The following is a 69,721-nucleotide window of genomic DNA, read 5'->3' as shown; positions in this document are numbered from 1 at the left end:
CTGTCAGGATGTGCCTATCAGCCTGGGAGCTGGAGCTATATGGTAGCCTTGGCCTCATTTTGTGACTGGCACTCTTCAGACATGAGGATGCCTGAAGTGGATTCCAGTTGCTGTGCAACTCAAGAGGCTGCCATGTTACTCAAGCTGACTATAATAATAAACTTATATCCAGTACTTATATCCAGATCCAGGGATCTGATCTAACAAAAGCAACCAGTGCCAGGCCCCAATCCTGCCTCTGTACCGCTATCCCAGAATGCCCCCCTTGTTCTCTCCCCTTCTCCCACTCCTGCCTTGGTATATTTTGCCATCTGCTCCGTGGAACAGCCTCCTCCTCTTCTCTGCCCACCTCATAAACCTACTCTCTCAAATCATCCCCGTTCCAGAGAAACATTGTGTTGGAATGGGTTCACAGGCTGGCCCAGCCTGCTGCCCCAAGCCAGGCTCTTCCATGCATTTAATTGAATCACATGCAGTGATTAATCCTCTTCATTTAAAGGTGTGATAAAGGAGGTGTGAACAAATTAGTGCATACATACATGTTGGAGGTACTTTGATGCAAGGAATGCTATAGTAAAAATTTGGAATTAGGATTGCAAGTACCTTGGGGCAGGGACCTAGTAACACAGCCAATGGTGGAATCAATCTGTTGAGGAGTTCTCTTGCACAAGCCCCCCTGAAATGAATAGGGGTGTGTGCAACAGAAGGATGGAGCTCATGTGAGAAATGGTGGCGCTGAGCATGTGCAGGTACCTTTTTCCTCCCCACTGAGTAGCTATAGCCCCTTACTGTATCAGGGAAGGCCCTCAGGTCGAAAAGGGCAGTTTCATAGTAAAACCTGAGGTCTGATACCTCCCTTTGACTTCAAGGCCTGAGCCCCTGGTTCCCCAGTCCTTGCTTTATACCACACTGTATTTGGCCAGCCTCTTCTTGCACTTCTTGGTAGCGGGATGTATTTTGGCCTGCTCTTCCCAGTGATTCATGCAATGGCATTTTTAGGGGCTGGTTCCAACAGTTTGTGAGCCCTGTTGCTGTTTGCTTCCTGGCTTCGGTTGGCAGATGACTGGAGAGAAACACTGAGCTTCAGGGGTGATAATAGATTGGAGTGGATTGTGTTTACACTTGGATTTAAGTGTTGATCCTTCTGAGCTTTGTGGTGGACAGAATGTTTGCTGCTGAGCTTGAAGTGGGGGGGGGATGTCTTGTTTCTATATGTTAATGAGCTCCTGTTTGTCTCCCCTGTTGGGCAGGTGGCCTATTTGCTTTGCAGGCACTCCAGAGCAAAAGACCTGTTTGCTCTCTAGCCAAAGCATGAGATCTTGTTGCAGAGCAATGGCAGATTGGGCAGAGGCACAGCCCCCCCCCCCCCAGCACTGCTTTTCTGACCATCATCAGAACCAGCCAGTCCATGAAGGCGCACCTTGGGCAGTGGATTGACGAGAGGGATTCACAAAGTGGAACAGGAAGTGTGGAGGAGGGGAGCGTGTTGGAAAAGAGCACTACATACCCACACTTCCACTCTTTGAATCCCGCCCTTCAGTCCACTGCCTGAGGTGCCCTCATGGACTGGCAGGTTCTGATGATAAGTATTTTACTCCCCTCTTCCTTTGCAAATCCAGGGAGCAGTGGAGGCAGGGGCTGGGGGGGCAGTTGAGTAAGGGGGTGGCATCTGAGTTGCTGGGAGGTCGTGGGTTAACCCTGCATCATCTGTCCAGGAAACCCTCATGAGTTCAGGTTCTCTCACTCTGCCCATTCCCATTCCTTTTTAATGTCTGGAATGACCTCCCTCTCTTGCAAAGCCCACATTTCCTGTGAAGCTTTGGCTCAACTTCTAACCAAAATAAAGCCCAAGAAGATGTCACTGCATTTGCTCACCATGATCTGTTTTTATCCTGGCATCTCTCTCTCTCTCTCTCTCTCTCTCTCTCACACACACACACACCGTTCAGTTCCTGCATGCAGCCTCTCCAGGAAGGGCTGAGAAAGAACACATCCTGCTACCAGAAGATTCTGAGCTGGATGAACCAAGGGTCTGACCCGGGAGAAGGCAGCTCCACTCACCGTCAAAGTGTAACTTATAAACTGTGTGGAGCTGGGACATGCTTTCAATTGCTCTGTAGTGCCACATGCATTGACAGAGCTGCACAAAAACAACAGCAGTTATGACTTCCTAAGAGCGATGGCACTTGCTGGTCCAATCTCTCCCCCCCCTTTCTTCTGTGGGTATGTGACGAATAAGCCCTTATGTTCTCTTTTGAGGTTTGGGCCAAGCAGTTTGGAATGAGCGCTTATGTTCTCTTTTGAGGTTTGGGCCAAGCAGTTTGGAATGAGCACAGGCTGTTTCCCCACTGCCACCATCACAGAGGAAGGAGACCTTTCTGTCCCAGATGTTCACCTGTTCCCGATTTTTAGCACCAAGGAGTGGCTTCCCACTGGCCAGTGGAGCCAGTCTTGAGAAGGTCCTGCGTCTTTGATTAAAAAATCCCATGGAAGTGACATGGCATGTGCTGTACAAGCTGGCATCTGGCTTGGAAACTACCACATGGAAAGCAAAGCATTACATAATCTAATTACTCAAGTATTTTAGGAATAGCTAATAATGCATTACATGATCTTTGAAGACCCTGAGGCACCATCTTCCACTCTGACTCCCTTCTTCCTTTTTAAATCTAGGGGGTGCAGAAGGAGGAGCAGTAGCACTGGTGGAGGAGGACAAAGGAAACCTGTAAGTCCATTGCTTGAGGAGACCACCTGGATGGGCCGCCCCTGAGTTCAATTCTGGTGCCAGGCAGCATCACACAAAGAGACCCTGGCCTCTCTGGGGTGGTTTCTGCTTGGTTGCTGCAGTGTATTTGGTAAGGAGGGCAAGAACATGCAGTCTTCTTTCTGAATCCTTTGCCCATTTCAGGACCATGAGAGGGGGGTACAGGGGGTAAATTTTACCTGGGCCCAGGGTCCAAATGAGAACCTAGGAACCAAAGAGGGCCCCAAGAAATTTCCTGGGATCTTAGCTGGCCTCATGGAGAGTGAAAGATGGAGGTTGGGCTGACTGGGTGGCTTCCCATCTGGTAGACCTGGGCTCCACATTGGGAAACCTAGTAGACCTGAGTTCTGGAGATCTTTCTTGCTGTTGCCACCCTCCCCCTGCCCTGTTTTACCGTTCACCTATGTTCCACCTGCCCCCATTATTAGTGGGGAAAATTAGAGAAATTAGTGGTTTTCACCTGTTTCCATATACTCTTACGTTCATAATCTTATATTCATTTAATGGAAGTGAGTTAGGCCCATCTAAAGGGCCCAGGAATGAACATAACTATGCAGGCATACAGTGAAGGCCTTGTGTCATGGCTGCAACCAGAGTTTCGGCTTCAGGCTGCTTGCGCAGTAGAATAAAAGTGTGACCAAGGCCTCAGTCGGCTGTGGGCCAGTGACATGCCAAATAAGGGAAGATGCTTATAAGAATGTTCAGGGCAGTGACCTCCTGATTTGGGAATAATGTGGAAAGTCCAGGACTGAAGGCCAAAGGCTTTCATAAGAGGGTCTCATTAGAGATAACATGTCTAAGGGCGCAAGCCTAACCAGGTCTACTCAGAACCAGGTCTACTCAGAAGTAAGTCCTATTTTGTTCAATGGGGCTTACTCTCAGGAAAGTGTGGTTAGGATTGCAGCCTAAATTAGGTAAAGTGGTGATAATCAAGAGGGTGTAGCAGTTATGTGGTAGCTGTGTTTACATTTGTTTACACCATCCTATTTAAGCCACATGAAAGGGGAGGTCTTGGGAAGTTGGTCCTATTTGTCCTTGGTCTGGCATGTTGTCCTGTATGTTAACCTGCTGGAGAATAAAGATGTTCTAATTGAACAATAGCTGCAAGTATTTTCTTTTAATTGGCTGTCCAGCTAAAAGAGCTTGGAAAAAGGTATTTTCTTTCTAACACCCTTGCTGCCCTTCCCCTGCCCTGTTTTGCCCTCTGTCCTCCTCCTTTGGGAAGGGACCCAAAAGAAACTTTGTGCGTCCTGATAAAATTCCTCTTGGAGGTCCTAGTTTGCACCCTGCTGGCACATGTCCTGAGACTCAGCACATGAAAATTGTGTTTTCAGGGCTGGCAAGAAGGCCAGGGTCCCAAATCTTTCTCCCCCCACCCCCAGCAAAGGATTTGGAGAACAAAGGTGAATATTTGGGAGATTCTCTGACCTTCCTTGGGCCCCAAAGGTTTTGGCCAAGTGGATTGGGCAATTTGAGTTGTCTTGGATCTGCCCATCATAAGGGGGGTGGTGTGCTTCTTGCAATGTTGCTGGAAAGCAGGGCAAAAGCAGCCCTGCTAAGGGTGGGACTTTGCTCTCTTGGAATTCTCAGAGGAGGAGGGAAGGGGGAAAGAAAGGGGGGCCTGGCCACCACGGTGGGACAGTGTGAACTTGGAGGGAGGGGAACAGTGAGAGGAGCCCACTCATGGCCAGCCTTTGACCAGCGTGAAGGAGGCGTGGATTACTCAAGCGCTGAGTAAGAAGATGCATGGAGGGGGCACAGCAGCTGTCATTCAGCCTGTGTGGGGGAGGGAGGGTCTAATTTAATTAGCGTGTAATAAAATGTCAGGGAAGAGAAATCCAAATGTGGGGAGGAGCAGATCCCTGGCTGTGACAGGCGGGGGGGGGAGCCTGGGCTTGAAGAGGTCAGGGACAACAGTGCCAGCTGAGATCAAGGTTCATAAGCATCTGCCTTGTGTGCATGCAGTTTATTGGTACCACTGGCCTGGTACCCTCTGTTCTGCCTGGCCATGGTTTTGCAAGGGCTCAGACAGAGGATTTCTTTCCCAGCACCCTTTGGAACATGGAGTCTGAGCCAGAGATCTGCCACATGCGAAGCTTGTGTTTCAACACTGTGCAAAGGGCATTCTAACCCCTTGGAAGGAATGACTGGCTGGTGCCCTGGACTGACTGAGTAGCCCAGCAACCAGCATGGAAAGAGAAGGTTGGCCTCGGGACTCTGGGGAGAGGCACACAGGCAGGCAGGCTCCACTAGTGGAGTGGCAGAGCATGCGCCAGGGCAGATGGGAACCATGGCAAAGAGTCCCTGGAGAGTCCTGCCTGAGCAATGCACAGAGCAAGACTCTGGGCCAATCCATTATCTCCAAAGGGAGACCCAAGGGGATGGATCCAGCAGCATGTGTGCCTTGGTTGTCCCAGGTGAGGCAGGTGGTGGAGAGATGTCTGTGCAGCTTGCTGGTCTTTTCCTTTGAGGAAAGGCTTAAAGATGACTGGGCTTTTTTTGTTTACCCCCCTCTTCCCCATGGCTAAAAGGAGATAGGATAGAGGTCTACAAAATTGTGAGTGGTATGCAGAGAGATACCTCTAGGTATATACAAAGCAAGGTGGGCTGGAAGGTATTGAAAACCAGTATTGCCACTGACAGTGGGCTGTTTCGTTTACACAGCTGGTTGCTTTTCCCATGTTGATCGGGCATTATGGTTGGCTGATAGTGGATTGCCAGGCAAGGTTATGAGCAGGGCTGGCCCCCAAAATCCCAGAGTCTGAGATGGTGCACCGAAAGCCATTGCCTGCCTTGTGCCACATGATGCCTTGCCATGCTAAATGTTCCCTCCTCCCTTAACCTGTTGGTGTGGCGATTGCTGCCACCACCACTCCTGGATTCAAAAAGGAAGAGGGAAACAGAGAAGAAGAGGAAGTACGAAGGTTCTCAGTTTTCCTCTCCTCCACACATCCTCTTTTGGCCCTTTCTCCCTCTTTTTCAAACCCAGGGAACAGGAGGAGCAGAAATTATAGAGGCAGACAGATGGAGGCATGCAGTGCGTACCAGAGGCATAACTAGAAACCCTGGTGCCTGGGGCAATGACATCATAATGTCACATGACATCGTGATGTCACTTCCTGGTTCTCCCTGGAGGAGGAGGTGCTGGTGGCTTCATGCCCCCTCCCATTCCTTCTGCTGGAAGGCACTGACACTGCCACAGGAGAAGGAGCAGGGTGTGTGAAGGCACCAGGACCACCTCCTCCAGGGAGAACCCAGAAGTTACTGCCTTGCGCATTGTGCCTGGGACAAAGCGCCTGGGGCAAGTGCCCCTGAGGCTCCACCCTAGTTACGCCGCTGGTGGGTACCTTCATCATTCCACTACCTGAGGCAACCACATTAGTCAGTCAGCCTCACAGGTGGTCTGTGGCTCTGGTTACAAGTGGTCAAACCCAATGCATGTTCTTTCATGTACAAATGGAGCTAATGAGAAACAGTTGTGGTGGCCCCATCTCTGCCCTTGATTCAGATCCATTGGTTATGGCAGAGGCAGCCCCCTGGATTCTGTGGATAACAGGTAGGTAATGAGTGTAAGTGCTTTGTACGTGCCTGAGTACATGAGTCTCATAACTGTGGAGTTCTCAGAGTTAGATGGAACCAACATATGGAGCATCACTACTCATGAGGAGGTTGGTTTGGGGGCAGAACACGCCTCTGGGCCTCAGATGTGACTCCCAAGAATACAGAAGATGGTCTGATGTGGTTGAAAAACATCCAGAAAAACATGAAGCTGGGAGCTCTAGCTCCTAGAATGCTCATCTTTGCTTCTGTCTGACAGCTCCTGATGCCTGTTGGCTAAGCCCACACTCCCATCTTCTTGTTCCAGCTTCTCAGTGGTGTTTCTTCATATCTCCCACTCTAATACATCACACACCTCTCTAAACCAGGGGTCCTTAAATTCTGACTTGGGGGCCAAATCCGGACCAGACTGTTCCCCAGCCTCTGAGGGTTAAAAATAACTCAAAAGATGTACTTGCCAATGTATACCACATTCAGCCACTGGAGGTGCTAAATACAATGCAATGTCATGGAAAGTATTATATTTACATTGGATTACTTTCACCACCTCTAGTGGCTGAATGAGATACACATCAAAGCTGAGACACCCGGAACAGAAATATAATATTAAACTTAAAACGGAGCAGAAACTGAGGCAAGATTTGCATCGTAGGTTGCTTTATGCTTTTTCTAAACCCATTCCCTCTTTTTCCTACGCAAATCAGCTTTGCCCTCCCCTCCATCCACCCCACCCACTTATTGTATTTAATTAAATTCTCAGCACTGGTCCTCCATGTATATATTATGTATTTATTTTCTGCCCCTCAACACTGTGTCAGATGCACAATGCGGCCCTCATGCCGAAAAGTTTGGAGTCCAATCTCTAAACCATTCCAGTTTCTTTTCTTCAAGTTGCAGAGGGGGAAAAGGCCCAAGGAAAGCCCAGGCACAAATCTGGTCCCCCAGTACTTAAGGAGACATGCCAAATCCCTCCCCATTCTGAGCAGGCATCAGTTACTTCTTCTGCTCCCTTTCCCTCTCCCTGAATTTGAAAAGAGTGTGAGAGAGAGGAAGGAAAAATGCAGAGGGGTGGGCTAGAGTGCCACACTCCTCTCCTTCATACTTCCTCTATGGTTGGCAACCTTCAGTCTTGAAAGACTATGGTAGAAGCCTACAACACCTGGTATTCCTTGGCAGTCTCCCATCCAAGTACTAACCAGGCCTGACTCTGCTTAGCTTCCAAGATCAGATGAGATTGGGCACGTGCAGGGTAACAGTTGCTGCTCTATGGTATGTTCACAACATCCAGAAGGTGGTCTTGCACCGGCTGAAGGCTGAACTCGAGATCGGGCACGTGCAGGGTAACAGTTGCTGCTCTATGGTACGTTCACAACATCCAGAAGGTGGTCTTGCACCTGCTGAAGGCTGAACTCCTCTTCAGGATTGCGCTCTATGCTCATTGCTTCAATTGACCTGATGGATGGGCCCCGCCTGGAGGAGGCTCTTTCAGTCTCAGATGTGTTTTTCACTCCAGGGACAGGACACAGAAGACAGGCCAGAGGTTTTTGGCAATTTGATACCCATGTAGAGATGGAGAGCAGAGCGCCCTGGCACTTCAGTGTTTCTTTTCAATTTGAGACCTGCCACTTTGGGAAAAGTTGTGGAAGGAGCAGCCGCTGGCAAAGGCAGGAGAAGAGGCCCAAGTGCCCTTCCAGCAAGGAAGTGGATTGCAGAGTCCAGACTGTCTTTCCATAGCCCTCCCTTACAGGAGACAGGTGATAAATGGCTCCCGCCTTGGGTCAGTGGCTTCCTGGCTCTAGATCCTGCATCCCAAATGCCTTTGGTATTATCCTTGTAGCTGCCAAGCAAGCTGGTGCCTGATAGAGCCAACTAAAAGATGGCCCAGTCCCTGCTGCCTGGCCGGGGCTTGTGTTGAGTGATAATATAGCAGTTGAGCCCTGGGATATGTGTCCAGTGCCTGGGACATGTGAAGCAAAAACGGAGTGCCCCTGAGCAAATGGAAATTTGAGATTTGCCATTCCCTCATCATTAGGATGCCTCAACTATTCTCTCTCCCATTCATCAGACACTGGGGTTTCAGGTCAGAGGACAAAGCCTCTTTTGGTGTAGGTTAGTGTGAGCCCCAGGCTCTTTCATGCTGAGAATTAAGCATTGCATCCAGAACAGACTGGACTGAAGCTCCAGGTGGAAGAGACATTTGCCCAGGGAGGGACACCTCGAAGGCTGGATAGAGAGCTAGCAACCCCAACAGTTTTGGCTGGCTGGCAGGGCCAGGGATGGGGGAGCCAAAGCCCTTCTCCTTTTTCAGTTCAGTTGCCATTGTTAGCATAGGCCAGAGAACTGTGATTCAGGGGCTCTGATGGGGGTGAAACTGTGTATCTCCCCCCACCCCATGTTTCTCTGGCTATTTCGAGATTAGAGAAAAGACAATAATGCTATTAAAATACATGGTTATGCATGTGGACAATTTAGGCTGCAATCCTAACCACACTTTATTGAGAGTAAGCACCATTGAACAAAATAGAACTTACTTCTGAGTAGACCTGGTTAGGATTGTGCCCAAAATCAGTAATATGTCCAAGAGCACAAGTTTGAACATAGCTGTACATCCTCAAACGCAGTACTGGAGCCAGTGTGCTGGGGCGAAGCTCTGCATTAGGCCCCCTAGGCAAGATGTCCCCCCTTCCTCCTTGTGGTACATTGCCGCCACTGGTCCTAATAGATTGACCTGGCCAAGTGTGATGGGTGTGGGCTCTTAGCCAGTGCCAAACTTGGCCAAGCCCTGCTCAAACCTCTTGTCCTTCCTTCATCACTGATACTTGCAATGTCATCCTGCCCCCTTGCAATGTCATCTTGTGTTTGTAGCAAGAGATGATAGGAAAATGAATGGGTGGGAGGAGGAAATGGACTGTGGTGCCCTCCCTCTCCACTAATCTCCTGCCTGAAAACCAACCATATTTCTCAGCCCTGCTCCCCCAAATCCTCTAATTGCACATGAGGCCTGCCATTGAATTGCACCTGCCAAACATGTGCTCTGCTACTGAGCAAAAACTGCCAATGTGTGGCCCAGGAGTGACACCTATGGAATCATAAAAAAATCTGAGGAAGGTGCAGGGGCCAGGTGGCTCAGTGGTTATGGTCTTGGTTTACAGCTCTGAGCACTGTAGATCTGACTTTAGCCAATATCAATTATCTATGGTGTCACCAATGCCAATGGAAGAGTGGCGTCAACAATAAGGCCAGTGAGCTCCCAAGGAGCTTACAATCTAGGTTTTGACAATACAAGAGGGAAAGGGGAGAAACAAGGAACAAAAGAAAGGAGGGGGAGGAAGAGGAGAGGGTGTCATGAGATGAACATGACCAAGGCCTCGGTTGTGTGCCAGGGACTGTAGTATTTATCTGCACAAGCACTAGGTTTTGAGAAGCCTTGGCATATGTGGCAACAGCAGAACACATTCTGCGCCTGCGCGGCAAGAGCAAACTCTTGGCCTTGGTGATGACTCGAAAACCAGTGCTGTGAACAACAGAATCATATCTCAGGAATGTGTATTGTGGTCAAGCTAGAACTAGCTAGTAGGCAGCCAGTATAATCTTAGCAACCTTCAGTAATTTTCCCTATTGCATAGCTTTGCATCATGTGTTTTGAGAATGAATAAAAGTCTGAGGAAGCTAGCCAGTAGGATGGACTTCTCTCTCAATCTCATACCATCCTACTTCCAGCTCAGCTCTCCCTGCATCAACCCTTTGAATGAATGTCTGCCTTGTCTCATTCATTGCTCTGCGCCTCGCTGTTCCTGTCTATAGTCTAAACTTTCTCAGTGCCTCTGCACTCCCACCAAACAACAAGGCCCCAGAAGCTTTGGTTGTTTCCCATAGCAGCATTGCGTTGCTACAAGGGACATTCCAGTGACATGCCAGATATGGGAAGATGCTTATAAGAATGTTCAGGGCAATGACCTCCTGATTTGGGAATAATGTGGAAAGTCCAGGGCTGAGGGCCAAAGCTGTCATAAGAGGGTCTCTTTGGAGATAACATGTCTAAGGCTGCAATCCTAACCACACTTTCCTGAGAGTAAGCCCCATTGAACAAAATAGGACTTACTTCTGAGTAGACCTGAGTAGACCTGGTTAGGCTTGTGCCCTAAATTAGGTAAAGTGATAATCAGGAGGCTGTAGCAGTTACATGGTAACTGTGTTTACACCATCCTATATAAACCACATTCAAGGGGAAGTCCTGCAGAGTTAGTCCTATTGTCCTTGTCCTGTATGTTAATCTGCTGGAGAAGAAAGATGTTCTAATTGAACAATAGCTGCAAGTATTTTCCTTTTAATTGGCTGCTCAGCTAAAAGAGCCCAGAAAAGGTAATTTCTTTCTAACAACAGGACTTAGGAACTTGGGTTTTGTTTTGAGAAAAGATGAGGACCCAAAGTTATTTGCTTGAAAAAGGTGGGGTCTGAGGACTGGTTGTAGGCACCATGCATCCTTATGAGGCTGCAAAGAAGAGGCCTTTGGGCATGAGAAGAGTCCCTTCTACATCCAGCAGTGAACAATCACCCCCTCCCCATTAAGGGCAGGGGGTGCCATTCCCATGGCAGGGAAGGTGCCATCCAGCCATGTATGTCAGAGCCCAATCCTATGCTTGTCTACTCAGCAGTAAGTCCCTTTATAGTCGATGGACCTTTCTCCCAGGAAAGTGTGGATAGGATTGTAGCCTCCACCAGCAGGGCTCCCTTTGGCACAATTTCTCAAAAGGGACAGTGGGCTCAGACTTATCCAATCCCTAATATGCTGAGGTTGTCAATAACTAGGGCTTTCTTTCTTTCTTTCTTTCTTTCTTTCTTTCTTTCTTTCTTTCTTTCTTTCTTTCTTTCTTTCTAGTTAGAAATAACACTATGGCTGCATTTGCTGACACTGTATCACTGATACCACCCACCTAGTTATTTTGAAAGTGGTTATAATTTATAATTATAATTTATTAAAACGTGCCCTTGGAATCAAAATACATAAGACCACCATTTGCTGTTTTCATCAGGAAACTTTGGGGAAAAAAAGTAACCAAAAATAACACACCCCTATCAATAACTTTTCACTGTGCAGTTGCTGGGGGGGGGGGGGAACACCAGTTGCAAAGCCATCCACACATATTTGGGAGTAAGCCCCATTGAATATAGTGGGACTTGGTTCTGAGTAGACCTGCATAGGAATGGGCTCTCAGGCTGCAATCCTATCCACACTTTCCTGGGAGTAAGTCCCACTGACTGCAGTGGGAGTTACTTCTGAGTAGACTTCTCTTCTGACAGATTTTGTTCCAGGCACTGGAGACACGTGTTGGCTGCTCTTCCTCGCCTCCACTCAGCCCGGGAGAGCTGTCAGGTTGCCCAGAGGGAGAGAGAGAGAGCTGGCTGCACCAGGAGCCAGGTCCGCTCGATGCGCTCGGTCGGCCACCCGATCCTGCTCCTGCCTGGCTCGTCGCTCGATTGGAGCTGCCTTTTTGGGCTCCACGTGGGTTCTGCAGCAATGGAGTCTCCGGAGGCGGATGCAGCCACAGTAGTTGCAGCGGCAGCGGGTGGCGGCCGCGCTCCCGCCGCAGGTGATCTGGGAAGGGAGCAGCTCCGCATCTGATGCGCTGTTGGGGTTCCGCTTGTACATTTTGGTTGCTGTGCGTGGCTCCCTTGCTCCGATCCCCTCCCTTGGAAGGGGGCCTGTGGAACTCCTTGCCACAAGACGTGGTGATGGCGTCTGGCCTGGATGCCTTTAAAGGGCAATTGGACAGGTTTATGGAGGAAACGTCCATCTCAGGTTACAAGCCGTGATGGGTATGTGCATGTATGCCTGTGGAACTCCTTGCCACAGGACTTGGTGATGGCATCTGTCCTGGATGCCTTTAAAGGGGGATTGGACAGGTTTCTAGAGGAAAACTCCGTCCCAGGTTACAAGCCGTGATGGGTTTGTGCTTGTATGTCTGTGGAACTCCTTGCCACAGAATGTGGAGATGATACTTGGCCTGGATGCCTTTAAAGGGGGATTGGACAGATTACTCGAGGAAAAGTCCATCACAGGTTACAAGCTGGGATGGGTATGTGCAACCTGGTTTTTGAAGTAGGCTATCCCTGAATGCCAGATGCAAGGGAGGGCACCAGGATGCCAGTCTCTTGTGGTGTTGTGTGCTCCCTGGTGGGACATTGTGAGATACAGGAAGCTGGACTAGATGGGCCTTTGGCCTGATCCAGTGTGACTCTTATGTGGCCATTTATTTCCCTCCCATCTCCTACTAGTGCTTAATGTCACAAAGGAGAAGTGCCCCGGCATAAGCCAGCCAGGAAGCCATCACTCCATGGGCTTTTAAGTTATAGAGCAGTGGTTTCCAAACTTTTTAGCACCAGGGCTCCACTTTTTAAAACAACACTCTTTCAGGACCCACCTAGGTTTAACAGACTTTAAAAGAAAGAAATAATATTTTATATATTTGTTTGTTTGTTTGTAGTAATAACCAGAAAAAAGACCCTCAAACTTTATCTCTCTATATGTACACATGCTTGCAAACTGCAGGAGCTGAACTCTTTGCAGGTTGATTAGCAACTACAGCATCTGAATTTTCAGTAGCTTCAGGACTTGAGGCAGTTATCTGATCTTTCCATAACCCTTTGGTGACCCACCAGTGGGTCCTGACCCACTGTTTGGAAACCACTGCGGTATGGTTAGCTCCTGGAAAACCTAATAGATACCGAATTAATGGTTACTGAGTCATTGAGCCTGTGGGGAAAATGGGATTAGGTTCCAGGTGACCTTCTTCACCATACGCTCTATGAACAAAATAGATGCCTATACTTCCAGGGACACAACCTTCACTAGGCCTGTGTTTCATAGCATAGTTTCAGATGCTTCTGGCAGCTCCCATCCTTGAGGAGGCATGGCTTGGGCTTTTCCCAGATGACAAGGATTGACCCTGCCGTGGAGATCGTCCCAGAGAACAGAGAGATTTGAACTTCCCAGTGAATTCCCCTTCTTGGTGGTCTCCATGGCAGGATCAGGAACAAGTGAAAAGTTCATGCTGGAGCTCTAACTGCTGAGCCAAGCTTCCTACCACTGTTTGTCATGTAGCATTGCTGGTCTCACTGCCACGCCATGGTGGTCTGGGGATCCCATGAGTGCCACAGGATACCATCTCAACTACCGAAGGTGGTATGAATTCCACTGGTTAAGAAACACTGATCTAAAGAGTTCAGCTGAATGCCGAGTGATAAACCCAAAAACCAGGTAAGGAGGAAATGCCTTCCTCTGTTGCTTCTGTTCAGGAATTCATCACAGACAAGAATCAAGAACCAAGATAAAGTCTCCACAAAGGAAAGACAGTGAGTATCTCTAGCACAGACAGACAAAACTGTCCTGTGCAATCCTATGGGATTGAATCACTGCTCTAGGCCAGTGACTCCCAAACTTTTTAGCCCCAGGACCCACTTTTTAAAAATAACACTCTATTGGGACCCTCCTAGGTTTACCAGACCTTAAAAAAAAAGACATCTAGAAAGAAATAATATTGTATTTATTTATAAGTAATAATAACCAGAAAAAGACCCTTAAACGTTTATCTCCCTATATTTAGACATGCTTGCAAACTGCAGGAGCTGAGCTCTTTCCAGGGTAATTAGCAGATACAATATCTGATTTTTCCATGATCCTTTGGCAACCCACCAAAAATCAGACCATGACCCACCAGTGGGTCCCAACCCACAGTTTGGGAACCACTGCTCTAGGCTAAAGCCAGGATCTTATGCCTACTGTGGGGGGCTGGATCCCAAAACCACCAACTCTCACGGCCTGTAGCTGTGGTCCACCTGTGAACATGCACTGAAACTAAGGAAGATCCCCCATTCTTTGTTGCTCTTTAATCTCCCTGCAAAAGGCCTTATAGGAATAGCTACTAAATAATTCTGTCTGTAATTCCTTGTCCCTATGACAAGAACTACCAACAGCAAATTTTCCCATGAGGTTCAGCCTTTCCAGTGATCAGCCTACTAAAATCTCCAGCTCTCACAAATTAAGTAAGGGAGATTGCTCCTTTGTGCAACAAGTGCACAGGCCTCCTCAGGTCAAGGACTTGGGACCCCACAGGGGAGAAAAAACCCATCTGCAGAAAAGTTTCATGTTGGGGTCATAGGTTAGTGGAAAAGCACCTGTTTTGGGTGCAGAAAGCTCCTGGTTCAAACCCCAGGATTTCAGGCAGGGCTAGAAAAGATCCCTGTTTGGGACTTTGGAGAGGTGCCTCCAGTCAGTGCTGAAGATGATACTGACTTGGTATAAGGTAGCTTTCTATTTTCATAGTGAAAGGAAGAGACTAAAGAACAGGCTTGACAAAAACTCACTGAGATTATATTTCAGTGCTCAGGTGTGACTTTTCCATGCTTGGTTACCTGGGGGAGAATCTGACTTGCCTCAGGCAACTAGGTGAGTGCCATTCTGAAGTCTGTCGCCTGTCTGAAGCCTAGTGGACACCATGTTAAGATATATGATGCAGCCCTGGGGCCGAAAAGTATGGAGACCCTTGGCTTAGGGCAAGAATCTAGGTTTAATGTATAAATGGTTAGATCAGTGGTTCCCAATTATTACAGCAGTTGGGAACAGTGTCACTGGCAGACATCCCCTCTTGGCTGTTTCTTCTCTCTGTGAGGTGTCCTTGGTCCGCTCTTCATCCCTGCTTTGGGATGTTCACGCTCTGCCATTACACCTGACACTGTTTGCTTTGGTTTTGGAGTTGGCATTGATCCCACATTCTTGAGGTGGGTTCTTTATACTTCTGCCACATGACTGCCTATGGGGGGGATTATGCAACTTTTAAAATGGCTTCTTTCCACTTGATATTGGGGTGCTAGATCTTATACTGCTAGGGAAGCAGCTGCAAAATCAGGTTGATTGGAAGAGGGAGAGTCTGCTTTCAGGTGTCAGGTCTAACCTCAGTGTATTTAGTTTACAGAGGGGCTAACTGTAGTCTTAAGAAACCACTCAGGGTGCCTGCTGGATGGGCTAGGGCAGGGGTCTTCAAACTCCAGCCTACAGGCCACACCTGGCCCTCGACACCATGTTAAGATATATCAGGGGTCTTCAAACCCCGGCCCTGGGGCCAGATGCGGCCCGTGAAGAGCCTCTATCCAGCCCGCGGCCAGCCTCTTGTCCCCTGAAAGCCCCTGGCTCGCTTTGCCGAACATGACTAGAACTATGCTCTGTTTACATCTGGAGGGTGTTCTAAGGGCCAGAGAGGTTGAATGAATGAGCCCATTCATTCATTTATTCACACATCTAAGTTCCATCTCTAATTTATTTATATAAATTTTATATATAATTTTTTTTCCAGCCCTCCAAACCATGATGCGGCCCCCTGGCCAAAATGTTTGGAGACCCCTGAGATATATGATGCAGCCCTGGGGCCGAAAAGTATAAAGACCCCTGGCTTAGGGCAAGAATCTAGGTTTAACCTATAAATGGTTAGATCAGTAGTTCCCAACTTTACAGCTGGTGGTTCCCCTGACCTACTGGGCCATTGGCTGCAGTTCCCCATTAGGACTACAGTCCTGTGCATTGTAAAGGGTGGTGGGATTTTTGTGAGGATTCCAAGGCTCCTCTGGCTGGTTTCACTTGCTCCCTGGGAAGCCACCACTCACAGTTTGGGATCCACTGAGCTATGCTGTCTCATCCATAATGGCAATCAGTACTGTTTGGTTTCTCTTTTGAAAGGGGGCTTTGTGGCTGCTGAGGGATTTTAGAGGATTATCAACCACGCTATTGTGTTTTTAATCAATGAGTATTGTTAATCAATGAGTCCTTTTAAGAACACTTCATTGACTTTAAAAACCATACACTACTTTGGATGTCATGGAACTGAATAAAAACAACTGAAAGGTTGTAGAGGTATAAAATTTCAAGAATGTCAGATACTGATTTTAAGGACTTTCCTACATCAGATCCCCTGTGGCTTTGGCAGAATGCTTTTTTTCTTCTTTTGCTGTATTTTGTGCTTTTGCTTGAGAAAAAACCTCATGGGGTTGGCCCCTCATACTCCTACTATCCAGATGGGAAACAGGGCCAAGTGGAGATAGGGGGAAGAGAGGCCTGTGATGTGACTTGCCCAAGGCTGTGCAGTGAGTCTGAGGCAGAGGTGGAACTTCAGCCCAGGGGTCCCAAAGCAAAGGCCTACAGCACCCATTGCCTGCTAGCCTCTCTGGAGTGTGGCATCTGTTGTTCTCCTTGCTCTGGTCCCGACAGCTTGCTGGGAGGGGCTTGCTTGCTTTCCTCATCGAGTGGGCAAAGCCGCAAGTGAGTCAGTTTTGCTTGCTGCTTGACCTCTTCCTACGGCAGTCAGTGGGGCACAGTCATTCAGAAACGTGAGTGGAGCCCCCAGCCCAAATTTCCCCTCTCACACACCCTTCCCTCAGCATTACTCTTCGCCGCAAGTTCTGTCCCCTGGTAACACTTGTGCTTTGCTGATTCACAGATTGGTGTTCGTGCTAAAGAGAAGGGAGGGGGAATCGCTAGAATAGAAATCTGCCCTTTCAGTCTCCTGGCATTCTGCTGAAGTGTTGATGCCCACCTGGCCTTTTTTGGAACACCCCCTGTAAGAGGGCGCCAAACACCCAATCTGAAAAGTGATTCAGTCCCCCTGGTTATAGCCTCCCATCAGTGTCATATCCCATCTGTCCAAGAACATGAACATGGGATGCTCCCCTACTGGCTGGGGATCCTTCTAGCCACTATTTCTAAGAGTGAACTGAGGGCCGTGGGAATCCCAAGGAAGCCCCCTTGCTGTGGAAGGAAGGCAGTGATGGAGGTTTCTCATAAGGACATAAGAGCACTGCTGGATCAAACCAAAGGCCTGTCTAGTGCAGCTTCCTGTATCTCACAGTGGCCCACCAATTGCCTTGGGGAGCGCACAAAAGACCTGCATCCTGTTGCCACTTCCTTGCTTCTGGTACTCCGAGACAGCCTACTTCTAAAACCAGGAAGTTGCATATACCCGTTATGGCTTGTAAGCTGTACAGACTTTTCTTCCATAAATCTGTCCAATACCCTTTTAAAGGCATCTAGGCCAGGTGCTATCATCACATCCTGTGGCAAGGAGTTCCACAGATTAATGACTCATTGGGTAAAGAAATATTTCCTTTTGTCTGTTCTGACTCTCCCGACACTCAATTTTTGTGGGTGCCCTCTGGTTCTGGTGTGGTGTGTGAGGGAAAAGAATATTCCTCTGTGCAGTCTATCCCATGTGTAATTTTGTATGTCTCAATCATGTCCCCATCCCTGTCCCCCCCGGCTCCTGTTTTCTAGATGGACTCCTTGTTTTCTCCTTGACTGGCTTCTCTTAATTCTAGCTCCTTGGCCCTTATCCTCACTCCCCCAACCCCACCCCAAAGTTTGTTTTGGCTCAATAATGGTGTTATTCTTTCCCATCCCATTTTATGTCTTTTTTCCCCTGTTACTTACCAGAGGTGGCAGGGGGACATTGTGTGGGGTGTTGAATTTTATTCTACCTTACCCCCCCCCTCACCTTCCACCTCTTGCTTACTCATTCCAACCCTCAGTCCTTGGGGGAAGAATGGAGGGGTTCCCATCTGCCATTTCAGAACTGGATTTGAGCAGAGTGCAGCGGCAGAAAAGTTAGTTCTGGAACTCTGAGACCCGAGTTCAAGACATGCCTTTGCCACAGACTTGTCATGCTCCCCCTGCCATATCTTTGTCTCGGTTTTGCGTCTTGTGTCTACAGGATGGGAATAATGGTGGCTTACCTTGCAGCACCACTGTGAAAGTAACTGTGACTGTGAAGATATGGTTTCCAGTGGGACTTGATCCACAGCACTGCCCTCACCTTGTTTACTGCTTCCTCTTTTCTAGCTCGCCGGGCCGCACGTCGAGTGGCTCACCAGATCCCCCAAGAGATCCTGTCGAACCCGGAGCTTCAGCTAGCTGTGAAAGCCCTCCCACACAACTATAACTTTGAGATCTATAAGACTGTGTGGCGGATCCAGCAGGCCCAGGCAAAACGGGGTGAGCGTCTTGAGTGCGGTGACCAGAGGGCTGCCCCTGTGCTGGAGGGCACTTCTTTCCCCCTTCCTTGATTGGACCAAAAGTTCCAGTTTGGGGCCATCAGGGCTGTGTGAATGCAAGAGGAGCAGCTGTCGCTGAATGTGCCATGTGACCACTGCAGAAGTGAAATGCATTACTGCAGATATTGGCACAAAAGGAAACAGTCCTTGTTGGGAAGATGGAGCGGGGCAAGCCTACTGTGTAATCCCCCCCCCCTTGTCTCTGAGGCTGTCTGTTCTGGTGGGGAAGTCCCATCTCTAAGGGAAACAGGGTGAATATGTGTGCGGTGCCCCAGGTGCCTTGCGCTGCCACTGGTGACTGGTGCCATCCGTGCCAAGATGGGCTGGCTGCAAAGCAGTTGCCTGAGCAAGCTGTACGTCTGCCCGATGAGCAGTCTCTTCGTCAGGACGATAATCACATTGGACAGGACTAGGGAGAGGCAGAGTCCTGTGAACTTGTCAGCCAGAGAAGGACCTGGGATCTCTGCCAGGGCTTCCAGTGCATGGGGGAGCTGGGGAAAGAGAAAGGAAGGTTAGCAAGGTCCAAGAGCAGGGTGGAACGCTCTCTGCGTGAGCCCTTCTGCCTCTTAAGATCAGCTAGCTGTTCCCCTGCTCACTTTCTGCACACACTCAGAAGGAAGGATGGAAAGCTGCAGGAGGAACCGGCCTCTTTTGGCTGGGACCTGAGACTCGGGGCTGAGCAGCATGCACACGCATCCCTCTAAAGCTTGAGGTGGTCTCCAGAAACAATTGGAAAATGGCCATAACATGAGTGATTCTTGGAGACTGGTCTGCTGTGGCTACTTCTATTGTGCTGCCTGGTGTAATGTGGGTTCTGTTGCTGAGTCTGGTTTTGTAGAAAGGTGTGTGTGCGTGTGCATGTGTGTGTGTAAAATGATCAGGTCTGCCCCATCCACTTGCTGTTGCCTTTACAATTTCCTGGATTCAGTGGAGGAGAGGAGAATGGCAGGCTAGGAGCTTTGCACTCCTCTACACTTCCTCTTTTGTTCTGTTCTCCTCTTCCTTTTTTAAACATGGGGGCCAGAGGGAGGAGTGGTGGAAGAAGTTGTACTTCTGTTGTACTGCCCAATAAGGGGGGGGGGGAGGATGTTTGGCACCAGCATAAGGTTGGCAGAGGCCTCAGGCACTGGGAGGTCTTGTGCTGGCCCTGATGAGGGTGGTTGGATTTCATTAGTTTAATTATTGTAATTGCCTTGATCTTTCTGGGGAGGTGATCTGTTATCCATGGATAATGTAACCTCCCGCTTAACTCCTCTGTCTGATGATAACTGCAGGAACCAAAGGGTGTTAAGATTTTATCAAAGTGCCTTAACTCTGCTGTTCTTGATGTGGAAAGAGCCACGTGCTTCTGTCAGCCCCACAAGTGCATTGAGCTCCCAGCTCAGTGAGTTAAGTCTTAAAAAGGAGACATGCTGGGGCTGTAGCCTGCATGATGGACATCTAATCCCAGTCATGTGCTGGGGCAGGCTGTCGTGAATTGGCAGAAAAAAGTTGTGTAAACTGACTATGTTCAAAAGCACACTCCTTATTCCAGAGTGAACCATAATGTAGAAAAAGGGTTCTGGAGATTAAATATCTGGCTCAAAGAGGGTGTCTTGGGACCCCAGGATATACCAGATTCATGACCAATGGGACTGTGTCCTTCTCCTGATGTGGGTCTCTCTCCCTCTCTCTCAGTGGCGCTGCAGATGCCTGAAGGTCTCCTCATGTTCGCTTGCACTCTTGTTGACATCATTGAGAGGTGAGTACATGCGGGAAGGGGAGATGGAGCGTGGTGTTGGGTGAATGTTTCCAGGTGTGACTGTGAGGTGTGGGTCTGAGTAGAGAGCCACTTAGTCAGGCTGCAAAGGTGTCATGGGTAGACACTGGGATTCGCATGTTTCCTGCAAGTGCAATGGCTCCTCCATTCACAGCAGCTGAGGGCATCCTTGACTTTTTGCAGCTGTTCAGAGGCCCAGTGCCTTCAGGTGACTGCCAGCTTCAGGCTCTGAAATCAGAGTGAGGCCCTCTTGGGCAGGGATGCTGCTCTCTGGAGAGGTGCACAGGCAGCAGGGCAGAACCATGCTTCCCTCCTGGGGAGTCTGCCAGGCCAAAAGAGTCCTGCGTGCTTGTTCACGGCCTCTGCCCTGAGCAGCCGATAAGACAATAGGAACCCAAAAGGATTGCTTTGTATTTGGTCTGAGAACATGCCCTTTTGGGCTCATGGATGCTTGGTCCACCACCTGTCGGTGGTGCGCTTACATGGACATTCAGTTGATTTTGCCTGCCTTGCTTTGCTTTTGTGAACTGCCTTTTGGGGCTTCTTGTGGGGCATGTGGAAGGGTAGAAACGTGTACTAAATGACTGCATGTAAATGTTAACATGTGCTGGCATGAACCTGTGGACTGACAGGTGTGGGTTGCCGGTGGACGAGAGTGGTGGTGGGAGGGCATAACTGAAACATTGTCCTTGCTGTGTCTGTTCTGTGTGTGTGTCATCTTGAGGCATTTCCGGTTCCCAGGTTCAAACAGTGCGTTGTTTGATGCTTTGAGGAGGAACCTCCCCCATCCATACCTGATCCCAAGGCTTGGGCCTTCTGCCTGTACAGTGGGGGGAAAAGGTCCTCCTTTGGGGCATTCCTTCACTGCTGCTGTCCCCTCCCCCACTTATGCACACCTTGAGGTTTTACATAGCCCCCCCCCCAGCTTTCTGCCTGCTCCTGTTCCTTTAAGAGAGGCAGTCAGCCTCCCTCCCAGCATGAGGCTGCTTTCATGTCTCAGACTTCAAAGGCAGCTGATTATGGCGATCCTTTTATCCGAATGAAACCTGAAGCATGACTTCCTTTAGTGGCAGCAGCTGGTTCTGATCCTCCCTGGCCTCTTTTGAGATGGCAGTGCTGGGAGGTGAGAAGGAGGAGGAGGAAGCCTTTCGGTTGGCCCTGGCACAGCCCTGGCACAGCCAATTTCCGCCATGTTCCAGAAATGGCGGTTTCAGTGTTGCCATCCCCATCCTTGACTCTCCAGAAACAAATAAATGAAGTTTCCCTATTCCAAGTTGAGTCACTGGCGGACTACCTAGGATTGCGTTTCTGCTCAATAAATGGTGATTAGCCTTGAGGGCTACATGGAACCTCCATGTTCAGGGATGGTTTACCACCCCATCCCAGGTGCTGGGGTCAATCAGGAAGTCCACTGCATCCATTCCCTGCATTTACTGCCTCCCCTCTGCCTGGCTCCTTCGTTGCCCTGAATGGGGAAGTTGTTAACAAAGCGCTGCCTTCCAGCTCTCTCCCATCAGAGTGAATGATCTGCTTGTCATTTGACATTTGATGGGCAAGAGCGGGTGAGCCTGCAAACTGAGCTGTGCAGAGTTCGCTGCTCCGTGAAGGACCCCTGATGCTTGCTGAATGTGGCTGATGAAATGCTGGACTGAGGGAACCTCTTGGGTTTGATTCAGGAAGGCTCCTTTTGTGTGTGAATGTAAAAAAATTCAGTTTCCCTTCCGCCTCCTTTTATCTGCCGGAGAAGCTATAGCTTAGTGGTTGGGCACCTGCTCTGTATGCAGAAGGTTCCTGGTTCAATCTCCAACACTTCTGCTGGGAAAACCCCTTTCTGCCTGAAACCCTGAACAGCTCTTGCCAGCCAGAGCACACAACGCAGGGGTCGGAGTCTGAGTTGGTGTAAAGCAGCTTGGCGCAGAGCTGGGGAGCTCCTTTGCAGCCTCTCCAGAAGTGTCTATGGTGACTGTATGTCTTGCTTGACTTCCAGCGCCACTTACTCCTGGTGGAGACTTCTGTCACATCCCTTAGTACATTAAGGTTCAGTCCTTGTGCTAATAGTTCTGGTGGCATTTGGCACTTTCTGGCTGTCATAAAACGTGACACTCCGGAGCCTGCAGCATGCTGCCATCACGAGCAGCTGGCTTTTCATGCCAATGGATGATGGATACCTGCTGACCCCAGTGAGTATGCACAGGGGGTGGGTGAGGAGAGAGAAGAACAGGGAAGTGATGGGGCAGGGAGGAGGGCAGATTGGGACTGGAATAAGGACAATTTTGATGGTGGTGTTGCACACCAAAACCTCACCCCCTTCTCAGCCTTAATTTGCCTTCCCAAGTTCATGCCAACTTATGCCAGCAGTAGAGTTGACACAGGTCCAAGCAGACCTGGCAGGCCACATGGGCTTACCCCGGGACAAGGAAACCAATGTTCCCTTATTCAGAGGAGGCCACTGGAGGCTGAAACTCCCCTGTAGCTGCTGCATCCCCACATGTGGAGTTGTGGTGGATTAGACTCCAAATTTCAGCCAACTCTGGAAGAGCCAGGAAAAAGGCTTGAAATCTTTAGGAGAATTTAAAAAAATGTATTGTATTTTTCAACCTTAATCTTTATGTGTAAACTCAAATGGAACTTGTATTTAGGTAGAAAAAGTCTGTTGGTGCTTATACAGAAAGACTAGGGCAGGTTAGGACCAGCCCAAGACCACCTCCCCACCATGCCTGGTGGGTCAAATTCCCTCTGCCCTTTTATGGTGCCTCACTGTGACAAACGCCTTCCTTTTAACTGATGGCACAATTGCTGTTGTCTCTGCTGCACCTCCTTCTCTTGCTCGCTGCTTCCTTCAAAAAAGGAAGAAGGGATTAGGGCAGAGGAAGTGTGGATGAGACACTCTAGCCTGCCGCTCTCCTCTCTTCCACACTTCCTCTTCTGCTCTGTTGCCCTCTTCTTGGAATTCAGGGAGCAGGTGGCAGAGACCTGGCACTGGTGGGCGTCCCCCTGCAAATCCACTGCCTGAGACGATCAGCTCTGTTAGCGTCATTGACAGGCCAGCCGCATGGCAGGTTTGCATGTGTTCTGAGCCCCAAACTTATAACCACATGTGCTTTTTATAGCAACAGCAAACACTGCAAGTATGTTTTCATTTTGCATGCACTTCTTCATTAAGCAACACCAAGACAGCCATATTCCCCCCCCTCCCATATTTAGGCATTTTTTGCTCTCCTGCATCTCTGGGCATGGCTCCGGTTCCGGGTGCCTCTAGATCCCACCCTGTGGGGTGCGGATGAGGGACGGCAAGCTGCTGTGGCCCCAGCTTCAGCAGCTGTTGCGTTCCTCTGAAGCAGCGGTACGGCTGGGGGGGGGCCGAGCTCACTTGCTGCTTGGTGTCCTGCGGCTTGCGTGGTAATTACCATGCAGAGAACATCCTGGTGAGGCGCTGCTGGGATCCTGGGGCTGTGCTCTAAACTGCGTGTTCCCCCCCCCCTTTTCCATCATTTCTCCTGTTCTCTCACGTTGCTCCCCGGTTTAATATTAAACGCTTTTCCAGAGATGACTCTGAATTGGCCAGACTCTACTTAGGCCAGAATTGGGGTGGGAGATCATGGCTGGGGTGGGGGCAGCAGGTCCTTCATTAATACCAAAGCATGCTGTGGTGGGGGGGCGGGACTAAGAATGGGCCCAGTTTTGCATGGAGTGCCACATGCCTGGATTCTGAGCATGTGTGCCCTCTAGAGTTCACCCAGCCTACTCCAGAATGCACCAGAATTCACTTTTAATCAGTACAAGTATGAAGATATACAAAACATACAAGACATACAGAATTATGCAGGGGATGGACAGAGTGGACAGGGAGATGCTCTTTACACTCTCACATAACACCAGAACCAGGGGACATCCACTCAAATTGAGTGTTGAGAGAGTTAGAACAGACAAGAGAAAATATTTCTTTACTCAGTGTGTGGTTGGTCTGTGGAACTCCTTGCCACAGGATGTGGTGATGGCGACTGGCCTGAACACCTTTAAAAGGGGATTGGACAAGTTTCTGGAGGAAATATCCATTACGGGGTACAAGCCATGATGTGTATGCGCAACCTCCTGATTTTAGAAATGGGCTATGTCAGAATGTCAGATGCAAGGGAGGGCACCAGGATGAGGTCCCTTGTTATCTGGTGTGCTCCCTGGGGCATTTGGTGGGCCACTGTGAGATACAGGAAGCTGGACTAGATGGGCCTATGGCCTGATCCAGTGGGGCTGTTCTTATGTTCTTAGTATGCAGAATTTAAACCAGCAGAGAATGGTTTTAACATGCCTGGACGCTACTGCAGATCTTAAAGTGACGGTTGGACAGACAAATGTCAAAGGGAAAGTAGATAGACAACTGGATGAATGAGAGTATAATGAGACTTGGCACTATCTCTGCAAGTTTTGATCGAGACAATGGGTTTTTATACACCTTGGTCAATCAGCTTAACAAATGCCTAGCAATGCTGTCACCTGATAAATACAGTCACCGTCTATAAACAAGCATCTTAAGTGTTGTTATAAGATCTGCCTTGTTGCATTTCCTCTCTGAGATTTTAACTTCCATGCATCTGATGGAAGTGGGCTATAGTCTACAAAACTGTCGGCCACAATAAATATGTTAGTCTTTGAGACTACCTGTTGTGTTTGCTGCTACAGACTAACCTGGCTGTCCCCTCGGGAATTTCTCACGGTGTTTTTGTTTTGTGTGAGCCGTCTCCCTTGTTACATTTGGAGCTGAGCCTCTGTGGGCCGGGCATCCACGAGTTAACACAGTGAAGCATTTGGCTTGGCACATCATCGAGACTGGCAGAGATGCTGAGCATGAAATGCACAGCTCTGGCACAACTTTAAAGGCTCCCCAAACGAGCCGGCGTGGGGAGATAGTGGATCAAACAAGTCACTGACGCGTGGCTCACGTCTTATGCTGTGCACCAAGGTGCCTGCCAAGGTGACATTGGCAGCTGGTTTGAGCAATGGGGGGGAGGGCCTTTGCTCCCTCACCCCTGTCTTGTGGTTGCTCACTGCAGCTGCTCAGCCACTGTCTACCAGTTTTGTTCAAGAAGTTGAGATTGGGGTCACCTTGAACTTCTGTGTCCCCCTTATGTGTTGGGAAAGATTCTTTCTTTTCCAGAAGAGAAACTGAGGCTCCCGATGTGGCACTTCAAGAGGTGAGGCAGGATGGGGAAAGTCACAGGGCTACGTTGAAGCTTTATCTCTCAGCAAACCATTGGAAAGGGGGGTTTAGGGACCTGATGCATGGTGTGGTGATCTCTTGCTTAATTGAGAAACTTCTACTTTCTGGCTGCATTGCTGGAGTGTGAGAGGTGCTTAATTGCTGTTCTTAAAAGGTGCAATAATGTTGAGTGAGCAAACCCCTGAGTTTGTGGAGACTATAACTGGGAGGATGCCCGTCAACCTCCTCTGAGAACTCCTCAGTTGGATGATATGGGGGGGGGGGAAATGGAGAGGATGGTGTGAACTCCTCTGCTGCCCCCCAACCCATCTGCTTCCTTCTCGACCAGAGGGGATTGTGGGTCCTGGTCTGGCTGCCTTTGCCCTGGATTCGCTTCTGGGTGCTCACCCCTTCTCTTGCTGCGTAGCCACAAATAGCCCGGCTTCGGAGGCAAGGGAAGGAGGTGCATCCCCAAAAGCCATTTGCAGGGAAATTGCAAGCTCGTTATTCTAATTATGCATAACCTCCCCCTGCTAATGAAGCTGAGAGCCGTGTAGGCAGCACTCTGTACTGGCAGCCATCCAAAGAGAATGCCAGGCGGGGTGTGGGCATGGGACCCTGGGGCGAAAGGCAAAGGAAGGCGGCAAAGAAGACCGTGACACCAGAACAGGTATATGGGGCTGTGACCTTGTCATGCAGCCCTATGGGCAGCCCTTGTCATGCCCATGCAGGGTTTGGGACTCTTTGAGGAACTGCTTGCAGGATCAGGCTTCAGAGGTCAAAGTTGTGCCAGTGTTCAAAGTCTGACAACAGCCAGACTCTAGCAAGGCATGCAGGAATCGGCCCTTCCCTGTTTGTCACCAGATGTTGACTACTTCTGTGCCTGGAAGTTCTACTTGGCTATCAAGTTGCTGAACATCCTTTAGCCAGTGTGAGTGGCAGGTAGAGTCCCCCTCCCCCCACACACAACGGACGGGGGAACATAGGAAGCTGCCTTATACTGTGTCAAACCATTCATATTCATCTAGATTACTATTGTCCAGTCTGACTCGCATCAGCTGTTCAGGGTTTCGGACACACCAAAGGTATTTCCTTGTTCCATCTGGAGAAGCTGCCAGGGACCTTCTGCATGCAAAGTAGGTGCTCTACCCACTGAGTTACAGCCTTTCTCTGGGGTGGAGAGTGTGATGCACAAGTGAGGAGGAAGCTTCTGCTCCAGCTTCTGAACTGGAGTTCAATGTTCTGAGCAGGAAATAGCCAGGGGTCTTGTATGTCTAAAAGAACAACTGCACTTGAAATTCTCTACCCAGTTTGTTTGCCATTTTTGGCAACTCAGAACTGTATAAACTGTAGCATGTGAACATAAGAACAGCCCCACTGGATCAGGCCATAGGCCCATCTAGTCCAGCTTCCTGTATCTCACAGCGGCCCACCAAATGCCCCAGGGAGCACACCAGATAACAAGAGACCTCATCCTGGTGCCCTCCCTTGCATCTGGCATTCTGACATAGCCCATTTCTAAAATCAGGAGGTTGCGCATACACATCATGGCTTGTACCCCGTAATGGATTTTTCCTCCAGAAACTTGTCCAATCCCCTTTTAAAGGCGTCCAGGCCAGTCGCCGTCACCACATCCTGTGGCAAGGAGTTCCACAGACCAACCACACGCTGAGTAAAGAAATATGCTTGCTTATTAAATGTAATTTGTTGTTCTTGGCGGGGGGGGGGATAATGGCCCCCGCAGCCCTGGCAATTTCACTCTGCCTCCTGCTTGCTTCTGCAGTCCCACCAGGCATATTTGCCTACCCTGTTTTTTTGATGCTCTAGCCCTCTGCTCTCCTCTCCACCACATTTATTCTTCTGTTCCACCCCTTACTTCCCTTTGCAGTCCAGGAAGAGTGAGAGGGAAAGGATGGATGGGGATAGGCGCCCCTCCCGTCAGGCAGCCTCCTGAGGCAACTGGTCTCAGCTGGCCCCATGGGTGGGCCAGCCCTAGGCTTCTTCCAGTATTCTGCAGCAAAATTCCATCTTTGAAAATGGAGCCCGAGGCTGAAACTAAACCGAGCTGAAACAAATCTTTGAAGATGGGGATACTCCATCCCTCTGATCCCACTGGGAAAGTCCATGTGCCCACTGTTTTGGGGGCCCAGAATGCAACTGGATTGGCTGCAGTAGCTAGCGCTGCACTCCGGTTCCTGGAACTGAATGCCACACTTTGACTTCTGTCACTTCATCCTCCCACCCTGATAATTTGCATGTGCTGTATGGGGGTCTATGTGCCTGGCTGCAGGAGGGGGGAGTTGGGTCCTTGTTTGAATGTTGAAACTTCCTGGGTTCTCTCTGAAGCTCATTCATATATCCCTGGGATGCCATGAGTGGGAGAGAAGGAGGCAGTCTCCCAGTATGTCTGTGTTCCCTTCCCTCTCTCTTTCTTTGGTTACTCCCTCCCCCCAGCCCCTCTGCTGCTGCCTGCCTGCCTGCCTGCCTGCCTCCCCGTAGTCCTGGATGGGGAGGCTGTTAGCGAAATAGTGCCCTCCGGCCCTTTCCAATCAGAGTTAATGATCTGTTTATTGTGTGACATTTGAGGGGAGCCTGTGAAGCTGAACTGTACAGAGTGCTCTTCTACTTTGCGGCAGCGGAGTCCCTGTACCCAGGCTGTCTAGTGCTTGCTTAATGGGTGAAGGTTGGACCAAAAGCGATGCCCAGCCTCTATGGACCAGTAAGGCTGTTGGGCAGGAGCCTCATATGCATTGGGGTGGGGGGTGGGGAATCAATTGTTCCCCTTGTGTGGGTGTCTACTCAAGATGATCAGTTGGGTGGAAGAAGCAGTGGGCATCTGCTGGGCAAGAGCTATGTTTGTGCAAGACCCACAACTCTTAAGAGTAGAATTCCCATTAAATATTTCTAAGGCATCTTCCACTTTTGTAGCAGTCAGAGAATTGGTAAGGGGGGTGGCCTCATTAGGCTGGCCTGTAGATGAAAGATCCTGCAAGATTTTGTTTTACACAGAAAACCCCTTTGGGCGAAATGAGCACCAAATGCACATTGGTCTTGGGCAGGGGTGTCCAAAGTTTTTGGCAGGAGGGCCACATTGTCTCTCTGACACTGTGTCGGGGGCCGGGGGGGGGGAAAGAATTAATTTACATTTCAAATTTGAATAAATTTACTTACGTTTACATAAATGAATATATTAAAGTTGAACTTGTATGAATGAATGAAGGACTTGCAATAGCTCAAGGCCTATAAAAGGCCTTTCCTTTGCTGCCGCTACTGCATCACAGATGTGAAACAGCAAGCAGTGGAGGGAGCCCTCATCCCACAGCTCACTGAGAGGTCAAACAGTTGCCCTCACGCTGAGAGCAGTTGCATCGGGCCAGTGCAGGCTCCAACAAATCACCGGAGGGCCAGAGGCTCATTGGAGACTGGGAGCTCCCTGAGGGCCGCATTGAGAGGCCTCGAGGGCCGCAAGTGGCCCCAGGGCCGGGGGGTCTTGGGCATAGTCCCTTTGTTTAGTCCTCTCTTTTGCAATTGATGGGAATAGCATGAGAGCCCAGAGCCCACCCAGGAGGACTTGCCAGGTTCCAGTGTCCATCCTAGTTCTATGGAGAAAGCAGATTTGGGTGCACATTGAATTTCTAGATTGGGGATACTGGTGAGAACAATGGATTGTGCATTGATTCTGGTAGCAGGTCTGGGAAAGACTCATCATGTTTATTAGAGATGAGCTACGGATAGACTATAGCTCATTGGTAAGCATCTGTTGTGTATGCAGAAGGTCCCAGGGTCAATCTCTGGCATCTCCAGGTAAGGCTGATGAAAATCCATATCTGAAATCCTGGGGACCTGCGTCTACACTACTCAGCTAGGTGAACCACTGGCCTAAGTCAGTGTAAGGCAGCATCATACGTTCAGACATGCCACTGCCTTGTTTAAATTTTCTTAGAATTCTTTGTCTGGGTGCATTGGGCTTGTATTTGGGAGATCAGGTTCATCCAGTAGTCTTAATTTGTGGCCTTGGATCAAGCTGCTCCTTCTCTCAACCTTAGTTTTCTTCTTCAGTAAAATGTGAATAATTATTGTGCAGAAGAATGCGAAGGTTTTTCAGAGTGCTTTAGGATGGGCAACATTTAAATCCCAGTGTCTGCTGTGGGGGACTTTGAGCTCCTTATAGTCTTGGTGAGCTCCCAGGCCTACATGCACTTAGGCCTCAGAGGCCCCTTCAGAAAGGAATATGTATCTGGCCAGCAGCATGGAGCCCCTGGATTGGCTAGGGCTAGCATAAAAACAGAGCCTAGCCTTCTATCTTGGGGCCTGTCAACAAATTATATCCTTCTGTCTCCTGCATATCAAGCTGCAGCACAATGCCCCCTCCCCTCCAGTGCTGTCAGATCCCAGCAGGGACCCTGGACCTGTGAAAGTGCACCCCAGACTCTGGCTGCCAGGCCGAATGCACCCAAAAACCTGAGATCTCTGAAGTGGGGACGGGTGTTGTTGAAAGCTTGTCAACCCTTGGGAATAAAAAGGGGGGATGTGGAGGAATTGAGTAGCAGAGTGGGGCTCAGTGGTAACCCCAAAATGACCTGAAATGACCTGAATTTGCCATTCATCCAGCAGAGAAAAAAACTGGAGAAACATTGATGATTTTGGAGAAATTGGCAACACTACTCTTCAGAGCAGTAGTAGCCCTTTCATCTACTATGCTTTTTCAGTGTATGTATGGAAAGGTGCAGTCCCCAAGGGAGGATATTTGGCATGGCGGTTTGCCTCTTGTTCTCAGCCAGGATGGAGGCCTGGCTTTCTCTGATGGCCTGGTTGCCCCCTTTCCTTGTTTGGTGAGTCAGGAGTGGGGCAGGGTCTCTTGTCCTTCCCTTGCCACCTTCTCCTTTCCCGTGCTGCTGGCACCTCTCTCTCTCCTTAGCGTGTTGGGAACTCTGATGAGCGCCTAATTCCCTGAATTGCAAACAGCTTTCCCCAATAGAAGGGGTGGATTAGCCCGCTCCAGTTTAATCATGTTGACATCTCCGGGAGTAGCCGGTGCTCTGAGTGCCACCAAGAGCTCAGGCTGGCCTCTCTCCTCTTCCCTGCAGCAAATGGTTCACACTCCTCCTCCTCCTCCTTGTCATATCTGTAGCAATGATAGGGTCTCTGGGAACATGGTCCAGCCACCTTGCTGAACCTAAGCAGGCCCAAGCCCCGGTTAATGTCTGGATGGGTGACTGCCTGGGAATGGGAGAAAAGCACTCTGTGTGTGTGTGTGTGTGTGTGTGTGTGTGTGTGTGTGTGTGTGTGTGTGTGTGTGTGTGTCAGTGAACATAAGAACATAAGAACAGCCCCACTGGATCAGGCCATAGGCCCATCTAGTCCAGCTTCCTGTATCTCACAGCAGCCCACCAAATGCCCCAGGGAGCACACCAGATAACAAGAGACCTCATCCTGGTGCTCTCCCCTACATCTGGCATTCTGACTTAACCCATTCCTAAAATCAGTGCAACTAAGAGAACAGTTGTGGTGCTTCCCATTCTCCAGCTGAGAGACTGAGGCTGGGAGAGAGTATGATGAGCTCTCAGAACCCAGACCTCCCGGCTCAGGGCCTGCTGAACTATGTGGGTGTCTGTGCAGCAGTGGCAAAGTGTGGAAGACCTCTGCTGCCCTGCTGGAGCAGGAAAATTGTGGGAAGCCAGGAGTGGGGGACATTGGCAGTCTCCTGCCTCCCCTAAGACTGATGATGTCACCTGTTGTGTGCACGCTCTCCTCTTCTTTTGCAGGTTCACTGGTGCAGAAGCCCTTGTGATGGGCGATGTGACCTACGGAGCCTGCTGCGTGGATGACTTCACAGCCCGGGCCTTAGGAGCTGACTTCCTGGTTCATTATGGCCACAGCTGCTTGAGTATTATTATTATTATTATTATTATTATTAAACTTTATTTATATGCCGCCCTTCTTCCCAAAGGGACCCAGGGCGGCTCACAACATATTAAAAACAGATTAAAAACATAATTTAACCACAAATAAAAACATATTAAAAACACATTAACATATACCCATAAAAACCATAGTCAGATAAAAGGTCAGATAAAAAGAGCAAAACGTAGCAAATCAGAGGAATCAGGCCTGTAAAAATACTAAAAAGATACAGAAAAGATGTTTAAAAAGGCCATGCACTCAGAAGGCTTCTTTAAACAAAAATGTCTTCAGGCCTCGCCAAAAGGTCTCAAGAGAGGGAGCCATTCTCAAGTCAAGGGGAAGGGAATTCCATAATGTTGGTGCCACTACTGAGAAGGCCCTGTTTCTTGCCGCCGCCCCACGTACCGCCTTAGGCGGCGGCACTTGTAAAAAGGCCTTCTCTGATGACCTAAGAGGACGAGCCAGATTGTACGGAAGAAGGCGATCTCTGAGATACCCTGGCCCAGAGCAGTATAGGGCTTTAAAGGTCAAAACCAGCACCTTGAATTGGGCCCGCAAACGAATGGGCAGCCAATGCAGCCCCCGGAGTATGTTGTCCAGACCATAGCTTCACCCTGGGTGTCTCTCTTTCCTGTTTCTTTTCCGCCTGGAACTAGCAGTAGAGTCTGTGCAGTATCCATTACCTAAGGTTTAACCCAGTGATGGCGAACCTTTTAGAGACCGAGTGCCCAAACTGCAACCCAAAACCCACTTATTTATCGCAAAGTGCCAACACAGCAATTTAACCTGAATACTGAAGTTTTAGTTTAGAAAAAACAACTCGTACATTAACATCTTTTACCTACTATTACTTGTAACCCATAATGAACTTTTCCTCTAGAAATTTGTCCAATCCCTTCTTAAAGGCATCTAGGCAATTTGTCATCACTGCTTCCTATGGCAAAGAGTTCCACAGACTAATTACATGCTGGGTAAAGAAATATTGGCAGGGAGGGGGTGGCTGCAAGATCTTGCCACTGCTCATTTTCTCAAACAAGAAATTTTTTTTTTGAAAAAGCCCAACCCACAGAAGTGGGCTCTAAGGCTGCAATCCCAGCCACTCTTTCCTAGGAGTAAGCCTCATGGACTCTAATGGGGCTTACTTCTGAGTAGACACACACAGGAGCGGGCTCCAAGGCTGCAATGCTAGCCGCCCTTTCTTGGGAGTAAGCCTCATTCACTGTAATGAAGCTTACTTCTGAGTAGACATGCACAGGAGTGGGCTCTCAGGCTGCCATCCTAGCCATGCTTTCCTGGGAGTAAGTCTCATTGACTCTGATGGGGCTTATCTGAGTAGGCATGCATAGGCTCGAGCTCTCAGGCTGCCATCCTAGCCACGCTTTCCTGGGAGAAGGCCTCTCAGCCTTCCTCCTCCCTGGGTGGTCTGGCTAGATGGGGTGCCTTGGGAGCATACCTGGGTCTTTGGCGTCAGCCCCCCATCTCCCTCTTCCCCCTGCTGTCCGTTCCTTTTCCCCTTGGCCTCACCCCTCCCTCCTTTGCCCCGGAGGAGGCTGGCTTTGTGGCTGTGTGGGCTCCTCAGGCAGACTCACCACAGCCGCTGGTGCCTCCCAGAGGGCAGCGAGCCTAGAGGCTTACGCCTGGCAGCTGGGGCGACAGCACGCATGCCCACAGAGAGGGTTCTGTGTGCCCTCTCTGGCACATGTGCCATAGGTTAGCCGCCACTGCTTTAGCCTAAGCCAGTATTTGTCAACCTGTGGGTCATGACAATGGGGTTGTGAAGCCTCACTGGGGGGGGGGGGCTTGTGTGACAACCTTTCAAAGGCTGTGAAAGAGAGAGTTTGGATCCAATCCAATAATGGGATTGCCTTCTCAAAACTAACTTCTTGATGTAAATCAAGAACTGAGTTCTTGATTTACAACGTCTTCTCACTGTCTTGCCTTGCATCTCCTAAGTCTGGCCTTGTTGAGGCCTCTACCTCACAGGGTTGTGAAGACAAGAGGTAGTTGAAAATAGAGTGACTGGGTTGAGGGTGGGCAGGGATGTGGGTGGATTGAGTCCCAGGTGGGGGGTGTTATGGGCAGAGGGTTCCCAGTTTCATTATTTATTGAGGTAGTAGCATGAAAAATGTTGACGACCACTGACCTAAGCGATACCTAGCTGTTTTTTTTTTTACTTGCATACCACAAGTCTAATCCAAAATATGACCTTGTGACACTGCACACAGGTGGCCCCTGTTGGTTTGACCTCCACTGACTCAGCCAGGGAGCTGAAGAGCAGGTTCAGCTTCAGAGGATATGAGGTTGGGCACTTGTTGAAGCCCCAAGGCTGGCAAAGAACCCACCACTGCCCTAACAACCCTGTACTTTCTTCCAACTCTTGCATGTGAAGGAGCTTTGTGTGAAGCCGGCTTCACAAGAAACACTGAAAACTTTGCGTACTGGAGAAAAGAGCCCTGTTTTTACATGAGCCCTCTGAAAATAAGCTGGTACAATCCCTTCAAAAATAAATGCACGGATGATTGGTATTCATGTAGCATCATCCACGTACACGGAGCTTTACATCAAGTGAAGAGACAGGTCCCTGCCCTGAGGAGCCTCCAGTCTAGATATCGACACAAGGGAGTCAACGGAGGGAGAGAAGGGGAACGGAAGCAGGGGTAAACAGGCAAAGCATATGTAATTATCTCGGTTACATGTACTTAAGCTGAGTGACAACAGGGAATGGAGACTTAGGCACTGTGCCAGAGGCTTCGTGGAAAAGGAGGGGGATTTAAGAAGGGCTTTGGAGGAAAAAAGAGGGGAGGTGTCGCACAGGTGTTCTGAGAGGCTGTTCCAAGCACAAGGGGCTGCAAGGAAGATGTCAGGCTGCCTAAAGCAGCAGCTCCAACCAATATAGGGGGAGCTGGGAACATGACACCGTCACCGTGTCAGCCTTGACACACATCAGCTCTAAAATTTACTGTTTTAAAAACCCAAAATAGTGCTTGCCCGATGCCTCTCTAAATCCTACGCGCACCACCATGGAAGTGCTGTTAGGATTCAGTTACAAGACAGGCTAAAAGTCTCCATGGATTTGCAGTTGCCTTTCAGTCACCATTCCTATTCCTCTTGTGGTCTCTGGACCTGCCCTTCTCAAAAAAAGACTCAACAGGGCACCACCAATTGAGCTGCAGTACTGTTCTTTTCACTACCAGGGGATTTTGGCCCCTACCAACTAGGCAAAAGTGTATTAGCAGGGGGAGAGCTCCTGACCCTCTTCACCTCAGCCTGGTTGTCTTTTCCAGTGGTTGTTTTCGGTGTCTCTTCTGCATCTCTTTTACGAGTTTGGTGACAGGGAACCATGGAAATTGATTTCTTTTGCTGCTTAAACCACTCTGGGCCCGATCCTATCCAGCTTTCCAGCACTGATGCAGCTGTGCCATGTGGGGGTGTGTGTGTGCTGCATCCTGTGGTGGGGCAGGAGTCCTGAAGGCCTCCTCAAGATAAGGGAATGTTTGTTCCCTTTCTGCAAACTGCATTGGCGTTGGAAAGTTGGATAGGATTGGGCCCTTTGTGAACTACTTTTCTTGAAAAGCAGTCTATAAATATTCTTAATAGTATTAATAATGCGCCCATGCACATTTCATAGACCTGCAAAACCACCATCCTGCAAATCCAGCATCTGGTGTAGAGTTCATCGCTTTGAGCTTTCGGGTACTTATCCACCCACTCAGACTACACTTCTCTCCCCAAAACCCGATTGGCTCACAACTAGCCAATCCAAACAGCAGCAGTTCAGTACTCCTTGTAGATTCAGGCTCCATCCCCTGCCTGGATGCAAACCAAGTGCATTCCTTCACTCTGACCCCTCCATAGGCCTTTGTGATGGCAGATACACTCCAATGCCATTGACAAAGAGCCAGACAGTTGTGCCATGGGCAACCAGACCCGTTCATCTTTAACCCCGTGCTAGGAGCCAAGGCCCTGGAGATGAGTCCCCAAGACTTTAAAGCCCCGCAAAAGAAGACTGGCAACACTCAGGTTAAAGCTTAGGCGAGCCTCCAAGATGAGAGAATGTGTGGATTTGCTGTCCCTTTTGTGTCGAGTTGATGATGGGGGTGTTTTTTTGTTGTGTCCCTGTTGAGTCTTCCCTGTTGCAATCCCAAGAGCTCCTGCTTCCCTGGGTCCTTTGGGAGGGGGAATGGGAGGGGTGAGATTTTCCTTGCTGCTTCCACCTGCTTTGCTCCCCACCCTTTCCCCAGGGATGGTGAAGCTCACCATGCCCCGGGAAGAGCTTGGAGGGGTGGGAGGTTGCCCTCTGTGAGGCTGGCACTGTTGCTGGGCATGGGGAGGAGGCCTTGTCAGATAGGGAGGGAGGGAGGGAAGGAAGGAAACGTTGGGCTGGCTCCCTAGGCGGAATGGTACTCTGGATTCTGTTGCCATGGAAACTGCACTGCTGTCCCAGATGCTGCTAACTTTGAAGTCCACCCAGGATGGAATCAGCTCAAAATAACAGGGATGGGGGGGGGGAAGGAGGAAGAAAGGGCCATGTTAGCTTTTAAGGTGGATCTGCAGAATTATCACTCCTGGGGGAGGGAGGTGGAGCCTGAATCTCTGCCAGCTTTTCTCCTCTTCCTCCTTGGCTCATCACTGGCAGTGCTGCGGTGAGAGCGGGAACCCCAAGATTGCATGTCAGAGAGACTTGGAGGTGTCAGAAGGGTCATCCTGTGAGACTTGAGAGGAGGTGGGGGGGAGTCCCAAAGCAGTCTGGGAGGAAGCTGCAAAGGGACTCCCTTCTAGGTAGAGTGCAACTTATATGCAGGTACACTACAGGCAAACCAGCACTGCAGTCCTAGTTTGGGGCTGACAGTAGAGGGTGGCCTGTTATATCCCCCCTCCTCTTTCCCAATTTTCCAGTATGCCTGGTGCAGGGTAAGGGCAATGGTTGTGTTGTATAGAGCACAGCCTGAAATGTTAACGTTGAAGCATGACCCCCTCCTGTGGCCGCAACGGGGAGCTGCTCATTGCCAAACCACTGTGTGTGTGTGTGTGTGTGTGTGTGTGTGTGTGTGTGTTTGCCACAGTCGCAACATTCCAGCACCTCTGGGGTGTTGCATGCGGGTGTGACATCCAATTCAATTTAGGGATGTTTTATCGACACAAAAATACCACTTCTGGCTGGGGTTCGCAGGCGATTAAAAGCAGTCCAAATGGTGCCTCTAGGAATGCTAAATTCTCTGCTCATGATAAACCTTTGTAAATGATCACAATTTTTGATACGTCTGCATGCAGGTCATATTTGCAGGCTTGCTTTGAGGTGTGTGTGTGGGGGGGGATCATACCCACACGAATCCAGTTATCTGGTTAAGGTGGGGGCAGGGGTGTCGGGGGCAAGTCGAGGGAACCTCTGCATTTTTTTGGGTCTGTCTTGATACCCAGGAGCTCAATGTTTTAAAACCCCAGGAGATCGGATAGTTGCACTTAGAGCCAGAATGCATGAGCAAAGGCAAACTGTATTGGGTTTCCTGGAGGGGGGGGGGGATGGCCCCTTTCCTGTTCTACACATGCTTGGGATCCAAGAGCACATTTCTGCGGATGTGGTGTGAAGTCCTAATGCTTGGCTGTTGCTTTACACTTTCCGGTGCTCCAAGGGCTTTATGGGTATTATCTTGCTGCAGTCTCTGCAACAGCCTTGCAAAACCCCCTGTGGACTTGCCCTTCCTTCCTTCTTGGCTGTCATACTCCAGCTGCAGCCCGTGACCTTCATTCCTCTGGCCCCACCACTGAAGGTCTCCTGCTCCCTGAAGTGGCACTACTCCCTACTGCCTCTTATGCCCGGAACCCAGTGACGTCACTAAAGGGGTGGGAGGGGTGCGGGCTGCACTGGGTGACACGCACAAGGGGGGTGACATCACTACTAGCCAAAAATTTTTAAATCTTGGTATTTTCAAATAATACCATCATGTTATGTATCATTTGATGTGCAATTCCATACTGAATGCAGTGAAACAAACTGTGTTGAAATATCTCTGTTCTACCAAAAGTTATAGCAAAAACCAGTGGGTGCGGAGCAATGGTACGTCACCATGCCCTCCCCCTGGGGCATTCCCCAGCCCGCTGCATGGAAGAAGATTCATCATAGGGGTGATGTGCTGGCCTCCTGTACTGGAGGATGCAAACCTCACTGCTGGAACCTCCTCCCAGATCACCAGTGGGATACCTCCTCTCTGACTTCCTTTGAATCTGTATTCAAAATTCACCTATTTTGGTGTTTTATCCTTCTGCAGTTAAGGTCAAGCCTGTGCAGATGAAATGATCAAATATTTTTTATTATTAACCCCCTGGTACCACTCCCCTTCCCCCTTCTGTGTCTCTCTTTTTATGTTGAGAGCTCTCAGGCGGGGCCTTCTCTTCTCTCCTATTGTAAAGTGTCTTGCAGCGCAGAGAGGAAACTTGCCTAGTGAGTTCATGGCAGAGGCAAGATTCGAATGGGAAGACCCTACTCATTTGCTTAACCCTTGGGCTATGCCAGCTTAGCTGTAGTAGGGAGTGGGCTTTAAGGTGTTATGCCAAAGTCTTTAGGGGGGGGGAAGGGGGGAGGTGCTTGGAAGCATTTGAAGGATGTAAAAAGGAAAGCATCCTGCTGGCGTTCTGGAAGGCAATTCCAAGCAAAACAGGCCATAGGAGAAAGGGCAGAGTGAGGGTGATGGAGCCTGAGGAACAGAGGTCATAGGAAGGAGGGTAGTGATGCATGAGCACTGAGGGCTCGGAAGGTAAGGGCCAGGGGCTTGAATTGAAGCTGTGGGTGGACAGGAAGCCGGTAAAGGAATTTAAGAAGGAGATGAGTCAAGAGAAAGGGAATATCTTGGTAGTTGACCTAAGAGGAGCCAGTAGGAAACCAGAGAGGATAAGAACATCAGATGAACCCTGCTGAATCATTTCAAGGCTCATCTAGTCCAGCTTCCTGTATCTCACAGTGGGAGCACTGGAAACAACAAGATACCTGCATCCTGTTGCCACTTCCTTGCATCCGGCTTTCAGAGAGAGGCTCCCTCTCAAACCCAGAGGTTGCATACGGTCATCGTGACTCGGAACCTGTGATGGAGGTTTCCTCCGTAAATCTTGTCCAATCCCCTTTGAAAGGCATCCAGGCCAGGCGTCACCGCCACACCCTGTGGCAAGGAGTTCCATGGGCTAATTATGTGCTTGGTAAAGAGATACTCCCTTTTGTCTGTTCTGGCTCTTCTGCCAGTCCATTTTAGCAGGTGCCCCTTCGTTCGGAGATTGCACAAGAGGGAAAATAACTTTCCTCTCTCCGTCCGCTACTTAAGGTTGGGCTCCTGCTGCTTGAAGTGTAGAAGCAAGTTTTACCCTCCTCTTTGCCAACAGTTCCCATTGACTCCACGAAAGGCGTGAAGATGCTGTATGTCTTTGTGGATATCAAGATTGACACAGCGCACTTCGTGGAGACACTGCGCTTTAACTTCTCTGCGGGAGCCAAACTGGTGCTGGTCAGCACTGTCCAGTTCGTAGCTGCGCTGCAGGTAAGAGAAACTCCCCTTTCTGTCCTTCCTCTGTTGAGAAGCAGGGCAGTGGAAGAACCTAAACCAGCTGTGCATGAGTACCCGGTCCTACCTCTACCCTGTTTGTTCCATTCTTGGTGCAGGGAGGGTGAAAGATGGGACGGGATGCTTTGTGGTGGAAGTACAGTACAGTCAACACTTTTCTGGAGAGTCCCACACTTGTGCAGAAGGTGCCATCCAGTCCCATTGCTGAAGCTGGAACTTTAGGGGGAAGGGGCTGCTCTCAGTTGGGGAGCCCGTCTCTTTTTCCTCTGCCCCCTCCCCGTACCCGCCTCATTTTGCACTCTGTGGATCTACATACTCTAAAATCATAAGATCCATCTTTTGCTGTCTTCCCCCCACTCCCCACCCCGGGGAGCCACTCTGTTAATGTCACAGCAGCACTCCGACACGCGGACTGGGTGGCAGGCAGGAAGGCCCCTGCGGGCGCCTGGATGGGCAGAGATGGATGGGAACCTCAAACTGTGGCTGCCGAAACACGGCACCGCTGAAGCGTTAAACGGCAGCTGCTCCTGGCTTTTAATTGATGCCTCGTCAGAGGCGGTAGCGGCGCAGGCCTGCTCCTCCCAGCGCCATTTCAGGTTCTGGGAGCGCCTGACTGAGTGGCGTGCCAGCCATGTGCTTCATGGTTGTACTCCAAGCTGGCTTGGTGTTCTGCTCCCATTCATCAGGAAGCCACTCTTGGTGCAAAGGTTTCCATCCTGGCCCTGCTGACCATTTGGGGGAGAGGAAGGGAGCTGTCTCAGCATTCTCTAAGCCCCTTTCTATCAGTTCTATAGATCCCTCTGTCTACCTCTTGAGTGTCAAGCAGTGGGGACAAGCAACCAGAAAGGTCTGTTTCCCATCATGCCCTGTTTTGAGTGTTTCACTAAGGAATACTCTGCTGGGTAGGATCACATTTTGGTGTTTGACCCATGAGAGCTGCTCTTGTGTTCCCACATCCCCTCCCCAAGGGACCCCAAAACAAAGGAGGGCTGTGATCAGGCACCCACTTGTATCCACTTTCTGCTCTCTTTTCTCCCCACTTCTAGGCTGCTGCCCAGGAACTCCGATCAGATTATACTATCTGCACTCCACAGTGCAAGCCTCTCTCCCCTGGGGAGATTCTGGGTTGTACATCCCCTCGGCTAGCACAAGATACAGATGCCATTGTGTGAGTACATACCTTTGAGGCAGTGTTGCTTGGAGTAGGGCATTTGTTTTGTCTCTTTCTCCCCAGTTTCATTCGAGCCAAGGTAATGTCCTGGTAGAGATAGCTTCTGAGCAAGTGCATTGTCCTTGAGAAATGGCTACCTGGATTTTATGTTACAACCTTCTGCAGTCTCAGTGTGCAGAGTTTTGACTTGCAGGGGCCTTGAGAAATTTAACTTTCGTTTAGGGAAACCAAAGCCACAATGCTCAAGTTCCTAGTCCTCATGGCTGTGAATGAAAGCTTGAAGTAATTGGTGGAATTTCACCAATTATTCTGGTGTCTGAGTGGGGCTAAGTAAGAATTCTAGTGGCTAGGGTTTCCCCCTTTCCATACAGTCCACCTTGACTTCTATAGATGTCTGATTAAGAAATAGCAGGGCTTATTGATTAGAGAGTTTTCAAACTATTTTCTGCGAAATTGCAGTAGTGGTTGTGAGCAGTTATTGAAAGCTTATTGAGAGTTCCCAGAAAAAATGATCAGAATTGACAGATGCAATTCTTAGACAGGTTAACTAACACTTTCAGTTGTTCCCTATAAGCACAATAGCGGGGGAATCTTGTGGGGGGGGGGAATGGAGCCATCTAGGGCATGCGATGAATGGAGCAGTGGAGAAACCAAGAAACCTGGCTGGTGCTCTGCAGGAACTGAGTGCATGCAAGATCCTCCCCAGTGCATGCAAGTATACATGTTTCTCCTTGGCAAACAGGTTAGATGCTGAGCTGGCCCATCCATGAGGCTTTTGCCTCAGGTGGTGAAATGGAGGGGGTGTTCACTTTTGTCTGGCCACTTTTGCCCCTTCTCAGCATGCTGCCTGGTTTTGAAAATGAAGAGGTGGTGGTGGGGAGAATGGAGCAGAAGAAGAATGTGGAGGAGTTTGATCTCGGAAGCTAAGCAGGGTCAGGCCTGGTTAGTACTTGGATGGGAGACCGCCTGGGAATACCGGGTGCTATAGGCTTATACCATAGTCTTTTGAGACTGAAGGTTGCCAACCAGTTAGTAATGGAGTGAGCCATTCCCTCTGGAAGTGGGAAGACAGGAAGTGACGGAGATAGTGCCTGGCATGCTGCCAAATAAGAGGGGCATTTAGTATGCCCCCTCAGGTGCTAGGATGTCTTGGTCCAGCCCTGGCCTCATGGGTTGTGTTCGTGTTGGTAGAAAATTTGAAACTGGTTAGGTTTGGAAGGTCATTTGAAAGTTGCTCACTTTCCTACTAACATTGGTGCTGCTTTGACTCCCGTTGGTGGAGGCCCAGCCTGTCCACCCTTCAGTTGTAGGGCTGCACCTTGGGTGGAGGGGGTGGAAGAACTGGCGGTGGCAGTGGGGAAGATGAACGACTGGGGCCTGATGCTGCAATCCCATTAATTTTCTGTGAGGACAGTGAATTAGACCACACACAGACACACTTCTGCACACCTAATTATTTGTGGTAATGGAACTGCTTAATGCGCTGTGAACACTTGTGCCAAGCAGCTCGGGAGAGATAAATAACAGGCCCACCCGGAGACAGGGAAGGGGCCAAAACTAGGCTGTTGTGGATGGGAGGGCCCCTTTCTAGCCAGCCCCAAACCTAGAGGGTGAGACAGGAACAACTGAACTGTGTGTGCTTTAGTTGGGCATTGGCCTTGTGTCAACCCAGCAGCTTGGCTTTCTTCTCTCCCCTGTCCCCTTAGGGTCCACAGAGAAATTTCTCATGTAATCCCCCCACCCCTACTTGCCCTGGACAGCTTTCATACATACTCTGTTAAATCATGAAGCAAGCCACCTTACCCCTTGGCCTGCCACCTGTGATTTCTTCTGCCCCCAGTGACTGAGCTTCTCAGTCCTGGCCCCTCATTTCCATATGACACTCCACATGTGGCGCCCAGGTCTAGCATGCTGGCCCTTGTTGGGGGAGTTGGCTCTTGTATCTCTGGATGAGTTACTGTTCTTGCCTGGTCTCCAAGTCATCCTCTGCTATACAGGGGAGGTAATTCTGCTTGTTTCTGTTTTGGGCGTGATTCAGTGCTCCCATCACTCCCAAAACAGAGATGCAACAGAGTGAACTGCCCTCGGGGAGGTTGTCTGTTGTATCTCTGCATAAGTCCCTGGTCTGGGTTTGCCTTTTTTTTTCCATCAGGAGGCATGTTCAGAACAGGGACTCGTACAAACACATTGAGGGGGTATTCTCTGGAAGCAAGGAATTCGTGTTCTCTCTTCCTCAAATTTTGGGTGTAAGAGTCAAACATGTTGCTGGTTAAACTAGTAATAGTATGTCTTAGCTCTTGGAGGTTTGGAAGACTAGTATAGAATAGCCAACGTTGAGCATAAGAAGCTACGTCATTGTCCCAGCAAGCCCAGTCCTGCCTGCACTGACTGGCAGCTGTTCTTTAGGGTCTTAGGCTTCCCCAAGCCACAGATGTGGGTGCCAGAAATTGAACCTGGAACTGTTTGTGTGCAAAGCAGCTGTTCTACCACTGAGCCACAGACCCCTCTCTATGATAAATGGCACCCATCAGAAGGTTCCTTGTCCTGAACTGTTCACTGATAGGCAATATAAATGCTCAAGTCTCAAATCTGAGGGATTGCTTAACAGCTCGGAAGCTTCAAGGTCCAAACATTCAGTTCCTTGTAGACCCCACGAGAGGCCGGTACAAAGTGCCTCTTTTTAAGATAAATGTTTTCTAACGCATGCCCGTACGAAACAGAAAAGCAGCGGACTTGCAGATCAGGGTGCGGTGCAATGGGTATAATGTGTCTGTTTACCAGTGTGAAGACTGGCAACCAAACAGGCTGTCGTCTTCCTGATACCCTTTACTAGTGACCCCTTAGAATGTTGTATTGGACGACAGGGTGGAAATCCTTTGCTTGGACCCCTCCCTGGGTAGAGAAGGGAAACAGGTGGCTTTATTCCGTAATGTAATTTCCTTAGAGCAGTGTTTCTCAAACTGTGGGTCAAGACCCACTAGGTGGGTTGCAGGCCAATTTCAGGTGGATCACACTGCACCTAGCTCAACCACTATTGAAAATCCAGGAGTACAGAGCTGCTGGGCAAGGTGGGCTCCGGGTGGAAGAGAGGCCTGGTGCTTTGCCCTGAATAGGTGGGAAGATGGGATGCTGGAAAGGGCTGAGAAGGATCCAAGTCTGCTTTGACTTTTGAGCTGGAATGTTTGAATTCCTAGCTATGCAGAATAACAGCACAGGTGCGCTGTGTTGTGTCACCGGACTTTTGGCTGATCACGGCTTAGGTTTGAAGCCTAAATTGATGGTGTCATTTCAGGCCACAGTTTCACTTCCAGGTTAATGACGTCATGTCTGGTGGGTCCTGACAGATAGTCATTCTAAAAAGTGGATCCTGGTGCTAAAACGTTTGAGAACCACTGCCCTAGAGCTTGCGACCCACCTAGTGGGTCCCGACCCACAGTTTGAGAAACACTGCCCTAGAGGACTGCAGCATGTAGTGACTATGAGACCCCCAGGTCTGTCCTGGTGGGTTAGTAATACTTTACAAGAGATCTTGTTTCTTTGTAGTCCCCAGCTGGCCGAGGCTACTGCTCAGGGGCTGTTAGCAGATACAGCAGGGGGGAGGATCCATCCTGTTCCTCCCCCCCCACACCATCACCCAGCAGGCTCACTCTCAGTTATTTTTGTGTTTAGCCTTGCCTCTTGGGCTAACTTCTACAGACAAATTAGCTTTCATCCTCCAAAATGTCATTCTCCAATTAAAGGCGAAATCTAGTCAGGTTTTCCGTCTGAATTCATTTTCCGACCTCTCACTCCATTAGGGCAGGCGAATGAGAGAGTTTGAAAGAGTAATTGCCGACTCGAAATCCGATTACAAAGGGAAGCAGAGATGTCTGCTGGCTAAGCGGCCCTTCGCGTCCACCCTTGCCACGAACCGGGCCCCGGTGCATTAAGCTGAGAAGTGCAGCTTCCCAGGCCTTGCGTAGGAGATGTCATATATGGAGGGAGAGGAAATTGGCCTGAGACCTTGTCTGCTTCTGCAGTGTCCTGGGGATTGAACCTCATGCACCTCTGGACTCGGTTGAGGGGCAAAAGCTGTCAGAGAGAATTTTCCTTGAAAATTCGTATTTTTCTATAAAGATTTATTTAAAAAAAAAGATGGAGAGAAAAGAATTGCATCCATGGATGGTCCATCTATCAACAGTTGTTAACTGGGGAGTTAAATGGAACCTCCATGTTCAGAGACAATGTCCCTGTAAAAACCACCTTTGGAAATAATGTTATTGATGAGGTGGGGTAGAAATGTGTGTAAGTTCTAAAGCAGGGGTGTCCAAACATTTTGGCAGGACAGCCACATCATCTCTCTGACACTGTGTCGGGGGGCCAGGAAAAAAAAAGTTAATTTACATTTCAAATTTGAATAAATTTACATAAATGAATACATTAGAGATGGAATGTTTATGAATGAATGAAGGTCTTGCAATAGCTCATGGTCTGTAAAAGGCCTTGCACAAAGCAAGGCCAGCCTTTCCTTTGCTGCCACTACTGCATCACAGACGTGAAACAGCAAGCAGTGGAGGGAGCCCTTGTCCCACACCTTACACAAGAGGTCGAACAGTCGGTCGTCATGCTGAGATCCGTTGCGTCGGGCCAGCATGGGCTCCAGCAAGTTTCTGGAGGGCCAGAGCTCATTGGAGACTGGGGTCTCTCAGTGGGCCGGATTGGGAGTCCTTGAGGGCTGCAAGTGGCCCCAGGGCTGGGGTTTGGGCACCCCGTTCTAGATGACTTTATGCGCTTGTACTAACATTTGCGACTTTCTCCTACAAATATTTCGGTCGATAAAATGTTGCCCGAGCAACCAAAACAAAGCACAGAGCAGAAATTTAAAAATGCAGCATCAGCAGAGTTGACTTAAACGTGAGTCAGGCTCAGGTGTTTTTAAGCAGTGCTACAACCCAGGTGAAGTGAGAGCATCCTGAAGCTCAAGGGAAGTTGACTCAAGTGGAGCGCTGCTTGAGAAGTCTTCTCCGATCCTGGGCGCATACGGAGGGGCAGGTGTCCTCATTATGCCCTGCTTACAGAGGCATCTGGCCGACCACTGTTGGAGACAGATTACTGGTCTAGATCCAGCAAGGTACTGCTTGGGTTAGTCCCAAGAGAGACCTTCTCTACCAGGCTTCATCCCCACGAGGGGACCAAGGCAAAAGGCAGCAGTGCCCTATTTTTGCTTTCGTTTGTACCTCTGGGACTCCTCTTCCCTTGGACTGATTGGACTTGGCCACCTTGTTTCCTTTTCTGTTGCAGGTATCTTGGCGATGGGCGTTTCCACCTGGAATCCATAATGATTGCCAACCCGGGAATTCCTGCATACAGGTATTGAACAGGGGGTGGGGGTTAAGTGAAGGCCAGTTCACAGAGAAGGATTTGTCTGTGTTATTCTGAAACTTGCCTATCCACGGCAGGGTTGGAGTCATGCCCCCCCCACCGCCCCAGTTGCTGATGGACGTCTTGGATCTCGCCAACCCTAGCAGCTCTGTGCATTACCCCTACTGACGGGGCAAAGAGGCACCTTGCTATGCTTTGCTCTCCCCCCCCCCAGCTGAATATAGGAGAGCCAGCTATTCATCCCAGCACACCAACCCTCCGAATAGCTATTGTTAGTGTCTCTCTTTAGATTGCGAGTCCTTTTGGGACAGAGAAGCATCTTCTTGTTCTTTCTGCTGCATAAACCACTTTGTGACCTTTTTGTTCTTCTTGTTGTTGAAAAATGGCCTGTAAGTCTTTTTAATAATAATCACTGCAGTCTCTTCAGTACAGCCGTTCTCCATGTCGGGTGTGGACTCGGTGAAAGAGAATGTGTGCCAAAAAAAAAAAAAAAAAGAAGTGCAGGCAAAAAAATGTGAAGATGCCCATCAGGAAGAAATGATTTGGGCTGAAGTCCTGTATGCACACTATCCTGGGAGCAAGCCATGTTGAACACAGTGGGACTTAGGACCCAATGCTGTGGGCCTTCAGTGTCTACTGGTACTAGGTGTTGTAAACATGCCGTAAGGGACATTTATGGCGCTGTGGGAGGAGGGAGTGCTGGTTCCAGATCAGTTCCAGTTGGTGCTGGGCCCAGCATTGGAACGACAAGTTCCATTGCCCGGAGACAAGTTACAGCTCCAGGAGGCCTTGCAGGGGTGGGGTGGGGGCCTTGCAGGGGGCCTTTGGGGTGGGGAGAGGCATGGCAGGTCAGGGGGAAGGATGGCTTGGGAGAGGGATGGGACCAGCGGAGGCCTCTTCCACCAGAAGCTATCCCCCATGTCAGGCTGCAAAGCCTGACATAGAGGTTCTCAAATCTGCACTGGCAAAATAACCAGCGCAGATATGACAAGCCCCATTGTGGGGCTTTCGCCTTTGCTCAGGGGAAGGGGACGTCCCCTTCCCCCAAGGAGACCTCTGATGGCTTCCCGGTGCCTGTAAGGTACAGTGTCACCATTTTGGTGCTGCTGTTCTTTGGGCTGAACACAGTCACGTTCTGGCAACTCCTGCGACGCCGCTGGAACCAACCGCATTGGCCTCTGCCGTTCCGTTGGGCCATTTCAGCGACGTGGAGAGGGGGGATTTGCTGCAAGGGTAACAGTCTATCCTCCATACCTACCTTACCCAGGCTTCGCGCACTGGAGAGGACACTCCGTTCCAGAACACTATTCAGAGCGCGATACCATAGTCTTCCGAGACTGAAGGATGCCAGCATACAATCTTTGGGCAATGGGAAGTTCAAGATTGGGCTGTTAGTTTTGCATAGACCTGCAAAGGATGGTGCAGCTGGTGTGGGAGTGGGAGACAAGTTGCTTACGGAATGTTAAGAACCACATGAAAAGCCCTACTGGATGAGACAGAAAGTCCGTCTGACCCCCTATTCTGTTTCCAACAGTGGCTAAACAGAGGCTTCCAGGGAAGTCCACAAGCAGGGCATGAAGGCAACGGCCTTGTTTGCTCTCCAGGAAAGGCAGAGGTCTCATTAGCTATCCTGACTAATACGGTTTAGAATATTTGTATTCTACTTTTCACCAATAAGGTTCACAAAGCAGTTTGTGCTGCAGAAGGAAGGAGAAGATGGCTTCCTTTCTGAAAGGGGCTCACAGACTTCAAAATGGAGGAACACCAGCAACAGCTACTGGGTTCCACAAGTGTGTGTGTGTTGTGTGTGCATGCGTGTGAACAAGGGAGCAACCCCAAGAACTGCTCCTTTTGAGGACTCTGTGACGTGCACTGGCCATGAGTTCCACAGCCCACACAAGGCTGGCTCTTCTTATGGAAGAGAACATTCCTTGTTAATGACTGTAATTTATTTTAGCCACATCTGGTTGAAAAGATCATTTCCCCAGTGATGTGTAGGGATAATTTAAATAATGAAAGGGTCCAGTGAAGTTGGAGGAGGTTATGCGTTGCGTCTCTGTGCGAGTCACCACTTCTGGACTTGCCTCTCCCTCAATCGGTTGACACACCTGAATTTATGACACATACAGAAAGATGATGGGGAGGGCAGAGGAACTCTTTGAGGGCAGGTACTTCATAACCTTGCACACTCTAAAACTTTTCAGGTGTAAGGGATGCCTCTGATTTTAATTCACGAGAAAATATTACTCTGCAGTGGCAAGTTTGGATAACACTAGCTGGACCTCAAGCACCTGTAGCTGCTTTGAAGGGCTGTCCCAGGAGGAGGAGGGGGGGTCGCTAGCGAGCAGAGCAGCTGCCGTTTACTCCCCCCAATCTAAACATTTTCGCAAGGACCTGCAAAAGCGTTTTTTCGGGGCACCCATTAAACTCCCCAGCTGCTGCTGGCAGAGGCCATAAAACGCTATGATGAGGCTGCTGAAAGCGGATGAAATATCTGAGGCACGGGCACGGCTGGGCCCACTTGGCAGAATCTGAATTTCTGAGTAGGTCGTTTGTTACCAGCAGGCTGGGGAAGGCAGCTTTATGGGCTGGGGAGGTGGCCCAGCCCAGTCCCAACTTGATTAAAATTCCCTTTGTTGAGCCCAGCAACAAATCACCCATTTCCCTGGAAGTGATGAAGGAGAGAGAGCAAGCAGCGGAGCGTGAAGGGAGGGGGGCCGGGGGGGGCCTGCCTGCATGTCAACCTTCTGCCAGGTGGAGCTCAGGTTGGCATGAGTTCCCCTCCTTGCAATCAGCTCCTTTTGCAGCAACTTCCGGTAGAGCCGGGATGGTGTAGTTGCCAATCAGGAGCCAGACCTAGACCTGGAAGATGCAGGTTCAAATCTCCACTCAGCTGTGAAGCTTCCTGGGTGACCTTGTGCCAGTCACTCACTCTTGGCCTCGCCTACCTCACAGGGTTGTTGTGAGGGCAAAAGGAGCAAAGGAACCATGTGCACCACCCTGAGCTCTTTGGAGGAAGGATGTTTAAAAAATGCAAAAGATAAATAGGCTTGGACAACAACTGGGCCTGGAATTGCTTGGGAGTATGGAGCTTCACACAGATGAATTTTCCTCTGCATGTTACAGTACATGCTCCCACCTGGGGTCCAACTTGGTGTCACTGCTTAATGATAGGTTACGTGCTCTGCATGCAGTAGGTTCTGTGTCTCGGGTTAGTAGGTTCCCAGATAGTGGGACTGGGAAAGGCCTTTCACTGCCCGAGACACTGAAGGGCCCCTGCCAGTCAGAAGAGAATGTATGGCCTGAGAAGCACCTGTCATCTGGCTCTGAACGCAGGAAGCTGCCTTGTGCTGTTTTCTCCAGGGATCGGATTGGTCAGTGACTTGGAGCAGAGCATAGAGGTGAGAGGTTGGCTGGTTGGGTTTTTGCCTCCCCTTGCAGCCTGTGACTTGGCTCGCTTGCATGAGGCAGTTTGCCTGATGCTGAGAGAGGTGGTGGGGGATGCACACACATGCCCACCCACCTCCAGCTTCTGGATTTGAAAAGGAAGGAAGCAGAACAGAGTACTTTCCTCTCCTCCACACTTCCTCTTCCACTTCCTTCCCCTCTCTCTGTTCGAATCCAGGGATCGATTGGTCGAGCACTACTGAGTAAAGAGGGGGGTAAAGTTTTGGCACATGGCCTGGGAGATCCTGGGCCATCCATGAGTAAGCAGCTTTTTCTGTACTGCATCTGCCTTCTGCTTGTGGTCTGGCTTTCATGGCCTGGGGTGCGTGCCTACTTGGGCACTGCAGCATAGATTTTGTCCCCTTTTTCCCAAATGTGATTCTGTACCTGGAGCCTGTGGTGGAAGCATTGGGAAAAGCATTGTGGACAGGAGAAGGATGAGAGGCAGAGCAGAGCTGGAGGGAGGGATGTGCCCATCAGCTGGATGTTTCTGTTGTGTTTGGGGGAGGGGCATGACCCAGCAGCTCAACTGCCTGTATCCCTGTTCTGCAGGTATGATCCTTACAGCAAGGTTTTCTCACAAGAGCACTACGCCCACGAACTCATGCAGGAATCGCGGAAGCAAGCCATCTGCAAAGCATCCAGTGCCCGGAAATGGGGGCTTATCCTGGGGACCTTGGGGCGCCAGGGGTCTCCGGCCATTCTGCAAGTGAGTGCTCCTTAGTTGCTCCGGTGGGAGCTTGCCATGTGATATAGCCAAGGATCCTCGCAACAGGTGGAGGAAGGGAGGGGGCCATGTGCAAGGCAAGGGAGTGATGGGTTCAGCCAGCCAGAACGAATGCCCTTCACTCTCCTGCCTGTTCCACCCGATCTCATTCGTTACCCTGCTGCTTGCTAACGAGGAAGCCCACGTGGGCGGCTCGTGCCTTGAACGCTCAAAGATGAGGGCAGAGCAATTAGTCGGAAGGGGGGAGAGTAACAGGCCCTCATTAGCTGCAGGCACTGGGTAGTGAGGAGAAGGAGGCTGGCGGGGCAATGGGTCTGGCGTCTGCCCTGCCCCAGTTCATTGCTCCTTTTTCTCTAAGCTCTTTTTGCTGTATGAAGTTCTTTCTTTCTTAGTTTTTTTTGGGGGGAGGGGGGGAGTGAAAGAAGATGCCATAAACAATTTCATGGTAATTAATCCAGAATGGCTGTTGTCCTAGTTCCAGATTCAAACAGATTACAACCCTCTGCTGTACCCACACGCCAGCATTTTGCATGCAGGAAAAAGGGCGATCTGTTGTGTACAAGGCCAGTGAATGTATGTGATTGGGGGCTTCTAAGTCATCCCTTAAGAAGGTGGAGCGGGGGCAGGAACACCCTAGTGACCAGCAGCCAGAGGATGGGAGTGCAAAGACATACAGCCTGGCTGAGGAGACACACTCTCAGGGACATTTCCATCCAGTGGTCACTGGCCATTAGGGCTTCCCTGTCCCCCCATCTTATCCAGGAGCTGGGGGAGGGGCTGTGTCAGTAGACACCTGATAGCCCATAGGAAGCTAAGCAGGGCCAGCCCCACTCCCAGCTAAGTCTCCCTCCCGCTTCTCTTCTTCTCTGCAGCACTTGGAGTCCTGCCTCCAGACTTTGGGGCGTCCCTTCATCCGGCTTCTGCTCTCTGAGGTCTTCCCCGGCAAGCTGCAGCTCTTTCCTGACATCGAGGCGTGAGTTGCGGATAGAGCATGTCCCCCAAGAGGGTTGAGGAAATCCCCCACCCCCCCATCAACCCACCCCCTCAAGCAGAGTGGCCAGCGTCCGTGGCTCCATCCGTCCCTCTGCTTCCCCGCTCCAGATTCACTGCTTGCCCGTGAATTTTGGCAGCCGTGCCCAGATCTGTGTCTGTCCTGTGATTCTGTACAAGCAGAGAAAGTTGCAGGGATTGGTGCTGGGCAATCGTCAAGGTTTACAAAGATATACTTGAAAAAGGGGGGGGGGGAGAGACTCAGCACAAATGATTTCAAGGTGTGGAACTCTTCTGCCCTGCATAATGAGATATGCAAATTAGCCGAATGCCTACAGATTGCACAATACCTTAGCGTGGCATTCACTTAGCCCTGGCTTCCTCCGAAGAAGTGTGCATGTGATCTGCTCTTTTTACAGGTGGGTGCAGGTGGCATGTCCCCGACTCTCCATTGACTGGGGGGAGGCCTTTAGCAGACCGCTGCTCACACCCTATGAGGTAAGTCGCTGCATCAGCATTTGTGTGTTCCTTGCAGGGGGCGAGGCGGGCTAGAGGAACGGCTCCTGCCATCCAGCTGAGGACAAGGAATCGGAAATGGCCATCTGGAAACTCCAGGATGTCATTTTCACAGAGCCCAAGGGCAAGCAATGTGCAGGCCAGAGCTGCAGGAGGGGAAATGAGATGTGATGCATCCGCAGATTTAGTGCAGCCTCTCCAGGCAGGGAGCTCTTCAGGTTGGCTCTGTATATAAAGAGGTTCTGGAGGGGGCTTGTGCCAGGATGCTTTCCCACTTCTCCTCCCGTTTCCATTCCTCAGGCTGCTGTGGCTCTGCAGCAGGTCAAGTGGCAGGAGACGTACCCCATGGACTTCTATGCAAGCCAGTCGCTGGGACCCTGGACGGTAAACCATGTTAGTCACCAACCCCAGAAGAGGAGCTCAGCCAAAGAGGTGAGAGGCACTTGTTACTCTTGCATACAAGGAGTTCAGGATGGGGGGGGTCTCTTCTCAGTCCCTTGAGGTATCCCCCCCCATGCCACCCCACCACCCCTTGCTGTGACTTGCACTGCAAATGTTGAATGAGCATTTCATTCAACATTTGCTCTTACACCAGCCTTACACCAGCTCTTACACCAGCCTTTCACTTACCTAGTCTATTCTTGCCTGTTGTGCCTGGCAGTAGCTCTCCAGCAAGAGGGAGATTGTTGCAGCCATACTAGTTCTTTGTGCCCCTTTTAACTGGAATGGCAGGAACAGAACCCAGGGCCTTCTTGCATACAAAACACGAGCTCTGCTGCTGTATTGTGGGCCTTTCTCAAGAAGCATGGGGCAGATTGCATCTGGGATGTGCCTGCGACTTCTCTGTTGAACAGGCTGCTCAGATTCTTTGGCCTACTTGCCAAAGAAACATCCCCTTCTGGACTGAAACCATCCGTGTGCAATGTTGTCCTAACAAGGTTCCCAAGGACTTCATCCAGGGTTTGGCGCCACAGAGCCTTGCTTGCTAGCACGTCATAGATTCTCTGCAGAGTGGTGAGAAGGTCGAACAATTTTCATATTACAATTGCAAAGGGAAGGCCAAATTCTGACTTCACGGGAAAGAGATGTGTCCCTGCCCTCTCAGACCAGTCTTAGCTTCCGTGGGGTTCTTCTGGGGCTTATGTGAAATTTGGACTTGTTCTTTCAAAGTGTTTTTCCTCTGATCTCGCTTCTCCCCTTCTTGACAGGGACCTGGCTTTGCTCCCATATCCAATAGGAACTGAGCTGTAAAAAAGGCTGGACTTCTGTTGGCTCAGAGCCATCTGTAAATTTCTTCCACCAAGGAGGAGGAAGGGGACGAGGGTTCAGCAGAAATCTTGGCAGAAAATGATTATCTCCTTCTGAATTTTTCCCCTTAGCTGAAGCTCCCCAAAATTCTCACACAAGACATGCGTCAAGGTGCTGGAGATGGAGACAGAGGCTGAACTTCCCTTCCCTTCCCCCTCCCCCTCCCCCCAAAAGCCAGATGGGCAAGACCAGACTTTTTTGGGGGACCTCTCAAGACCAGGGCGCCCACTATGCCCTGAGCTCATGGACAAGGCAATGCATGCCAAATGGATTCATTCCGCTAGAGACAAGGCGGTGAATAGCCTAACATTGTGCTGGTGGATTCTCCCAGGCCTGATAATGGTGTGTTTGACGCTCCAGTAGCCTCATTGACTTCTGCTCACTGTCATTCCAATCAAAAGAGATGAGGTTCTGCACATGGCAAATGGACTGAGGTGGCTCTGAGATGAGGCTTCAGGGTGCCCACAGTGGAGCCACTGACTCTCTTTTCTGACCAAAATAGCTATGGTAGCAGAGCCCAACGCATTCAAGGTGATCAAATGTCCCTCACAGCAGCACCTCTGGGGGACCCATATGAATGTATGAGCTGCCGTTTACTGAGTCTGACCATTGATCAGTTAAATTTAGTATTCTGTACACTGGCTGGCAGCAACTCTCCAGGGTTGCAGGCAGGATTCATTCCCAGCTTGAATAGGGATTGAACCTGGGGACCTTTTGCGTGCAAAGCAGGTACTCTGAAAACGAGCTACAGCCCAGAAGGAATCTGTGGCTTAAAAGTCAAGCTGTAGATGTAGGTTCAGAGTCTCAACTGGCCAATTCTAAGCTTTTTGGGAAACTGCTGAAGGTGGTCCTTACGGAAAGAAGGGGAAAGGAAAAGGTTCTTGGTCAGCTTAAGGCCAAAAACAAAGCCCCAAGCGCCCGCCTCCTTGGGGGTTTTTCCAAGACTGTCTGCAAGCAGACCTTATTCAGAGATTTCAAGAATAAATAGAGCCTTTCCAAACCTACTCACAAAGGAGCCACCATGCCTGGAATTTCAGATCACCTTTCTAAACTAGCAAAGGAATGAGAATGGTCAGTATCGGACCTTTTCTGCCCACCAGTGTTGGGAGTCACTGCTGTACTTCAGTGGGTGTTGAGATGATCTCAGAACAGATGTACTGGGCATTGGCAAGGCAAGAAGGGTGATTCAAAGAACCATTGAGGTTTTAAAAAACACCAACACACAATACCCTTAAAAGCACCTGGTGTTGTTAGCAAGTCATTTCAGCATTTCCTGAATGTTGAGATGATAGAACTCTGTTCCAGATTCTCGGCATCACTTCAGAGTTTATTCATTTTCTCATACTCGGAAGGAACCAGTTTGAGAGGTTCCTCTTGTGCTGAAGAGGTACAGGGTGAGCTGCTTCTTAGACTTGACTTACAGGATAGCAATGCCTCCCAGTGGCCAGCCTGGGTGGTACATTTCAGAGCAAGGTCCTTTACAACTTGGGGGGGGGGGATTGTGCATGCATGTGTGAGCATTGATAGTTTGTGCAGAGGAGAGGATGGTGGAGGGAGGAGCTAACTTACAACCTGTGGATCAAATTGTTCTAGCAGCCTTTTTGGCCTTCCTACTAGCCTGCAGTGATTCTTCCCCTTTGAATGTTATAATTTAATGATAGTTATATGGTGCTTTTCTCCTGCCTTCAATCAAATGGGTCTTTTAAAATTTTAAAAAACCAAACAAACCCAACTATTTCAAACCAGGGTTGCTTTGATGGTCCATCAAGATTTTAAAACCAATGAAATAAAGTTACTGATTGCATAAACCCCACTAGAGATGCCTTGTTGAGAATGTTGAAAGGGGTGTGAAAGGGGAACTTAAACTCTAATATTTAAAAAAAAATTATATTGGAGAATAAAAGTCCTTTCAGGAAAAAAAAAAAAAAAGCATGTGTGCCCTTTAATTTCAGCCTTGTCCATTAAAATATCCCTTCATCAATCAATCGATGCTAAGCCTTTCGTCCAGGGTTCCCCACATTGGTGAGCAACACTGGGTACACTAGATACAAGTTCTATGCTCAGATACACCCTTTTGCCTAGTTTTTGCTACTGTTTTCCTGTTTCAAAATGAGCTTTATGATTTCTTCATCGCCGGTGAAAGGCATATTTCTCAAACTGTGTGCCATGAGAGAGACTGAAGCCTGCCTTGGAATATTAAGCCACCCAGCTGGATGTATACGCTATTACCTTTTGCCTCTCAAAGTTGGATGCATGTTGACCTGCCTCTTAAAAAAGAATACCAGTATGTTCACTGGTGCCACTTTCAGAAGAATGAGCAAGCAACCTCCTTGCAGCTGCAGCACTGTTCTGTTTCTTCACCTCTCATTCCACATCAGTCAGGCTCAGGGATAGGGTCATGATTTTGGGGTTGTTGCTGTAGCACCACCTGCATTAGTGAATCCCAGTGCATCCTCCCTTGGAGTGTCGCCACTGCCCATCTGATGGCAGAGAGAACAGGGATCGATGCCACGTGGGTCTCCCTGCTTTGAGGGGCAAAGGGTAGTAGTGCATGCATCAGGCATGATGGTTTAATCTTCCAGGTCAGGCTTCAGCCTTCCCACAGCACATGGTTTGAGAAGTAGGCTTTTCACGGAGGATGTGGTAAGAAATTAAAGCTTCTACAACCCATTTTTAAAAGGGAAAACAGTAGTGACCACTAGATAAAGGGGTGGCAGAGCACAGAACTTGAACCAACCATGTTCCTGATGCTGTTTTAGAGGTTTAGGTTTAGAGTTTTAGGTCTACCTTGGGGGGCATTGAGACAGTCCACCTCCATTCCCATGAAGGCTCCTCAAAGCTGCCTTGGCTGGGATAGTGCTGTAGCTGCTGGTTCTTCTGTCAACTGGCGACAGCTGTGAGGAATGGGCCCATCTGCTCCTTATCAGGGCGCTATTGCTGGTGAATAATGGCCGCTCTTCTGCATCTCACAGCAGCTGGCTGATGCACGATAAGCAGAGGCAGTTCAAAGTTGCAAAGCCAATGCCTTTGCACTGGGCATGGCTCGGGTTGCTATCAGTGTTATGGGGGCAGAGCAGGCTCATAAATTCACATCCTGGAACCTGCAGGAGGGTTTGGAGGGACTTGCATGTTGTGCTTTGTCACCTCTGTGTTTCCTGCTTGCAGGTGAAGCCAACGATACCCGCATCCCCAGCTGAGAAGAGCCCGTGAGAGCTGCCCCGGCCAAGAAAGTAGAGCTGCCATAAACCCAGCAGGCTGTCCCCCCTGGATGGCCCTGGGTTTCCACCCTATTCAGGCTGGAATGTTGGCCAAGCCTTGCCACCAGGGGTGGAGCAAGTTTGGATGCACAGTGATAAGGACTTGGGCTTTGAGTCGAAAACCCTGGGGGAGTTTCTCAAGGTGAGGTTAGGAGCAGTATCCCCACCTTCTGTCATGCTGTGTGTCAACCAGAGAAGACCAACACCCAAATCTTTGAGCAATTGGGCAGGAATAGAGAGAGGCATATGCCCTGTTTCTTCATGCTCATGGTTGCCTTGCCTTTGCATCTAGACACAGAGTGTGATGTCACAGAAAACGATGGGGTGAACTCCCTTTCCAAAATGAGGGAATTCTTGCCTGCTGGATAAACCATAGATTGGCTTACATTTGCTGTGTTCTGCCCCTTGGTCATTCTGCATGCTGCCACCCCTGGAAGGCTGTCATAGGGAGTTGAGAGGGGCTCTTTTGAACTGTAGCCCCCAACAGTTGGACATGACCAGAAGGTTAATCAGTGCTTCTCTTCTACTTGGGATAGAAGTCCTTATTTCCTACCATCCTGGGCAATGAGATCATCTCTTCCACTGGAGAGGGTTTAGTTATTGGATCCGAGTGAGGTCTTGTTTTCATTCTTGGCAGAGAATAGAGACAGTCACATCCTGCTGGAGCTCGCTGATGAGCCCTACCTAGAACTGAGGAGGAGGAGAGGAAAAAGAATCCTTTGTGATTGGGGAGGGGTAAAGAAACTATCATGGCCTATCACACCAAACCATTTGATTTAAATGAAAAAAAATATCATTTATGTCCTAGCTATGTTCTGAAGGATTAAAACAGGCCAGGAAGTGGTGTAAGGGTATGCAAAATAAAATTTCTACCAGTGGATCTTCAAAGCCCATATATTGACTTGAAACAAATGTAATTGGCTTTTTCTGCAGTTGGGTCATTAGCAAATACCTGTGGGTTTGTTAATATTGTATTTTCTAGTATGTTTTTTTAAAATCAAGAATAAAAGTTGGATTTTATGTATACACACAGGTGGTATGAATTATTAAAAAGAATGTCCAGTTATCCAATTCTAAGTCCAGATACAGCCTGCCTTTGTGCGTAATTAATTTTCTGTTGCCCTGATTTCTTTCTCTCTCTCTCTCTCTCTCTCTCTCTCTCTCTCTCTCTGCATATTATCAACAGCCATGTTATAAAACAAGTTCCTATTGAAACAATGCAGCAGCATCCTTGATGATATTAAGCCATCCAAGTCCTAGGATGTTATTAAGCCATCTTTGATCTTCCTCTTGGTCTTTTTCCACTACTTTTGGCATCATCTATGTGCTTGACTAGTTGCCCTGATTAGCAAATAATAAATAAGGAAATCTGTATTCTTAAGGAATCTCTTCCAGCAATGACTGCATGCTGCTAAAAAGACTTTTTTCATGGTCAGTGTCATCATCCCAAAACCTTTCACATTTTCAGAAGGGAGGAGATAGGCCACCTTTCCTTGTAAAGGAAAGATACCAAGTGAATCAAGAAAATCCCTGTTCCAGGTGCCACACTTTCTCCCCAAATCCTGTTCCTCCAAAAGGCAGGTGGTCTAGGAAAATTCATTTTTATGAAGGGCAGTCCTCTGCTGTTGCACATTCCATGAATGCACCCCAAACAGCAAGTGCCATAAAGGGGCCACCCATGGAATAGTTGGTCATTTGGATGGAGGGGTGTTCTTGGACAGAAGGGAAGCTCCTCAAAGGTTGAGCACAGCTGTGGAACACATTGAGTGTTGATGGTTAAGGGCTTCTGCACATGCACAGAGTGCATTTTCTCTGTGGCAAATAATTTAAAACAACACTGCTTTTTAAAATTAATGATTTTAAACTAACGAGTGTGGTTTGAATAGGCATCTTATGTGTATGTGATCATCTCCTTTCCTATCCTGAATCTGGCGGGTGCCTTAGACTGGGCACGATCCAGGCTAAGAACATCCAGAAGAGGCCTTAAAAGTGCCTTACTCTGAGCTGGAATGTATTCCCTTTTCATATCATGCTTAGGTATTAAGTCAGAGGTGGGCCAACCTTTCAACTTTAGGGCTCCTGGACGTTCAACAGTTGAGTAGAGGAGGGAATTTCACCAGGTGCAGCTTGTCATCTGAGAAGAGAAGCTGCGCCTCCTGAAATTCCTCCTCTGCACAGTTGTTAAAGGGCCAGGAACCCTAAAGTTGAAGGGTGGGTCACCCCTGAACAGTATTAGCAGTCCAAAACTATCCATGCTTTCCTGGGAGAAAGCTCCATTGACTCTCATAGGGCTTACTTCTAAGTAGGAAGGCAGAGGGGTGAGCTCTGAGACTGCAGTCCTACCCACTCCTACCTGGGAGTAAGCCCCATTGACTACAATGGGGCTTACTCCTGAAGAGACATGCCCAGGCTCGGGCTCCACGTCACTCATTGTGATGCTGGACACCAGGCTCTCTCTGCCTTCCACCCTCCCCAGGCAGTATCCCTTTGGGCGCTTTCATGTCCAGCTGTCCAATAGAAAAACGACCTGGGAGGCCAGCCCTCAAGCGTGTTTCCATGGCAACTACCGGGCCTGCACCTAGAGGTACCGTACCTCTCGCCTCCTAATCATAGAGATGGAGGCGGCCGCTCTACATCGCCACATCCGCTTTCTCTGCCTGGAGAGCCACTTCCGGTTGCCGCCCTGTAGGCATGTCTGCGGAGCGCGAGGGGTCGCGTGCTCTGCGGTTGCTCTGTCTCCATGGTTACCGGCAGAACGCGGACAGCTTCCGCGCGCGCAGCGGGGCCCTGCGCAAGGCGCTGCGAAGGCGCGCGGAGCTGCTGAGCGTCGTCGCGCCCCACGCTGTGGCCGCGCAGCAGCCCCAGCCAGGTGGGGAGGGAGGAGGCGGCAGAGGCGCCTTGGCTCAGCCCCACGCGGTGGAGGGCGGTGAAGAGCTCCAAGCACTTTGGCACACGCGAGGTCCTCTGAGCATGTGCAGAGTGCCTTCACTCCAGCATCCCGCCCTTTACTTTGTGTCATGTTTCTGTGTAGGCGTCCTCTGAGCATGTGCAGAGTGCCCGCACGTCATCGTCCCGCCCTTTACTTTGTGTGATGTTTGTGTGTGTGGGCTTTGGCACGCGGGAGGTCCTCTGAGCATGTGCAGAGTGCCTTCACTCCAGCATCCCGCCCTCTACTTTGTGTCATGTTTCTGTGTAGGCGTCCTCTGAGCATGTGCAGAGTGTCCGTGTGTCATCATCCTGCCCTTTACTTTGTGTGATGTTTGTGTGTGTGGGCTTTGGCACACATGAGATCCTCTGAGCATGTGCAGATTGCCTTCATTATCCCACCCTTTACTTTCTGTGATGTCTGTGTGTGTAGGCTTTGGCACACATGAGATCCTCTGGGCATGTGCAGAGTGTTTTTACTTCAGCACCTCAATATTTGCCTTGTACTGAGTATGACTCCATCTCCTCTCCCACCCTTTACTTTGTCTGTGTATGTAGGAGTTTGTGTGTAGGCTTTGACACATGTGAGGTCCTCTGAGCCTGTGCAGAGTGATGGATAGAGCGGATAGAGAGATGCTCTTCTCCTTCTCACACAACACCAGAACCAGGGGACATCTGCTAAAATTGAGTGTTGGGAGAGTGAGGACAGACAAAAGAAAATATTTCTTTACCCAGGGTGTGGTTAGTCTGTGAAACTCCTTGGCACAGGAAGTGGTGATGACACCTGGCCTAGATGCCTTTAAAAGGGGATTGGACAAATTTCTGGAGGAAACGTTCATCACAGGTTACCAGCCATGATGAATTTGTGCAACCTCCTCTTATTAAAAATCAGCTGCCACAGAATGCCAGATGCAAGGGAAGGCACCAGGGTGCAGGTCTCTTGTTTGCTCCCTGAGGGATCTGGTAGGCCACTATAAGACACAGGAAGCTGGACTAGATGGTCCTTTGGCCTGATCCAGCAGGGCTCTTCTTATGTTCTAAGAGTGTTTTTACTTCAGCACCTGAATATTTGCCTTGTTCTGAGTTTGAATCCATCTCCTCTCCCACCCATGAGCCTACTTTGTGTGATGTTTTGTGTATGGAGGAGTTTCCAGGTTGGAACTTTAAAAATAACTGAGCAGTCCATAGAGCCTGTTGAACTTTTGTGCTTTCTGGGGATGGGGGAGAAAAATTAACCCCATGCCCCTACTCAGAATTGTGGTTGTGTGTTAATAGCAAGTTCCTCTATTTTCAACTAACTGAGTGTTTTTCAGTCTGTACTCAGAACAGAGCTCCCCCAGAGGAGGCAATAGTCTTCACATATAATAATCTTCACATCCTTCCCGTAGGATCAATGGTTCGTTATCTGCAAATTCGCTATCCGCTAAGATTTCCAGGAACCTAATCCTAGCGGATAACAAGAACTGACTGTATGTAAAGACTATTGCCTTGTCTGTGGGCGGCTCTGGGATCAATGAGGTTGGGTGCAAGGGGTACCCTAGGGGGAATGGGCACTTTACCTGCTATCAGAAGAATCCATCAGAGATGTTCAGCATGCCAGCAGGAAGTGCCAAAAGATCTCTGAAAGCTGCAGAGACTTTCCAGAGGTTGCAGGGACCTTCAGAATAGCGCCTGCAACCAGCACAGACCCTTTAAAAATGGCTGGCAGAAGCTTCCACTGGCCATTTTAAAGGGGTCAGCCTTGGTTGCAGGTGCCATTCTGAAGGTCCCTGCAGCCTCCAGAAGGTCTCTGAATATTGGATAACGAGAACAGAGGCTCAGATAATGAGAGGTGGGTAGCAATTTGCACATGAAGAGCACTGACTGTACAAGGAGGACACCCTAGGTTCACATGATAGAAGTGGAGAAGTTTGTATATTTCATACAAAAAGAAAGTCAGTCTGATTGAACTGAGCATGCTCAGTGATCCCCCCCCCCCCAGCCCTGGAATGCAGAGGTATCAGTTTGGAACAAGCAGAGAGAGGGAATTGTCCTACTAAAAGCAGTTGGGCATTAGACTGGGCACATTTGTTGCAGGCCCCTCTGGTGCCACAAACTACTAAGCATAAACTGCTAAAGTTCATTTTTGAACCTACTTCTTGGCAGTGATGGTGGCACATGTTCCGGGTTGTTGGGGGAACTGCTGCACAAAGCTTCCAGAGGTGTGAGGAGGATGGGGCCCCACTCTGACCAGTTGGCAAGGCTTCTGTGGATGATGTTGCTGGCATTCATTCTACCACCAAATATCCATTCCATGTGGATTACGTGGCCGGCCACTGACCGCTGTTTGTCATGTCTGGGATTCTGTTCAGCTTGGGAATGTAAACAGGATTCTTGAAAGTGCGAGACCGCCTGCCCATGCCTTTGACCCGCATGTCTTGGCTATTTAAGGCCTGCTAAAGGAGATCTGGCTGTGTGGGTGAAGAGAGTCATTAATGTTTCTCTGAATGAGGGAGTGATAGCATTTTTATTAAAGGTGGCATTGTTAGTATTCCAGAAGCCTTCTCTTGATCCCATCAGGTTGGAGAATTACCTATCAGTCTCCACTGCAGTTAATTTCTGGGCAAAGTGGTGATGGTGACGCAATGGCAGGGTTTTGTTTTGTTTCTTTTTCTGATACTGACAATCTAGCAGAGGTGGTTGATGTATCTGAGGCAGCCACCTCAGGGCCCAATCCTATCCGGTTTTCAAGCACCAGTGCAGCTGCAATGCAGCCCCAAGGTAAGGGAACAAATGTTTGCATACCTTAAGGGAGCCTCTGTGACTGCTGCCGCACCACAAGATGCAGTGCATGCCCCATTGGCACAGCTTCACTGGCACTGGAAAATTGGATAGGATTTGGCACTCAGCCAGGGAGAGGGCCTTCTCTGCTGCAGGACCCAGCCCTGGGAGATTGGCTTAGCCCCTTTTTCCTACTTCCCACTGGTTTTCAGTGTTTTTTTCTTTTCCTTAGGCATGCTTTTTGGAGTGTCTAGTGTTTGATTGTTGCTCTACCCAGTTGCTTAGTCCTTTTTGCTGTTTCTTTTACGGATTAAGGTATATGCTGTAGTCATTTTTTAAAAAAAATATTGTGTCTTTCTGAATGTTAGCTGCTTTAGGCATTCTCTGAATAGAAAGGAAGACCCTCTTAAATTAATAAATACTGGGCACCAAATGAGGCAAAATTACCAAGTAAACAGGTTAAAACACCTAGCAGTTGGCAACTCTTAATGGGGCCTCAGGAAAGCCCCCCTCTGTTCCATCCCACCTTCCTCCACAGCAGTATGGAGACAGTGACAATAATTGTCTGTCTTAACAGAGTCTAATAGAAGATTATTGAGATAATATCCAGTAAACAAGCTAAAGCAGTATAACAAAGACAAAGCTGCTTATTGCTATTGTATATTGCTAAGTTGGGGATAAGCAGTTGTTGATTTGAGCATCAAGACTGCTGTGTGCAGTCTTGCTTTCTGTGTGCATATCCAGCACTTTAAACACTGTACTATTTTATAATATTGTTTTTATTTGTGTGTATTTCTCAGCCTCTACAACTAGGGGTGCTCCTTGACACTTTGTTGGCAGGATTCAACTATAAATCTAAGTAGATAACAGCAATCCATGATAGGGCTTTTTAAATATTAGCAAATAGCTGTTGGGGTGTGTGATTTATTTCATGAGAATTGAGATCTTGATCCTGAAGAGGGGGAATTAATTATTTTCCCCAGCACTGGATTTCCAAGTAAACATTGCTCCACCCTACTCCCCAAAAACAGTCCAATTAGAGTAAGTTTCCCCTTACTGAGCAAGTAGGGGGTAGGTGAAATTTTTATTGATAAGCAATTCAGGTGAAGGGGTTAAAATCCTCCTCTTCCTCAGCATCACAGCCCCAATCTGAACCACCTCCCCCTCCCACAAAACCACTATTTGCTAAATTTAGAAAAGGAGTAATAATACTACTTTGTTTTGAGTGTTCAAAGCGCTTCACATGTATCATGATGTCATCTTTATAGTAACCCTGTAAGGTGATTAAGTACAGTAGTATTCTCTCCATATTGCTGCTTAGGCTAAGCAGCAATGGTTTGCATAAGGCCATCTGATGTGTTGATGACAGAGGCAAGATTAAAGCCAGGGAAGTCGTGGTTTGCAGCTCTTAACTGCTATTTTACACCAGCTCTGAAGAAATCTAATCACAGGTGCCTGCTGTCCAATCTAGTTAAGCCCTAAAGGAAAGTAGGAAAGAAAAAGACAGGAAAGTAACAGTAGAGAGCAATAAATGCTTATAGTCCTGATCTTCATGCTGCTTTTGTCTAGCTTTGTATTTAACTTTCTGGGTTTTCTCTTCTCCCGTTTCAGGAGAAGCTGCATCAGAACTGCTAGAAGCTGACTCCAGGGGTTGGTGGTTCTCTAACCCTCAGGAGGAGACCTTCAATGCCTCTGAAGAAGCTTCCTCATGCACAGGGCTGGAGGAATCATTGGATCTGGTAGCTGATGCATTTGTGAAATACAGCCCCATTGATGGGCTGCTGGGCTTTAGTCAGGGGGCAGCCTTGGTAGGCATCATTTGTGCCCTGAAGCAGCGTGGAGATTCCCGCTTCCCATTTGACTTTGCCATTTTGATTGCTGGCTTCAAGAGTCGGGCCACCCCCCACCAGAGTTACTACCAGGAATCCATTACGGTGCCCAGTCTGCATGTCCTGGGGGAGACGGACCGTGTCATCCCTGCTGAGATGAGCAGAGAGCTGGCCTCTGTCTTCATGGAGCCTGTGATCCTCACCCATCCAGGGGGGCACTTCATGCCTGCTTCTCCACCCCAGAAAAAAGCTTACCTCGAATTCTTGAACCAGTTTCTAAAGTAACCAGGTGGTCTGGGAGCTCAGCTGATTCTCACACATGCTTCAAGAAAGGCTAAGGAGAGAATACTTTCCAAATGCAGAGAGAGAGAGGCCATGATCCAGCAGAAAGCAATGCATGCTTAATCCTGTTAATATGAGTGGGTTTAGGCGTGCCCAATTCTTCACTGGCCTGCAGCCCAATGTGGAGTCAACCGTGAGGACCTTGTCGGAATGGAACCTTCAGCAGTTGGAACTAGAAGCAGAATCTCTGAACCATCCCAAGCCCTCTGCTTGGGCTGTGTGCCTGGTCATTGGGGTGTGATGGCCAGAGAAACTGTTAATTTTAAAACTGCTGTCTGTGAAATGAGTAAATGTGGTCCATAAGATCCAAACATGCTGTGTCTGTCCTGATTTTGAAAATTGCCTATATAGTAACAAGAAGCAGCCACCTCTTGTGCGGGCACAGCTGCCAATTAATACCCACCCCACGCAGCAAAACAACAAATTGACAAGTCTAAGCTGGTACCTAGAAGGGAAAGTGACAGGACACCAGCTTGCTGTTATCAACAGCTCCCAGGTCAAACCACACCAAAAGATCATCAGTGATCTATGGTCCATCTTGAAAAATGACACACCTCCCTCACAAGCTTGAGTGTCTCATATCTCTGTGCTTACAGGCACCCCCTTACACCTAAAACAGTTACTCACCAGAAATAACAGAGACAGGCACAAGCCCCAGACCCTGCAGCAAACCCACATACCAACTCTGTTCCCGTAACCACCCATCCCCATGTCCACTTATCAAGACCTAATAACATCAGCAGTATCATTGGGGCTCATAGGAGCTCCTGTCCTGGAGCAAATAGCAACTGTGCAGAAAAAAGGGCTCCTGAAGTCCCCCCTTTCCCACAGCTGCTATTTAGCAAAGTAAAACTTAAGCATCTAGGGTCAATGATATGTTTAGGGCAATGTGTGGTTTGGTCCCGCCAATGCTTTAGTCTGTCCTCAAAGCAGAAATTCCAGCCCATTCTGCTTTTCAGTTGCTCTTTTTCCGCTCCTTTCTCAGCTCTGCAATATCTTGCATCCAGCGTGCCCCAGTCTAGGGCAGCATTCCGCTGGTTTCTGCCGACTGAACTTTGCAAAACTCACTGAGGTCTTTCAGTAAGGTGGCTGGATGAATGTTCAAGGACTGTCTCTTGTGTCTTCCCAACTCATTAATGAGCGAACTTTGGGCAAGAATGAGGGCTTTCCCTTCCAAGAACTTGTACCCATAGAGATTTCCTGTGCCGTTTGTATGGGGGGGGGGGGGGGGGAAGGTGCTCAACTTAAGAAATAATAGCAAGATAATTGGAGGCATACCCTTAGTCCTTCTTTGCTCGTACACTAGAGGGCAGCGGTGTCCCCCACAAGCGATTTTTTTGCTGCCCACAGCTGCATAGGATGGTGAGGGAAGGGCAGCCAGGCTGTTGCAAGATGACAGTCTATCAAGCTGTCTGTACTTCTTTCCTTGGATGTCCTACCGGGTTTCCCTGCAAGAAGAGAGAGAGAGAGAGCAAGGGCAGCCTGACTAATACTGGGCAGTGTTTTGTCTTGGTCCTGTTGTCTGGTTTCTCTGCAGTGGGAGGTGTCACAGCAGACTCACGCTGACTGTCTGGAACGAGGCACCAGGCAGGATGGCACTTTGCCATCTTGTTGTCAGGTTTTTGCCACTACGCTCCCTTCAGCTATTTTCTGCTGTGAAAGGGCTGCAACTGTGCTCTGCGGAGTCTGAGTCACCCAGTGTTCTCCGCAGGGGCTCCTTCTCTCTCCATGGCTACCGGCGGCTGCAGCAGTTCTCCTGTGTGACGACGGCGCTTGTCAGCAGAAACCGTAATGCTCCCCTTATGGGTAGGCCATCTGCCTGGGACTGAGCTGGTTTTCCATCTCAGGGCTGTGGGAGGAAGGGGAGATGGAGGCAAAGGAAGGGGAAGAAAGGCTGGCCATGTGGGCATCCCTCTCTTTACCAGCCGGTTCGTACAGCATGGGAGACTAGAGTCACTCAGAGCGATGGGTGGTGTGGGGCAGGCCGTGCGCACTTCAAGCCACCTGCCAGCTAGGATGTTCCCAGTGGACCATTTCGGTGCTGGTTTAGGGATGCTTTCTACTATTGGGGGGGAGAGCAATACTGAGCTGCAGAAAGGTCCCGGCTCAGTGACAAAGCCCACCCTTTTGCATGCAGCTGCTCACGTGATTTCCAGTACCAAGGCAAGGAAATAGTTTATACTAGAGGGCTTGGCAAGTCACTGCCAGCTAGCCAGAGTAGCTTGTGCAATTGTGGTTTTTCATGCCTTCTCTCTCCAAGGAGGAAGAAAAGATTTGGGGGGGGGGTCTCTCTTGTGGGCACATATTGGAGCAACTCAAGTACTGCTCTAAGGAGCAGCTGACTGTCCCCCTCCCTGCCTTGCTGGTATGGTTGTCCTCTGCACCCAGAGTGCAGGCTTCCTTGGGCCTTTAGCCCCAGCTTGCCCCTTTCCAGCGTGCCCCCCTTCCCCACAGACTCTTTCACCTGCCCTTCAGCTATTACTGTGCACCTGCAGCCTGGCTCTGTAGTGTGGACAGGGTGCTGTGTCCAGAGCTGCTGGAAGAGGCCGGGTTGGCTCCTGGCCCTGCCTTGCTGTGCCAAGCTCTTCCTCTCACTCTCTGTGGTTTGTGCTTCTTACTCACCCCTCAGTTTCTCATAAACAGGAGAAACCTCCTGGGATGAGCACAACGTGGGCAGTGACACAGTGCAGGGTGGCGGGGGGGGGGAGGAGAACCGTTGTGTCATGCTGATGTTTGCACAACTGGGACCCTCTTGGGCTCGGAGACAGGGGGTGCTGGGCCCGCATGCAACCCCAGGTGGAGGCCTCACACTGCCCTTCACATCTCCCCAGCGCCTGTGAGTCACTCCAGCTCTTGTTCTTGTTTTCCATGGCGGCTTTCCATGGAAACCCACGCTGGGCAGGGCCCTGGCTGTGATAAACACTCGCCTGCCTGAATCATGAAGGCCACAGTGCTAAAAGCTGCAGGGTGGGAGGTAGCAGCAATTGCACACACTGCAGTCTGAGAGCAGCTGCAATCCAACAGGCTGGGGGTGCCGGGCTGGGCTTCAGGGAAGGCTAGCCATGGTGGACATGGAGGCTGTTCCCCTGGCTTGCTTTCACCTCCAGAGATGCTTGGCTTCTCTCCTCACGGGCTGACCACATCATCATGCCCTCCTACACTTCACATATCTAGATCCAATAGGTGGGGGGGCAGGGGTTCAGATTTCCCACCATGGCCCTTGGCCATCAGGGGAGCGGGAGGACAGCCAGTGCTGAATTCCGAAGCGATATGCTGAGACTCTGGTTTCATCCCAGAAGGAACCTTTCATCCCATTTCTGGTGTGTGCAGGTGATGTCTTCTGGTGTGAGGCACAGAGTGCTCCTCTTTGCAGGCTGAAAGGTCTCCTTTCCAGGGTTGGCAGGTTCGGAGGTGAAAACATAACAGATGGTTCCACAGGGAATTGAGCTCTCTAGCTCTCTAGTCCCTTCTTGCCAAGAAGTGTGCACTCACTGCTCAAAGTGGGGCTGAGGTGGGCTTCTGATGGCCACAGAATAGTGAGATTTGAGGATCTGGGTGATGCCCAGGTGTGTCCTTCTTATGTCAAAGTGGGGGATAAGGCCAAGTAAAGGGAAAAGATGGCGGACGCCATAGGTGCCAAATTGCTGTTTCGTTGGCACAACAAAATCTGGTCTGTCAATCGCCTTGGGCTAGACTGCCTTCTGCCAGGGAGGGTGGCCAGAAAATGGCACCTCCTTATCTCCCAGATAAACCATATGCAACCCAATGTGGCATATACGCAACTGGGATCAAATGTGTACACATGTGAGCTGGTCAGAAATGGGTTAAACTGACTAATGAATGGGAGGTGCAAGGGGGAGAGAAAGAATGGCTTTCTCCCTCCCCCCCCCCATGGTTTGTCTCACTAGCATGAGCCTCAGATTAACGTCCTGCAGTAGACTTGGATGCGGTTTGTGGTCTCAGTTGAATAAATAGATCTCTAGGCCGGACTGGTCTTAGGGCGATTCATCTGAGTTGGATCTTGTCCTTGGTGGGAACCCACACCGCAGCCACCATCTCACTCTGTAGCTGACGCTCTGGCATATCTTCCATGCCTGAGCATACAGAGCTTGGCAAACATAGTGTTGCTGTGTGCTGCCTGCCCCCAACTCCAGAGGGCTCAAAATGGCCCCCCCCAGAAGCAGTTGATGGTGATGTGATGACATCACCACCACCTGCTTCCGCGTGCTTCACTTTGTGTGGGGCGCCATCAGCCCTGCGCTCGCTGCTGCCATTCGTCCTGGTGGGTAGGGGGGGCCATGGGGAGGGCCCCCATAGCTCCTAAGACTGGCCCTGTCTCTAGGGAGCTGGTGCCGTGGATGACCCTGACTAGGGGTGGTGTGCGTGCAGCCTTGGTCCTAGACAGCTGTCTGCTCTCCCCCCAGAACTTTGTGGTTCTTTGTACTGACCTCTGGGCTAATTCAGCCACCTGGCTGTGCCCATTCTCAAAAGTAGGGGGCCTGTGCAAGACAGGTGGAAGGTTCCAAACTAGTGTGTGTGTGTGTGTGTGTGTGTGTGTGTGAGAGAGAGAGAGAGAGAGAGAGAGAGCTGTGAGCAATGTAACCCCTCCCCACACACACAACTAGAGACATGCATGACTCCCAGGCCAGCTGCCAGCAGGATATCTGGCTGCCCTTTCGGTCTTGCACATGAACTCCCCGTTCCCTTGGATTCTCAGGAACACTGCGGTGTGGAATTTGTGGCATAAACAAGTTGTCTTATTTACTGCCCCTGGTCTGGCAGCTGACCCAGATCCATGGCATTTGTTTGTTTCAGGCATCTGGATTAAAAAAATTTAAAAAAAAATTGCAGACTAACTTGCAAACTATCAAATGATCCAACAGTGAATGGAAGTGGTCAGGTGAATGGACAGGGACAGTGAATGGACAAGGCCAGGCCCCACAAGTGGACGAAGGGGTAGCATGAGGGGCAAGTCTAGCACTGATTTATTTCATTGTATTTCAATATAGACTTTTCCACTTTGGGTCTACCCAGTGTGTCCTGGGGCCTGAAGCAGCAGGAGGAAAAGTTCATCACGGGTTACAGGTCATGGTAGGCATGTGCAAGCTCTTGGTTTTAGAGGTGGGCTACCTAAGATTACCAGATGCAGGGGAGGGCACCAGGACACAGGTTGTCTTGTGTGGTCCCTGAAGCATTTGGTTGGCCACTGTGAGACACAGGAAGCTGGACTAGATGGGCCTTTGGCCTGATCCAGCAGGGCTCTTCTTATGTTCTTAGCATGTCCAGTGCTGCAACCCCACTAGGTGTGGCACTCCAGCGACCACTTTTACTTCCTGTTTTTGTAAAGGAAGAGAAGAACAAAGAGGAAGTGTGGAGAAGAGTCTCTGCTGATCTAACTCACTCTGTTCTCTTCCTTCCTTCCGGGTGAAGATAGATAGAGGCAGGTACCTCATGCCATTCTGCCACCTAAAATGATCACTTCAGCTTGCTTCATAGATGGGTCAGCCTAACAAAGCTTTGTAACCTGTCCTCACCTTCTTCCAAGGTGTCAGGGGGTCAGCTCTTCATCTGTTCTGCATAGCCCAGAGACAACAGTTGCTCCAAGGTCACCAGCTAAGTCTGTCGACTGTATAGAGGCTCTCCCTACTCTGCCCAATGCTCTCTGTTACCTGATACTGATTCCCAAATATTTGAGCTGCCTGAAGTCTCTGCCTGCAGCTAACCTCATGCCATTTAAACTCTGGTTATTTTGCAGTTTGATCCTGGCAAAGATGCTGCTGGAAGGAGTTCTAGTGTGAAGATTCCAGGGCAGATTTATCCATTTAGGGAATAAAAGGGTAACCAGGACCCATTGGGATGTATGTGGAGAGAGGACTTTGCTCCATTCATTACAGAAGGAGGAAGGTATTGCTAACACAGGTGTTGGTGGAGGTCAGATTGTGTAGCTCACACAGCTGTCTCTAGCGGACAGAGCTCAGTAGGTGCACTCGTGAGCAACTGGGTGATTGATCTGTGGAACTCCTTGCCACAGAATGTGGTGATGGCATCAGACGGGTCCCTGTGAAATACAGGAAGCTGGATTAGATGGGCTCTTTGCCTCATCCAGCAAGGCTTTTCTTATGAAGGAAGCCCATTTGGGTAAAGCAGATGCTTTGCAAACACAATGCTCTGGGTTCGATTCCTCAGAGTAGACCACTTCTGCCCAATACTAGACCAAAAGTTGAAGGCAGCAGCTTCCATCTGTTCAACGGGTTAAAAATTAAACAGGA

The 69,721-nt window shown here is 49.6% G+C and overlaps 2 protein-coding genes and 1 pseudogene across 6 annotated transcripts; 2 read left to right on the top strand and 1 right to left on the bottom strand.

The window, feature by feature from the left end:
- Positions 1–7,469: 7,469 nt before the first annotated feature.
- LOC136659854 (5S ribosomal RNA) lies at positions 7,470–7,586 on the bottom strand (annotated as a pseudogene).
- A 4,244-nt stretch (positions 7,587–11,830) lies between these two features.
- Positions 11,831–56,635, top strand: DPH1 (diphthamide biosynthesis 1). 4 transcript variants are annotated; one of them, XM_066636190.1, is made up of 12 exons: positions 11,831–11,913; positions 18,204–18,356; positions 20,093–20,156; positions 31,134–31,255; positions 38,641–38,795; positions 39,866–39,987; positions 45,271–45,339; positions 49,351–49,507; positions 50,398–50,498; positions 50,935–51,013; positions 51,332–51,463; positions 55,505–56,635. In XM_066636190.1, the coding sequence occupies exons 1-12, from the start codon at positions 11,841–11,843 to the stop codon at positions 55,547–55,549; spliced, it is 1,272 nt and encodes a 423-aa protein (XP_066492287.1). In that variant the 5' UTR covers positions 11,831–11,840; the 3' UTR covers positions 55,550–56,635. The 4 variants fall into 4 exon arrangements, with proteins under 4 accessions (XP_066492287.1, XP_066492289.1, XP_066492288.1 ...); XM_066636191.1 differs by having other exon boundaries at positions 11,849–12,139; XM_066636192.1 differs by lacking the exons at positions 50,935–51,013; positions 51,332–51,463; positions 55,505–56,635 and adding an exon at positions 51,051–51,310.
- A 1,646-nt stretch (positions 56,636–58,281) lies between these two features.
- OVCA2 (OVCA2 serine hydrolase domain containing) lies at positions 58,282–63,763 on the top strand. Of its 2 annotated transcripts, none has more exons than XM_066636231.1 (2): positions 58,282–58,465; positions 62,893–63,763. In XM_066636231.1, exons 1-2 carry the CDS (start codon positions 58,288–58,290, stop codon positions 63,393–63,395), a joined length of 681 nt encoding a protein of 226 aa, XP_066492328.1. In that variant the 5' UTR covers positions 58,282–58,287; the 3' UTR covers positions 63,396–63,763. The 2 variants fall into 2 exon arrangements, with proteins under 2 accessions (XP_066492328.1, XP_066492327.1); XM_066636230.1 differs by having other exon boundaries at positions 58,282–58,555.
- The last annotated feature ends 5,958 nt before the right edge of the window (positions 63,764–69,721 follow it).

This window comes from Tiliqua scincoides, chromosome 8 (genome assembly GCF_035046505.1).
Source record: "Tiliqua scincoides isolate rTilSci1 chromosome 8, rTilSci1.hap2, whole genome shotgun sequence".
NCBI classification, from domain to species: Eukaryota; Metazoa; Chordata; class Lepidosauria; order Squamata; family Scincidae; genus Tiliqua; species Tiliqua scincoides.
Note: the sequence above shows the minus strand (reverse complement) of the source record. Positions and strands in the feature narration are given on the sequence as shown.

Coding starts and splice junctions, on each gene's coding strand:
- DPH1 (XM_066636190.1), top strand. CDS start 11,841: ATGGAGTCTCCGGAGGCGGATGCAGCCACAGTAGTTGCAGCGGCAGCG. Junction 20,157..31,133: donor CTTGTTGACATCATTGAGAG/GTGAGTACATGC, acceptor CTTCTTTTGCAG/GTTCACTGGTGCAGAAGCCC. Junction 51,464..55,504: donor AGAGGAGCTCAGCCAAAGAG/GTGAGAGGCACT, acceptor TCCTGCTTGCAG/GTGAAGCCAACGATACCCGC.
- OVCA2 (XM_066636230.1), top strand. CDS start 58,288: ATGTCTGCGGAGCGCGAGGGGTCGCGTGCTCTGCGGTTGCTCTGTCTC. Junction 58,556..62,892: donor AGCACTTTGGCACACGCGAG/GTCCTCTGAGCA, acceptor CTCCCGTTTCAG/GAGAAGCTGCATCAGAACTG.